The 54503-nt window shown below is 29.6% G+C and overlaps 7 protein-coding genes across 11 annotated transcripts; 4 read left to right on the top strand and 3 right to left on the bottom strand.

Annotated features, from left to right (window-relative positions):
• Positions 1-1835: 1835 nt before the first annotated feature.
• LOC111684009 (protein mothers against dpp) lies at positions 1836-22245 on the bottom strand. Of its 4 annotated transcripts, none has more exons than XR_006940244.1 (4): positions 3604-3929; positions 2848-3544; positions 2197-2726; positions 1836-2136 (listed from the first exon to the last, which is right to left on the bottom strand). XR_006940244.1 is itself a non-coding variant. In XM_023446130.2 (4 exons), the coding sequence occupies exons 2-4, from the start codon at positions 3871-3873 to the stop codon at positions 2320-2322; spliced, it is 1374 nt and encodes a 457-aa protein (XP_023301898.1). In that variant the 5' UTR covers positions 3874-3929; positions 22089-22245; the 3' UTR covers positions 1836-2319. The 4 variants fall into 4 exon arrangements, 3 of the variants coding, with proteins under 3 accessions (XP_023301898.1, XP_023301905.1, XP_046802399.1); XM_023446130.2 differs by adding an exon at positions 22089-22245 and having other exon boundaries at positions 1836-2726; XM_023446137.2 differs by adding an exon at positions 22135-22244 and having other exon boundaries at positions 1836-2726.
• A 2650-nt stretch (positions 22246-24895) lies between these two features.
• On the top strand, positions 24896-27390 carry LOC111683812 (polycomb protein esc). Its single transcript, XM_023445931.2, has 3 exons — positions 24896-25377; positions 26000-26186; positions 26242-27390. Exons 1-3 carry the CDS (start codon positions 25064-25066, stop codon positions 27133-27135), a joined length of 1395 nt encoding a protein of 464 aa, XP_023301699.2. The 5' UTR covers positions 24896-25063; the 3' UTR covers positions 27136-27390.
• A 1369-nt stretch (positions 27391-28759) lies between these two features.
• LOC111683989 lies at positions 28760-30741 on the top strand. Its single transcript, XM_023446108.2, has 3 exons — positions 28760-29397; positions 29507-29660; positions 29886-30741. The coding sequence occupies exons 1-3, from the start codon at positions 29265-29267 to the stop codon at positions 30328-30330; spliced, it is 732 nt and encodes a 243-aa protein (XP_023301876.2). The 5' UTR covers positions 28760-29264; the 3' UTR covers positions 30331-30741.
• A 1190-nt stretch (positions 30742-31931) lies between these two features.
• On the bottom strand, positions 31932-33548 carry LOC111683897 (augmin complex subunit dgt2). 2 transcript variants are annotated; one of them, XM_046945033.1, is made up of 3 exons: positions 33388-33548; positions 32676-33191; positions 31932-32615 (listed from the first exon to the last, which is right to left on the bottom strand). In XM_046945033.1, exons 2-3 carry the CDS (start codon positions 32908-32910, stop codon positions 32152-32154), a joined length of 699 nt encoding a protein of 232 aa, XP_046800989.1. In that variant the 5' UTR covers positions 32911-33191; positions 33388-33548; the 3' UTR covers positions 31932-32151. The 2 variants fall into 2 exon arrangements, with proteins under 2 accessions (XP_046800989.1, XP_023301794.2); XM_023446026.2 differs by having other exon boundaries at positions 32676-33546.
• Positions 33549-34798: 1250 nt separating this feature from the next.
• LOC111683963 lies at positions 34799-35403 on the top strand. The gene is made up of 2 exons (XM_023446083.2): positions 34799-35039; positions 35103-35403. Exons 1-2 carry the CDS (start codon positions 35028-35030, stop codon positions 35352-35354), a joined length of 264 nt encoding a protein of 87 aa, XP_023301851.1. The 5' UTR covers positions 34799-35027; the 3' UTR covers positions 35355-35403.
• Positions 35404-35686: 283 nt separating this feature from the next.
• LOC111683702 (U4/U6.U5 tri-snRNP-associated protein 1) lies at positions 35687-39958 on the top strand. Its single transcript, XM_023445804.2, has 5 exons — positions 35687-36085; positions 36501-37396; positions 37458-38005; positions 38062-38799; positions 38995-39958. The coding sequence occupies exons 1-5, from the start codon at positions 35824-35826 to the stop codon at positions 39374-39376; spliced, it is 2826 nt and encodes a 941-aa protein (XP_023301572.2). The 5' UTR covers positions 35687-35823; the 3' UTR covers positions 39377-39958.
• LOC111683711 (protein-glucosylgalactosylhydroxylysine glucosidase) lies at positions 39423-45303 on the bottom strand. The gene is made up of 12 exons (XM_023445814.2): positions 45152-45303; positions 44743-45095; positions 44392-44682; positions 43580-43680; positions 42336-42619; positions 42043-42281; positions 41882-41969; positions 41206-41400; positions 40476-40644; positions 40202-40385; positions 40001-40141; positions 39423-39913 (listed from the first exon to the last, which is right to left on the bottom strand). Exons 1-12 carry the CDS (start codon positions 45250-45252, stop codon positions 39858-39860), a joined length of 2202 nt encoding a protein of 733 aa, XP_023301582.2. The 5' UTR covers positions 45253-45303; the 3' UTR covers positions 39423-39857.
• Positions 45304-54503: the final 9200 nt, after the last annotated feature.

Raw genomic sequence — 54503 nt, 5'->3', positions numbered from 1 at the left:
TTACAATGTTAAAAAAGTACAATAGAAAACCCAATTTTTGTTGATTTTAAAATATTGTATTTTATTTGAAAACATGTAATTTTTTAAATAACCTACACTGAAAATAATCCACGCTTAACTTAACGATGAAAATGTCATAACTACTTTTTCTTAAATTACGAAGATTTTATGAATTAATTAAAAGATGTGTTAAGTAAAATAACCAGAGACAAAATATATAATATGATCCTAAGAGCTCGATTATGTAAATAAAGATTTAAAGGACTTTAAAAGAAACGTAGAAATTATTTAAATGCACCAAACCATTTTAAATCAATATTTTTTATGCATAAAAAAGCATACAAAAATTTTCAACCATTACTTTAAATTTTCGGACTTAATTTTGAATGATTGGACATTATTTTATGTTGTCAACAAGTACAAAAATTACCGAAAAGTTTAAACAAATTCTGGATATATTTACTAGTTTTAACAGCTTTAGAATTTAAGTTCCAATTTTTAAAAAATTTATTTAGTTTTTATGATTAGCATACAAAATTTTTCGAATGCCTTTGAACATTTTTTGTGTTTGAAAATGTTCAGCAATTTTTAGGTAAATTTTAGAAAGTGTAAACCAAAAACAATTTGTAGTTTCTTAATAATTAAATATAAATCAAATATGTTTGCAGAAATAAATATTTTGTAAATTTATTTTCATTATGCATTTACATTTTACAACTTAAGTAATTATTTTTTTTTTTAATTATTTTGCATTATACTAAAATATTTCAAACAATTGTGTGGTGCGTAACAACGAAGCATTGGTCAAATGTACTATTTTTTTGTATATATGGCATGGATTTTTTTCAGTGTAGTATTATGTTATAAGCTCAGTTCATACTGAACATTTTGTTTTTTCTATTTAATGCAAGTTATTTTAATATTTTGCAAAAAAAGGTAAAAAAAAATTAAATTATAAACTATAGAATTGTTTTTATTTATATTAATAATGTAAAATATTGTGAAAAATCAATATTTAAAATCATGTCCAAAGATGTATTTTATTTATAATTAAAACATAAAATTACTTACGTTATTTCTTTTAATTGTAAAATTAAAATATATGTAATTGATTAATTTTCATTAAAACAAACCGAACCAACAAATATTCAAATAATAAACTACAATTTAACAACTAAAGGAAGATCATAATTGTTGCACGTTGTATTGATTAGAATTTGATGAATTTATTAATCTTTGAAGTATGCATATCAAAACTGAAATATTCTTATATTTTTTTCTAATGGCAAACATAGGATGCAGAGTAATTAGATTAAATTATTACGACACCGAAACCTACAAAACGTTTGTGAATGATTTAGTATTACTAAATAAAGGTGTGTGTGTGTGATTTTTTAGATTTTTTTTATATTTTTCAGGTCAAAATATTTTGTTACAAATTCCGTACTATGTATGCATATTGATAATTATAAACAAATATTTATAAAAAAGGCACAAAGAAATGCTTAAATAAAATAAAATCTACTATTTTTTCATAAATAATTAGACTTGCATGCATACACATTTATATTTGCAAAGCAACCAATATCTGCTTTAACTAACATTTTTAAATTGCTTGTTTTATTTTCTTAAAATCAAATTTATAATTTTATTTAAGAAAAAATAAATGAATATATTTAACACATAAAACATTAAAAATATATTCAAAAGTTAATATAAAAAATAATACAAAATATAAAGTAGAATTAAGGACAATACATAAAATAATAATGAAAAAATCACAAATAAGGCTGGTTAAAAAATTTTAAAAAAGTAATACCACCGCAGACGTTAAGTAATTTTTAATAATGATACTTTTTTATTATTATTATTTTTTTAATTAAAACATACAATAATTTGTATGAAAAATAAATTAATTGTTCAATTTACATTCGATGTCGTATCTTTGTACGTCAAAAGCACTACAAAACGATTGTAAATTTCACAAATATTTATGAAATTTTTACTAGTAGGCATTACTTTTTGTTGCTTTTCAAACAAAATATAAAAAAAGGACAATAAAAATAGAAATGATGGTCTTTTAAACTGCTTTTCAATCTTTTTCCTTATTATCATCGCATCTTCCCAAATCATCGTCTATTTTAAATTAAAAATTAATTCAATTGTTTCATTTTAAAATTAATTCAATTGTTTTACCTTAACTCTATATATCTTTCTTAAAATTAAATGAAAATAAAACATCTGTTTATCGTCTCCTTAATATGCTTACAACTTTTATGTTGTTGTTTTTCTCATCCTGTATTAGCGTATTCAATAGTTTTACGACACCGAACTTATTGCATTGTGTGGTGAACCCATTTGTATAAGAACTTTATCTAACCATTGCAATGGTCCATGTAAATGGATTTCAATCCAGCAAGGCGTTGAAGTCACATCCTGTCGATGGTATTCCGCTCCCCAGCCCTTCACAAATGACATGCGTATTGTACACATTTTTGTAAGTTCATAAACGGCCTCGAAGCCATTATTGACGGATTGTGATAGTAGTTGAGCAAATTCTTGATTATTAAAGATTTTTAATGAACAACCTGGTGGTATTTTGCACACAGTGCTAGGGTGGAAGCCGTGATGATAATTACAATTGCGTGATTGCACAAATATGGCTGAATCGGAGAGACATTCAGCATAAACTTCGCCGGTAACATAATAGAGATGAACACCTTTTCCTGTAATGAATAGAGAAAAATTAAAGAATAAATAACAGGAATTTTTATTTTCTACTAAGAAATTTATTGTTTTTCTTTTCTTAAAGTCCAATAAAAAAACTAATATTTTAATTTTACTAACCTATATGACGTCTGGTGTTTTCGATTGTACTGTTGCGATTAACGTTACTCAACTGACCCAAACAGCAACGATCCGAATTGTTTGAAGGATTTGTAAAACCGTCAACGATCACTGAACTATTATTGCAATGAAATACTTCACCCACACGACAGTTCAATTCATAGTACGCAATCGAAGCCCAAAATGCTGGTTCTTGGTAACTAACCTGGGCCACATCGCCCATAGGAGCGTCTAGCATTTGCGAACCATCATTCGGATTATTTGAATTACCATCCTCAGAGGGACTGTAGGCTGGGGGAGGTGTCTCAGCCATGCTACTGTATGGTGAATTTGGATTGGAATTAACAGAACTAGGACTGCCAACCGATGTCATAGGCGGGCTGTTGGGACTGAGATGATTGTTAAACCCGGCGGTTGAATAGCTGACATTGTGTGGCATTGTCGACTCGCCGATATTATTGAACTGTAGCATTGAATGACCCGGTGCAAATTCCGAGTGACGCGGTACTAATACGGGGGGTAAAACGGGACTTTCAACCCTTTTATAATGATAGGGATTAATGCATACTTCCTTCTGTTTAGCACTAAAGGGATATTGACATATCTCTAATGGTTTAAGTTCATGATGTGACTGCAGATCGGGCCAGCGCCATACGCGACAATAAATGACATGTGGCAGACCTTTGCGATGTGAAACCTAATAAATATATAGTGTATAGTATATATAAAGTAATATGTTTAATACAAAGTTCTAACCTGTAATCTTCCGTCTAATGATCTTGGTATAGTCACGCATTTTGATGGCTGCCCTGGACATGATAACGCCCTCTCTAATTCTTCAATAGCACCCTGTCTTTTTTTTAATTTTTTGACCAAACTGTCGACTGCTTTTTCTGCCCATTTCTCCTCTTCATCTCCCTGTTTCCAACCGAGTAATTTTTTAACTGCTGGAGAAGTGAAAGTAAATAGAGCTCCTATTTTAGACATTGCACTGCTTGAAGTTGATTCAACATCATCGGTATCCATTCTGTTTAACGTGGAATTTACCCGAAAGCCGGGATAACTGTTGGAAGTCGAATAGTCTGTAAAAAATCCATATAAGTATAAAATTAAAATTTTTATAATTATCCATTTGTTCAGTTAGTTTTATGTTTTACACTTTGATGAAAGATTTTAACGAGTAAACCGTGAACGATACCTAAATATTGTTTGTCACCGTAATAATTTGATAAACCTTACTGTTATCTTTTTATTGTCAAATTGTATCCGCTATTTTGCTTTACATATGTACAAGGTTGTCAATAAAGTATTTTTATCGGTATCAAATTTATATGATCTGAATTTACAGCGATATATTTGATCAGATTTATTCATACTCTATATGTATATTTTTCCTAGCGAATTTCCCATTTTAAATTGCAATTATTTGTATTTGTGGAGTATTTTGTATACATTTTCCTTGGATATTTTTAGTTATATATACATAAATATATTTATAACTTCACAATATGTTAAATCCCTAGCTTCAAAGTAACTCAAAAATTATGGAGGAAATGAACAAACCATGATGTAATAAGTAAAGTCGTAGCGTTTCGGAGCGTTTTCTTATTTGAAAACATTTTATGAACATTTTAATTCATAATTTAAAATTATTTTTTTTTTTGCTTTGAAAACACAAATATAATTTTTTTAGATTAAAAATAAATTAATTTATTTTGACACAACCCAAGCACTTTTTAAATAAACAAATAAAAATCAACTGCCTTAACGATTTCACCTTACTTAGTGCATCCTGGAACAAACATTTCAATAAAATTTAAAATAAAACATAAAATAGAAACTCATAATAAATTTGTCAAAATATTTAAATTGAAAAAAATAAATAATGAAAATTTAAGTTTATTTAAGCAATGAAAAATAAATTTATTATTAAAAAATTAACATTTCCAGGAATATACATAATTGTGTGTATATATAGGTAATGTTGATGCATATTGATTGCATTTACAATCCGTAACAAGTAGGAAAGTACAGTCGGGAATGGCCGACCATATAATAATGAGTATATTTATTAGGGTATTCAATTATTCGGGGTTTTGCCTTATTCGGTTTATTCTACAAATAATTATTTTGAGGTATTACGTTAGCCGGTTAATAATCGAATAATTTAAAATTAATCGGTTATTCGAATAAAAGGAAACTAGATTTATTATTGCTTTTAACAATTTTCTTCATATACTGTAACAATTCTGAAAAAAGCATTCACACATGGAAAAGTTGATAAGCATGTGTGTATAGAATTGCGTACTCCGATTTTTATGTCCTTATAAAATGATTTCAAAGTTTAAAGGACTACAAACTTTTGGTATCAAATAAAAGCTGAGAGAAAAAACAAGTAGGAAAGTATAGTCGGGCATGACCGACCATATAATACCCTACACCGTGAATATATTTTTAAAATTTTTTCCTTTTTATAAATAAACTTTTTGTTGAATATTATTCCAAAATATTTAAGCAATTTATTGATAAAAAACCAAAATTTCTAAATGAGGCTTTATATAGGTCAAATATGGGCCGATCCTCGGTAAATTTGGGAAAAGGATATATTTTTAAATAACGGTTAGTTTTGTTGAGTTTCATTGCGATACAAATGGTTACAAGTCAATTTTAGACGTTTAAGACATTTTTTGAAGGGGGGTTTGTATGGGGGCTAGGGTCAAATAAGGGCCGATCCTTACGCAGTGTCATTTATACTTATATAAAACTTATTTGTACCAATTTTTAGAGAGTTAATAGAATATTTGACATAATTATGGTATAAAAAGTTCAAATCGGGAGGTACGGTTGTATGGGGCTAGGTGAAATAATGGACCAATTTCAACCATTTTCAATAGGCTTCGTCCCTGTTCCAAAAAACATGCTTGGTCCAAAATTCATTAAATTATCTTGAAAATTGCGGCCTGTACCTTGCACCGATCGATGATTCTGAATCGATCGGTATACTTTAAGGTGGGTATTGGACCAATATTTTTGTATGTTACAAACATCAGCACAAACGTATAACACCCTCCCCACTATAGTGGTGTAGGGTATAACAAAAAAGAAATTAAATTTAAAAAGGTTTCATTTTCGACTCAAAAAGTTTTAACTACTTTTTTGTGACAAATTTTCTTTAATAAATGGAAAATTAAAATTGATAGAAGAACAGTATTAACAGAAAATACAATAATCAATTGAAAAATTCTAAAAACGTATTTTTATCAAAACTAATTAAAATGCAAGTAAGCGTGCGCGTATTATTAAATTAATCAATCATAAAACACCAAAAGACAAAGATTGTTTAATGATAAAATAATAAAACTTAAACAACAACAAGGGTAAAACCGAACACATCGAAGCGTAGAATTTAAAAAAAACACTTCCGTTTGAATGTTTATATTTATACTACAATTTTCTCAACAAATTAAAGACCCATGAAAAACTTTGTATGTACATATCATATCGTGAAGTAGCAACGAAAAAATTAAATATAATTATGTATATTTTAAAACTTTTTATATACAACAATAATATTTATCTAATTAATAATTTACAATCAGCATCGCATCTTTGTACATATCTCGTAATTTTTATATCTGCCATCAAAAAAGATGGGGGTTTGGTTTTGTCATTTCGTTTGATAAACTTTGAAATATTGGTTATAGATTCACAAAAGTATATATGTACATATGTTCTGGTTCCTTATTAAATACTAAAAAATACTATTCTTAATAAAGCATTTAAGTTGAATAGTACCTTTACTCTAACTTTGGCAATTAGAGGAAGTTTCTCGAAGAAAAATTTTATCATAAAGATATTAATCGCTTATTATAGGGTTTTTACGCACATTTTCCATGCAAAATTCCTACAATAAATCATCAATGACTTTCTTGCTTAATTTATGAAAATTGGGTAATATCTTTAGCAATTTATTGCTACATACTATAGATCGATCTTCATAAAATTTATTAAAAGTATTCCTGTTTACATGAAATGTATTTATGCTAATTTTCATCGCAATATTAGTCTTTTTAAGCGAATTGTAAATAGTTAGTTATTTTTTTGTATTTATACCCTACACCACTATTACATCATAACTTTATAACGGATCACAATAATCCAAACAATTTAATACCGCATTTATGATTTGTAAAATCACTCTTCAAAAATGTTGTTAATCTATCATAATTTACTAAAAATGTCGCTTAAAGTCATTGATTTGGTCACAGATATTTATATGAAAGTGTTGCAATTTTAACAAAATAATTACACCAATTTAATCTCAACCCACTACCTTCAGTATGATATTACAAATTTAATTAAAAAATAATAAGCTTAAAAACTCTGCTTGGGAAAGCTTTTTAAACTACAACAAAAATCAAATAAAAATCATGGTTTTCATTGACGGAATTCGATTTGAAAACGAAATAAATTGTTATGTGTTTAAAGAGCAAAAGAACAATCAAATTTGATTTTCTTAGTCAATTTAATATTTTGTCGTTCTATGACAACCCCGAATGTTTTCCTTAATACTGTGGTTTGTGACAAACATTTAAATACAAATACAAAACGCACACATGTTGGCAAAATAAGATTCAGCATAATCCAATGGTATAATTTCTATAGTTAATTTTCACTCATTTTTAAAAAAAAATAAAACAAAAATACTTTTTCACTTTACAAAAGTTCGTTTTTTTTTCTTTATATTTTACACAATGGAGCGACCCTCCTCAAAGTACATATCCATGTTTATGTATGCATTTTTTAATCTCATACATTAAAAGATTACAACATGTTTTTTTTTTTTTTTTGTGTCGCCAGTAACTTTGTAGATGATAACTTGTAAGATGATAATTACAAAACACTTTAAAAATTGTATTACATTTTGCATATGTTTATGTACATATGCTATAAATTAATAACGAATAATATAGAAAACAAATTCAAATATGTATTTTCATCTTGCATATTTCTTGATTATCTTTTCCTTTGTATATATATTTATAATTATTATTTCCAGCTTTTTATTTATTTGTAAATGATATTTATTTAATATTTTTATTATAAATATGTGTATTTTTGTCAAGCACTGTATCTAATGACATTTAGTAGACTCTCTTTCTGTTATTTTTAATTTTTTTGCAGTAAAACTCGCGCGCGCTTCTTCAAAAACGACGATGTAAGCTATTAACGGTGTAAATAACGACTGAGACGGTGAACATTTTTCAAATATAAACATAATCAAACAATAACAACTAAAATCTAAGGAACATTCTTATTTGTTGTTGTGTCGTCGCTGCTGTTGTTGTTTGTTAGATTGATTGACTGTCTGAGCAAGGCAGTGAGTGATGAACATACAGAATGATTAAATTCAAGTAGCAAAAAGAGAAATTTTACATATTAAAGTGTGACTAACGAACTGACTGAATGAATGACTGAGTAATGCGTCTGTCTGGTCCCTTCGAATTATAAATGCAACAAATCATGGCACACTCCCTACAATATGTTGTAGTGAATATGTTTTGTAAATCTCTATTGTAAACAAACTAATAGAAATCATTGTGTATGCTAAATATTTCATAATAAACGACATAGGAATTGTATTCAACAATGACATCCTGCTAGGAATGATATTTTCAGCTAATATTGAGTTTTTTGAGCGATATCACAATAATTAATTTAATTCTCATCTGTTCATGAAGTAGTGAATATGTACTTTTTATAAAGGTCAGTTAGGACTGCTAAACTTTACCTGCGACTTTACGTATGAAAAATCAAATGAAATTCCATATGGTTTTTAGTAATGAAAATAAAAGTAGTATGATTTATATTTTTTCTTTTATACTACACTGCAAAAATAATACGAAGTACGTCCGAAAGAATAACATGTATCACCACTTCAAAGTGAATTCGTTTACCTTTGGTGGAAGTGGTGTTTATTGACTTCTAAAGAAGCGAAAAGAATCCAATTTTGTTTAAAATTAAAGATATATTTCTTGTGCTGAAGTTTTTTTTGAATTAAAGCCATTTTATTTTTTTTAATTATTTAATTATATTAATATTATTTAAGTCAAATAAGTTGTTTTCTATAATACTACAATTTCACTTCCGAATTATTTCCAAAAAATAACATAAAAATTACTTCCTGAGAATGACTTCAGAAGTAGTGAATTTGTCTTATGACAAGTCTGTGTTAAAATCATCACTTCTTCAGGTCTTTTTCAGTACATCCATGGAGAAAATTTTACTTATTTTTCGCTTCTTTAGAAGTTCTTTTTTTGGCGGGTATTGGAATAACACAATAACAATGTAGAATGGTATTCTTAAAAATTACCGAAAAAGGTGAAAAACATATTATACATACATATTATATAAACTTCGAATATTTTTTTATTAGTTGTAGATAAATTATTTACATTTTAATATATTTAAATGTTACATGTATGCTTCATTCGAAATTTTTGAAATTGTGATACCATTTGTGAACGTTTTTTTGTTAAATTTCAACTCCGAAGTTCAATGTATTTCAAATCCTACTGGAGAACTTAAGATATATGAACTAAATTTGACAGAATTTAGGTGCACAAAAATGCATAAGAGCAAAAGAAAAAATGTATTTTTTCAAAAAAATTCAAAACTTGAAATAATTGTAAATAAAACAATCTGTTCTGCAGCTCTGCTGTCTGTAAAAATGTCTTTCAAAATAAATGGTTTCTGCCTCAGATATGCAGATGAAGGAAGTGAAAAAATAATTACAGCGTTGTAATCACTGATACAAAAACCATATAAAAAGTTGTCATATCACAAAACGGGAAAATTTTTATTTTTCTCCACTGCAAGTATGAAGAAAATGAATTTAATAATTAAAAAATATTTTTAATCTTTTACCACAATTTTATTTGAGAATATTTTTTCAACCAAAAGCTGTCTTTTACGTTAAAATACAAATTCGAATTTAATTACATAGTTATGATACCAAATCGCATAATTTCCAAAATACCAAATACCCATTTATTAGGCTTAATTTGTTATTTGAAGTTACATTAAATGTCGACCTCTATCTATTTTTTTGAAACTAATTGACTTGCATACGTTTTGTTAAAATAAATTCAATAATAGTGAACCACAAGAATTGAAAATTATTTAAAATCACAGCTACAACATCTACACCATTTCCAATTGTAAGCAGTTAGAGAATATCTCAAAAACAAATAAAATGCGACTTTGAGCATTTTATTCGTTTTGTTTAATTTATTCGTTTTGTTTAATTTACATCAAATCTTAATTATATTTAATCCTAATTCGATTTTTGGAATTTAAATGTAAATTGTGTACACAAGAAGAGAGCGATATTCCTTTATAGCACAAACAATGTAAGTGGCGATGATAGACAATATCACGTAACATTACACATGATCAAACCAAGACAGAGAAACTAAAAAGAGAAAAATTAACATACGTACCTACAATCTACAAACTTCAGAACAAACAACCTCGACAACCAAACAAATATATTTTTAGAAATAACCCAGTAAGCAATTTTTTCAGACATGACTTATATCAGAAATTTTTATTTTTTATCAAAATTTTAACGAATGTCTAAATTTCCCTTAGACATTTAACACGATAAGTGCAAGTTTTATGTTAGATTTTTCTACACATTTTTTGATGCATTAAATGATTAACATCAGTATGACGATGACGAATAGTCAAACCATTTTCTTAGGCTTCATAAAAATTTTATACAAACTTTGGAAAAATGTCAGCTATTTTACTAGACGTAGCCCGACATGAATCGGACGTTCTTGTAATTGATCAGAGTATTGTACGAATTGTCGAAAAAATGTCAGACATGGTATCTGAATTCGTCCGATTTCAAACAGATTTGTCGATAATTCCTTCAGAATTTCCTCAAATAAACAGTTAAGATTTCTGAGAAACTTCCCATACGAGATGCAGGTTGTACGAATTCGGCAAAATTGTTTAGTGGGATGTAATAATGATAGCACATGTATTTTTACCCACCGCTGACAAAAAAAAAAACTACCGAATTTTAAGATGCAAAATCGTTTACAAGAAATGCCCAAACGTTGCTCATTAAAATAATAATTAAATATATGTAAATTATATAAAAAATATTTTAAAAATGATGGTTTTCACACGCAATAATTACAATATAAAAACAAAATCATTTTGACAATTTGTTTTTGTTCCACTTTAAACTGAATGCCTTAAGTAAGGTGAAATCGTCAAGGCAGCTGATTTTATTTCAAAAGTATGTACTAGGGTTTTGTCAAAAATAATTTATTAATTATGATTCTAACATAAAAATTAAATTTGTGTTTTCAAATAAAAAAATTTCAAACCAAAAACTTTTTTCTGTGTATGTAATGTATGACTTCCATTATTTTTTTCTGGGTATTTAAAAACAGGATATTGATTCGTATTCCTATGAGATATTTCATAAACACATTTTAACAACATATTGCAGTGGATATTTAAAATCGAAATGTTAAATAAAAACCCTTTATGTAAGACAAACGATGTATATTTTTATAAACATGTATTAGCGGAATATAAAACTTTAACTCATTTACATGCGAAGAATTCTCGATATGTCACGTACAAATATAAACAAAAGGAAACAACTCTATTAAATGCTAAAATAGTCGCAATGGTCGTAGTGGATGTTTACTTCATTCAGAAATATTTACGAGGAAAAAAATAATTAACCCGTAAGAGCGGAGAATTTAAGAGAATTTTTCTTAATATTCTTTATTTATTTTTTTACAAATAAAAAAAAAAGAACTAAATTTCCTTTTTAATAATTTTAAAATGGTTTCTACGCATTTTTGACATATTTCGATCCATTCAATCGAATTGTTTGCCATAGTAGGGTATTTATATATACATATATATTTTTTTAATTTTCGAAACTTTGAAGTCCTTTTAGAAGGAAAAGTATCACTAAATAAAGTTCTTCTTAATATATCTCTAATTTCTGCCTTATACAATATTGTTCGTGTTTAATTTTGAGTGTCGGACGGTGTAATACATTAAAGGGTTAAAATTATAGTTTGATTCTTGGCGCCAACCGCTAAAACAATATTTTTAGTATTGCTTTAGCGCGTGGATTGAGGGGAAATATTAATATACAGTATATACATATGTATGTAGGGCGTCCCGTGAAGCAGTTTTTTGTAGGAATAACTCTAAAACTATTTTTTAATCCATAAAATATTTCTCGGGACATATAAAATCCATTTCTGCAAAAAATATAAATAATTTTTATTATTTTTTTTAACTGAAAATATCTAAGTTAAACTGGAATTTCAAATACTTTTTTGAAGAAACGATAATTATTTGATTCATTTAGATGAAAATAAAAAGTAATAAATGATAGCCCTAATGTACATACAACACTTATTCCGCCTTCCACACTGTCAAAACTTATAAAGTATAAATTACCCTTAAACCAAAAAATACATACAAACATGCGATTTTAAAGTAAAATGTTAATTTCAAAACACCCAAAAAATGTAACAAGTATTGTAAATGTAGATTTTTAATTTTTTCAATTTTACTTATTTTTTACGAAATACCAACCGAGTCCATAGAGACTTATGTAGTAGACTAGATAAATCTATATGTTAACATAGGTAACTTAAATCAATATCATTCAATTAATGCATAAGAGAAAAACTACAAAAAATATGTACAAATATGTACACTCCAAAAATACGATTTTTTGTTTTATTTGTTATTTTTCTAATTACATACAGAATTATTAAAATTCATAGTTTTTTTTCGAATTTTGGTGTAAAATTGTTAACAATTTTTATGCTGTGAGACACGTAATTGTCCTGGGGAATTTGCAATAACTTTACAATTTTTCAAGCAATTTTTTGTTTTATATCTTTCCGAAATTCTTATTCTGTACACAAAATGTATTACAAAATTTGAGCAAAACCTGAAAAATCGACCTTGTTTTGACCTTGTAAATGCACTTGGAAAGTTCAGAGCCGTTGCAGCACCTGTTAACATTTTCCTATTGGCATAATTCTTTGTATGACATAGTTTTACAGCCCAAAGAACAATTCTATTACTATTATTTTCCTTCATACAAACTTGAAGATAACTTCATACAGTGAATCAACTAAGTAATTTATTTGTCTATGTAAAATTTTCCAAATTTTAAGAAAAAACTTTTTCTGAACAATTAAGCAATTTGTTTATTTAAATTTTTAAAGAATATCATATATTTTAATTTCCTAACATAAAAAGAAAAATCCTGATATTAATTAACGAGATTTTTTATAAAATCTGAACGCATAGTTAATCTTTTACGGCGGGTTTCTTACTCATCAGTTAAACTAGGCTTAACTTGCTGTTAGATTAAACTCGGAACAAATTTGGGCGGATTTTAACCGATGATTGTGTTTTTCAGTTTTAGATTTAAGCTCAGTTAACTTTGTTAGTATTGCCAAGTTTTCAATGCAATACTTTTGTAAAATGGAAAATTTTGGAAAAATGTTAAATAAACATTTAAAACAATAATTAATAAAACAAAACAAATCAGAAAATTGCTATTTACCTCAAATATTATGTTTTTGTTCTTCCGAAATCATTGTTTTATTGTTTTTATTAATTGTGTTTTCTAACTTATAACTTGAGTTAATTGGCCAATTAAGATAATAAATAACTTTACTGATAACTGAAAAACACGAAACATAAATTAAACCAGCTTTAACCAAAGAATGAAGATTATCTTTATCAGAAAAAACTCGCCCTTAGTCAATAAAGTATTGTGCTTGTTTTAAGTTTTTTGTTAATTTTTTTAATATTGCTGTATTATTTGTAAAATTTAAAATTTTTATTACTCCTATATATTAAAATAACAATTTTTAGAATTTTTAGTAGTGGTACGTCTAAATTTGGACATTTTTAACATAACATATTTGACATAACATTAAATCTAACATTTCTTTGATTTTATTTCGAAAATAAAATTAAATTTTGAATTGGATACATGATATACTAGAAAATTAATGGATTTAGACCTAAAAAAACGTTTAGTGAGTAATAAAACTATATATGGTGGAAGTATGTTTTAGTTTAAGATGAATTGTGATTGTTATTGTGTGCATAGAGTTGTGTTTATGAGGGGTTTTCGGGCTATTTTTTGCTCTTATAGAATTGTCTTTTCATTTTGTTCTTTTAAAATTAGTCTTGAAATTTTTATTATTGTAATTGACTGGTAATTTTGGTATTTAAATCCTTTTTCATGTGTTGATACTTTTTGGGATGGTTTAAAACTTTCTTCCAATTATCTTATATTTTTTCAGAAATGATCAACTGATAGATGTTTTATAGCTTCATGTTTCTGTCTGATATGTATTACCTATGTCCTTTACAGTCTGAAGTGTTATTTGCCATATAGTTGCTGTATGACATATTGATTGGTTCTGTGAGTTCATTTTTGGAATTGTTTATAACTTCTACATATTCTTTTCTTTATTTTAACCTGTTTTGCTTCTTTCAATCGTCCTATCGTTATTTTATATAGTATATTATCTTTTTAAATAATTTAGTTTTAATTTTTTTATAATTATGTATTTTGTGTTGGAAGAATTAGTGTAAAGTAGAAATTTGTAATCGCTTATGGCCTATAAGCTAGTTTTTGAATATTGTTAAATAAATAAATAAATAAATAAATAAATAAATAAAATTATGTTTTTTTTTTGTAATTTTGTGTTGATAAACTACATTACGGAAACCCCATATTTTTAAGGAGTACTATGTGAATTTTATTTATAATTGTATAATATTGATTCTTATTCAATAAAGCTAACACTAAGTACCATCCTATCTACTATAAGTATGGGGGCATCACCGTATACCACTGTAGAACCATGTAATTCTTGAATTTTGTATCTCATATTTTAAATGCTTTATTTTATTTATTTTTATTTATTTATTCAAATGATAATCATCTCTATATGTAAACATCTAAATTAAGTATTTTTCCTGTACCACACGGTAGTGCATTTTATTTTGGTTTCAGTTTGGAGGATAAAAACTAAACATAGTTTTCTTCCTATTTCGTATATGGACTTTGGAAATAATAAATGAGAAATTTCAATGGTTTTCCTTGGATACAAAACGCTCCCCTATGGTAGCTAAAGTTTTAAAAATTTATTGCTATCTTAAAAAAAGTAGTGAATGTATATAGTGGATTAATATTTTAAAAGCTCCATCTTAAATGTTGTATGTATATCTAAATTTTATACGCTATCGTAACTTATTATTTTTTTACAGAGTTATTAAGTTTAGATCACCTACATTACTATGTTCTAAATTCTCTTTTACACATTCTATTAGGAACCCGCAAATTTTAATACCAAGAATTTTATTAGTAGTAGAACAATAATTTTTATTTCAATTTTAATTAAATTTAGTTTATTTCGTTTAATATGTTAATATTTTTTTACAATTGACTTATATATTAAAGACTTTAGAAACATTGTTTCTTTTCTACTTAGTTCTACTAAGTTAGTAGTTACATTTGAATTTTGTGAGCTTTTAGTAAGATTTTTAATATACAGAAAGGAAGGAAAAAATGTATAAAAGGGTAAAAAATTATACTAGAGTAATATTGAGTATAGGTTTATTAATGGAGTTCATTTATATTAAGAGAGTGTGTGGAGTCGTTGTGTAGAATAATGCCAAGGAAGATTATATAACATCTTAAGCAGCTTGTTTTGAAATATTTGAAGTTTTTTAAGACGACATTTTGCAGAAGTAGCCCAGACTGGAGCACAGTAGTACATTAAAGGGTGAAATATTGATTTGAGGATTAATTTTTTGTTTTCAATACTAAGAAAACTTTTTCTGTTAATAAGTGGGTACATTATACATATTAATTTGTTAATTTTATCTAATAAATATGGTATATAATTATTATAGTTGAGTTTTGAATCAAGTATTATTCCCAAGTATTTGGCATTGTCTTCCCATCTTATATCATGATCCATGAATCAAAGAGGGTTTTGTGGAAGGCAACATGGCTTTATTTTCCTGGTAAAATATATTGCTTTTGTTTTTTCGGGGTTTATCATGATATTCCACTTACTGAAGGAAGATTTTAAACCTTCTAAAGCCAATTCTAAATTGGTTATGATGTTCGCTCCATATACATCAGAGCTAAGAATAGCTGTGCCATCCGCAAAAATTAAAGTTACACAGTTAGTCCATTTGGCTCTTTAAGGGCCAAATGGACTAAACAAGCGGCTTGACAAACATACTTTTTTCATTCCAACACACTACACAAACATTGCTCGTACAATCACCAATTTTTTTAACGTTTTTGTGGACTTGCAAAGATACAAATTTATTCATAAATATAAACAATACAAACGGATTGATAAAAATTTAATATGTCTGTATAAAAATCAAAATTGTTTTTTGATCAAAAAAACCGCAAGCATTTGTGCAAACACGAAACACCCTTATACCCTCGCACAATTGTCATCTTTTTTTATAAAACAATATTTGTACCCTGTGTGCTATGCTATCCAAAAATCAATATGTATAACTAAAAATCAGACTACGATTTTTGAAAATTCTATCATAACAGTTTCCCGGATATACGTTTTTTTTTTATTTAATACATATAGATCTTATTCCAAAAGATCTTATTAAAAAAAAAAAAAACACGATAGGTTTCGAACAGAAAGAGCTAGTATTGAAACTTTATACAAATATTCCCTATAGGGTTTGTTTGGCATTGAAAATCGCCAAGGCCCTAAAATCCTGCCCTAAATTTTTTGATGATCGATCCATATGGAAATACGAATACAGCGATAAAATTCGATAAAAACAAGTTTTATAGGAAATTAAATCTTCCTTACAAATTTGATAAAAATCGGTCAATAACTGACCCAATTCCCCATGTAAGCTCCATTTTAGAAAATGAGTTTAACATTCATTACTGGCTTAAAAATACGAGTACTACGATTAAATTCAACAAAAACAAGTTTTGTAAGAAACAAAGTCTCTGTACCAAAATTTATGATAATTGGTCTATACCAGGGGTCGGCAAACTATGGTCCGCGAGCCAAACGTGACTCTTTGGATGTGGAGTTGTGGCTCTTTAGTTTCATACACACATTTTATTTATTAAAAAAAATTATATATTTTAAAATCATTCCGATTCAATTAACGAGCAATGTATGAAAACTAAGAAAGCAATATACAAAACTTTGTAATTTTGCTTAATCGTTCTGTACATAAGAAGGAAAGCAACACCATTAGCTTTTTGCTCATTTCCATGCATTTATTTACCCTTACAATCGTACATTTTATTTGAGAATAAATCCTCATTGAACCATTTGGAATTTGTATTGTATCTCTAGAAATTCAGTTGATAAATTTAAAAAATAAAACTTTATATTGTGGAAAATTGTCAAAATTTAACAAATGAAAATTTACAGTCCTTTTTGGAACTTGCTATGATCCAAACATTCTAAAGCCATACACACCTATCACTCCCATTGATTTTGGTCCATGTACAAGTTAATTCTTTAAAGTATTAATTGAAAAGTTCCCTATAAACAAATGGGGTATCATATCAGCGATAAGATGTAAATAATTATCGTACTTTTCGAAATTTTAGTGTTTTTTTTTCGAATTAAAACATATTTTTTTGGAAATTGAAAATATAGTAATTAATTAATAATGTGGAAAGTTAGCATACAGTTAAATTCTAAAAGCTTGGTCTATTTGAAAATTTTAATATTTTCTTAAAAAAAATTATTTTTTTGTACGCTTTCTATAAAAAGATGCCAAAAAATTTAATATTTTTAAATATTGCACGTTTTAATGACATAATGGACCCTTACAAAATTTGGTAAATATTTTTTGTGCTGATTTTTAGAACTTTACTTGTATTTTAGCCTGGTGTATGTCGTAACTTCGTTTTCGAAAGTAGACTCTATGTGCGTGGTAGGGTCAATTTTGAATCCATCCTTATTGAATTTAATACATATATATCAGTTAACAATATTCAATTTTCAATACTTCAATTTTCTGAAGTAGATCTTATTATATTCCGATCCTTTTCGAATTTGGTCAAGAGATTTCGTTTTTATAAAACTTTTTTGTATCGAAGTTCAATTATGGTTCGATGTTCGCAATACATCACAGTTAGCATAAAAGAACTTTTGCTCGATTCATTCTTTCAGCCAAACCGTTTTGCTCTGGTGTGTATGGAGCAGTTGTTTGATGTATGATACCGGAGGAAGTAATAATTTTATTTATTTGCCGATTACAGAACTCAGTACCGTTATCAGTACGCAGAATTTTTATATTTCTACCAGTTTGATTTTCTACAAGCTTTTTAAATTCTTCAAATATTCCAACAACTTGATCTTTTGACTTTAGAAAGTATACAAAAACTTTTCTACTGTAATCATCAATAAAGGTCAATAAATAAATAGAACCACTGAATGAATTTTCTTCCATAGGACCACATAAGTCGGAATGAACTATTTTCAAAATTTTTGTTGCCCTAGATCCACGATCTTTAAATGGCAATCGACTGATTTTTCCTTTCATACATACCGTACAACTTTCATTCTTTATATACACATCTTCTATACCATGAACCATATTTGCAACCCTTTTTAAATTTTCATTACAAGGATGCCCAAGCCTTAAATACCATTTGTTAAAAGAATTACCTTTTGCAGAATAATTTTTGAAATTTGTTTTATTTAATTTATACATATCATCTACCAACGACCCTGTTGCGATGATCTCATTATCTGAGTCGACGACCTTACATCCCTTAAAATCAAAAATTACCTTATGTTGATGCTTGACTATTGTTGAAATTGATAATAAGTTTGAATGAATGTCAGGAATATATAGTACATTGCGTAATGTTATATCACTAGTATTTTCACCAACTTTTATCGACATATTGATATCACCCTTTGAATTCCCCTTCATTACAGAATTGTTTGCAGTTGTAATTTTAAATTCAGAACAATTTTTCAATTTATTGAACAATAATTTATTATTACACATGTGGGATGTTGCACCTGAATCAAAATACCAATCTCTTGACGATTTATTTCCAGCTGATAAAGCTAACATAGTTTTCTTTACAACACTTTTATCATTATTTTTATATTTAGGGCAGTTTGTTTTAATGTGGCCATACTCACGACAACCATAGCATTGTGTCTTCTTAAAATTTTTCTTATTTTGTGGCTTTGCTACATGTGGCTTACTAAAGAGGGCTGAAGATTTTGAGTTATCAGATTTCATGTCTTGCAGCAGCTTAGTTTTCACGTAATCCCCTGATATTTGGACACCTGAACTCTCTATTCCCATAATCATTGGTTGATAATAATCTGGTAGACCTGCTAACATTAATGTACCAATCCATTCATCAGTAACATTCATACCAACGCTGCGGAGCTTATTAGATGTTGACATTATCACGTTCACAAAATCTTCCATTGAACTGCAATCTTCCATCTTTGTTGTAATTAATTTCCTTAACAAACTTACTCGGCGTGTAAGTCCCGAATCATCAAAGGCTTTAATGAAATTGTCCCAAATTTCTTTTGCTGTTGAAGCGTCTTGAATATGAACAAACAATAAAGGATCCACCAGTAAAATTAGTTTTGATCGTGCCATAACGATTTTCTTAACATCCTCTTCTGTTCCTAATACGGATTTCCACAAGCCTTCCATTTCTAGATAAGCCTTCACAGCAAATTTCCATTGCTCCCAGTTATCACGACCTTTCAACCGTTCAATTTGCGGTAAGCCAGATAACGACATTTTTTTTAATGCTTTAAAATATTTTTCTCAAAATTCTAAAATTTTATTTTTTATTCGACAATTCAATCAACGAGCTCCTGGGCCCATAACCTAATGTATTAAGGTTTATTGAAAAAGTGAAAAAAGATATTTGAAATACATTTCAACTATAAAACATTGAATACTCGATTAGTATAACAAATAATATAAACTTCAAGTCTTCACACTAACATTCCTAATAACTGACACTTTATACTGTATTATGGCAAATGCCTTTTAAATGATATCACTGTCGTCCAAATCTAATTCTAATATTCCAGAATTCAAAACGTATTTGTAGTCAAAAATCTATAAAAAAGATTCCTTGCAGAATTGTCTGTTAGATAATTAAATCAAAATTGTTTTTGAAATCAATTAATAAAGTATTTGTAATGTTTCAATAAAAAAAACATTTTGTGGCTCTTTTAATACCCATGCTTTGTAACTGTAAATTTTGGCTCTTCCGACTCAAAAGATTGCCGACGCCTGGTCTATACCCATTAAAGGTACCTTTCTGAAAATTAAATTATTAAAGACCCAAACAAAGTAAATTAATAAAGTAGCGACATCTCTTGTTGTACAACAACATCTACAACAAACACATGTATTTTGTTTCTGGAATAATCCAGCAATGTGTCAAAATAAAATTTAAGAAAATTTCCTTAAACAACAAAGTGAACAAAACCTAAATATAAAATATTACTTTTAAGTTGAAAATATTAAGAATTTAATTATATTAATATTATAAAATTTATAACACTTTTAAACTACTTTAAAACCACTTTTAATTCATTTTTTCAACTTTTCACAAATTTTAACAAATATCAAAACACAATTAAAAAATGGCAAAGTAAACAATGTTAACAATTTTCAAAACAAACTTTGACAACTAATTTTATTTTTTTATAGAAACTATAGCAGTGTACACTTAATTAAGTGTACACTGAACTATAGTTAAAAAAATAGTCAGCTGTTCAAGTGATGCTACTTTATTAATTTACTTTGGGCCCAAATAGACTACACAAGCGGCTTGACAAACATACTAATATATTACGTTTTTGCTTGTTTCTACAAATGCTTCCTGCAAGTTTGTACATATTTTAATTAATAAATATTGTTTTCAAAAAATTTACGTTTTTAAGAAAAATTGACATCTTTATCTTTGAAAGTCCACAAAAACGTGAAGAAATAGGTGTTTGTAATAGCAAGTGAAAAAAGTATGTTTGGGCCTTAAGGGCCAAATAGACTACACAAGCGGCTTGACAAACATACTAGTATTGTACGTTTGTGCAAGCCTGTTGTGTAGTGTATGAGGGTGTTCCGTGTTTGTACAAATGCTTGCGGTTTGCTTGTACAAAAATTAGAAAATTTTGATATTGAATATTTGTCTAACTGTTTGTAGTGTTTATATTCACAAATAACCAATTTTTTACACAATCTATATTTCGAAGAAAAATTTACATCTGCATCTTTGCAAGTCCACAAAAACGTTAAAAATATTCTAATACAAGTGTTTACATTAGTCCTTGGTCCATTACATTAGTCCTTGGTCCATTACATTAGTCCTTGGTCCAAAATTTTTAAATTAATTTCAACTTGATTAAAATTTTTATCTTACTCAAATTGATTTTACATAAAATGTATGTAATTTGACAGTACTATATAAATGAGTCACTTAAATAACATAATTAAGCAAACAAAATAAACATTCGCAAAAATTACTATGTTTCAAGTGCGACAAATTTTCTTATTAAAGTCTCAAAAGAAAAACTTTTAAATAATTTCCAAAACATTGAAGGACATTTTGTGATATGAAAAATTCGGCTGGGAACTAGCATACCATTGACACGAACATAACAGTTAGCTGCACTTCGCTACAAAAAATGCGCATTCGTACAATACAATAAACATATAAACAAGCACTTGCAATAAAAACGACAATTATTATTGAGATGGGAGCTTGTTTCAAAGTCCAGTTTTATTAAAAAAAAAAACGAGAAAATTATCCGTATACAAATGTACATACATATATATGTATGTGTATTAAAGATTGTATGAAATAAACTTTTGAATATTGGAAACTAACAATAATGCATATAACCACAATAATTTCACAAATGAAAATTGACACAACATACAATACAGGGCAAAATACCCTGCTCGGGTTATAAAATAAAATAAGCTGCTCTTCGTTGCTTGTAACCCCAATAAAATCTTTTATTTTTCTTTACTCAGTCTCTTTTTTTTTTTTTTTCTAATGGTCGTTGCATTATTGGGATATTTCTCTTTTGTTTTATATTAAGTTTTAAGGCTTTATATTATTTACTCACTTGTTTTATATATTCAAATTGTATTTTTAAATTAAATAAAATTAACCTTTTAGTTTATGGTTTAATTTTATGCAGAAAAACACTAAATTCTCTTGTTAAAAATTTCTGTTTATCACGAATACAAAAAATTCAATTCGGTAACTATTCGTAGCATTAACGAGTAGTGATGTGCAATATGGTTTAAGACTACGAGTAACGGATATTCTAGAATGTATTTGATAACTGGTAGGAAATTAACGTACCCACAGTTGCATTGTGCAGAAACTCAATGAAGTCTATGTGTTGATAAATTTTAAAGACCTTTCAACTTTGGCCTTAGTACTGTATAAAACTTAATATTTATTTATTCATTTATTTTATAATATTAAGCCTTCGCAGCCAAAAATAATATTATTCAAACAAAAGTTTTTTTCTATTCTGAGGATGCTGTAGTTTGTGCACGCCAAACTATGTACAAAAATAAAAATTAAATGTAAATACATAAAATAAAAAATTACTACAACATAGTCGATATACCGATTTTGGAGCAAATTAAGTGTTCTAATCCAGCTGATTTTTAGAGTTTTTTTTTTACTACCTTGTAGCATTTTACGTTCTGAGTGCAGTGATCGAAAAAAAATTATCCGCTCTATTAGGGTCCGGGAGTTACGGGCCTCCAAAGTTTTGATATATAATTGCATATATCTTGATCGATAATAAACGGATATGGTCGATATGGGTATCATTGGAAAGGTCTTTGAAAGAGCTTTCCATTGATATGTAAGATGACAAATATCATTAACCCATTGAGAGCCAGGGTCAATTTTTATGATTTTTTCTTTTGGCTTTTTTGAAAAAAGTACCGTTATCTCCAAAATATATCGATATAACGGTACCTCGTCTCACATGAAAGTTTGTAGACAACATTTGGGGCTTTCCATTGATATATGTTTGAAAGCTATAACCCATGAAATGCAGAAGTTATTTAAGTTTAAAATTTCATATTTTAGTAAATTTTATAAACATCAAGTGCTTGTTATTGTATACGGTCGATATGGGTATCAGTGAATATGTCTCTGAAATACCTTTCAACTGATGTATGTTATAACTTATATCATTAACTCATTGAGAACCATGGTCAATTTTTATATATTTTTCATTTATTTTTTTTACAAAAGTACCGATATTACAAAAATAATCGACGTAAGGGTAAATCACCTAACATGAAATTGTGTAGATAACATTTGGAGCTTTTTAGGTATAAGTTTAAATTCTGTAAGTTATGAAGTCCAGAAGTTTTTTAAGTTAATTCAGAAAGTAAGCAAAACTAGGTGAAATGAATTAATGGGTTTCACTTTTTAATAAAAAAATGAAATGAAAAATAAAATGAAGGTGAAATAATTAAATTGAGGGAAATAAGTCATCATAGCTCCGTAGGCGAAAGTTTTTCACTTTTTGTTAAAATGATTTAATTGTAAAGAACCCTATAGCACCGCACGATTAACATTTTTGGTGAAGTTATTGAATAATGGAAGAAAATTACATTGCGCCGCAGGCGAAAAATTATTTCAAAAAAATCGCGCGATTTTTTTGAAATAATTTTTCATTTTAAAAAAAGGTTTTTTGTAATTGAAGATATGAAATATGAATGTGTTAGAAATATTATTTCATATAGGTACATGTGTACCTACATCATTTTTTAAAATATTAATGTTTAAACTTATCTAACTTCTGCATTTCATGAGCTAAGTCTTTCAAACATATAACATATGAAAGCTTATAATGTTGTCTATAATATTTCATGTGACATAAAGTACCTTTTTATCGATTTATTTTTGAGATAACGGAACTTTTGTAGAAAAATAAAATATCGGTACTTTTGTAAAAAATAAATGAAAAATATATAAAAATTGAACATGGTTGAAAGGTATTTCAGAGACATATCCACTGATCCCCATATCGACCGTATACAATAACAAGCACTTGATGTTTATAAAATTTACTAAAATATGAAATTTTAAACTTAAATAACTTCTGCATTTAATGGGTTATAGATTTCGAACATATATCAAAGGAAAGCCCCAAATGTTGTCTACAAACTTTCATGTGAGACGAAGTACCGTTATATCGATATATTTTGGGAATAACGGTACTTTTTTCAAAAAAGTCAAAAGAAAAAATCATAAAAATTGACCCTGGCTCTCAATGGGTTAATGATATTTGTCATCTTACATATCAATGGAAAGCTCTTTCAAAGACCTTTCCAATGATACCCATATCGACCGTATACAATAACAAGCACTTGATGTTTATAAAATTTAGTAAAATATGAAATTTTAAACTTAAATAACTCCTGCATTTCATGGGTTATAGCTTTCAAACATATATCAATGGAAAGCCCCAAATGTTGTATACAAACTTTCATGTGAGACGAGGTACCGTTATATCGATATATTTTGGAGATAACGGTACTTTTTTCAAAAAAGCCAAAAGAAAAAATCATAAAAATTGACCCTGGCTCTCAATGGGTTAATGATATTTGTCATCTTACATATCAATGGAAAGCTCTTTCAAAGACCTTTCCAATGATACCCATATCGACCATATCCGTTTATTATTGATCAAGATATATGCAATTATATATCAAAACTTTGGAGGCCCGTAACTCCCGGACCCTAATAGAGCGGATAATTTTTTTTCCTTTGTTGAAGTCACAAGAACAAGTACTATCATGTGATATAAACAAAAGTATTAAAATCAGCTGGATCAGAACGCTTAATTTAAGCCCCGATTTTAATAAAAAGTCGGCGTGACGTTTTCGATGTTTAAAAGTCGGTTTATAGAATCCTCGTAAGGATTTGATTCTACCCAATTTGTAAAAGGTTGGCTGGAATCTCAGTTTACTCAATTTTTAAAAGGCTGGCAACTCAATTAGTTTGCAAATTCTTTTGTTTACATTTTAAATTTTTTACAAAAATATAAAACTAACAACAAAAATGACACTGGATGAAATAAATACTTACAAAAGTGATGAAGAAAAATATGTAAATGAAAATGCACCCAATGAAAGTAGAGAACAGCAGAAACCAACTCCAATGGTTTTAGAAGAAACTAAAATTACTGATGAACATACTCTGAAGGATAGAGAGGATGATTCCATTGCTGAGGATAAAGATGACGACATTATGAGTGTAATGAGTACAACTACCACCACAACAACATCACGCAGCAAAAGTCCTAGTTTCCGGCATAATAAAATACACCGAAAAGTTAGACCACCCAAAATAGTTAAACCATTATTTAAATACATGTAAGTACATACATACATACATACATACATACATACATACATACATACATATGTACATATTTATGATGTGTGTAGTATTTAAACATTAGGCAGACTCAAAGAATATTATGTTTGATTTATCGTTTCCAAAATTACCTTATTTGTATCTTACGATTTAAGGTAAAATATATTGTGTTAAGATTTAAACATCGTAAGCAGGGCCTAAAGCCCGAAAATGTTATAAATAATAAAAATAAAGCACCATACAAACTGTTTCAGGGATCTAGGTTTCTAAAAATTTTAAAATATTGTTAAATAGAAATTTGTAACCGCTTATTGAATATTGTTAAAAAAATACAAAAACCCAATAGAACAAAAACGATATTACATTTTAGGGCGTTATCCAAATTGATCAATTTGCATATATTGAACGTGTGCCCTCAGAGTGGTGATCCAAATAAAATATCTTTTGGAAATCGATCGGGTTTGCAAACGCACTCAAATGTTGTGAAAATAATTTTAGAACAAAGTAAGCTAAATTTTGAGAACGATAAAAAACATGATTTTTCCATTGAGACGGTTAGATCTCAGTCAGAAATGAATATGAATATTAAATTTTTAATTGGCTTTTTTATTTACATAGTTGTCATTTGCGGGAAGATCACGGCCAACCTTTGTTTGGTGTCCAATTTAATCATTTCTTAAGCAATGAACATGCCATTTTCGCCTGTGTAGGCAAAGATCGAGTTTCTATTTACGAGTGTTCTAGTGTTGCCGATGTAGAAACTGGTGGTAGTATGAGACTTTTACAATGCTATGCTGATCCCGATGTAAGTATTTAAATTAGAAAACTTTTTTTTAAAATGCAGTAATATTTTCATTTAGCCCGATGAAAATTTCTACACTTCAGCTTGGTCCTATGACCCTGAAACGTCCGATCCCATTCTGGCTGCTGCAGGATATCGTGGTGTGATACGTATTTTCAATCCATCTAAAAATATGAGTACAAAACACTACATTGGTCATGGCCATGCCATAAACGAACTGAAATTTCATCCTAGGTTACCACAGATCTTGTTATCAGGAAGTAAGGATCACTCTTTACGTTTATGGAATGTACACACGGATGTATGCGTGGCAATATTTGGCGGCGTAGAAGGACATCGCGACGAGGTGCTTTCTATAGACTTTGATTTAAAAGGTGATCGCATCATGTCCAGTGGTATGGACCATTCATTAAAACTATGGTGTCTTAATAAACCAGCGATCAAAGATGCGATCGAAAATAGCTGCCAGTGGAACACAAGCAAAAATACTACCCCTTTCCCTACGATCAAGGAACATTTTCCTGATTTTTCTACGCGCGACGTTCATCGTAACTATGTTGATTGTGTTCAATGGTTTGGTGATTTCGTACTTTCAAAATCTTGCGAAAATTCTATAGTTTGCTGGAAGCCAGGTAAACTGGATCAACAAGAGTTTAAACCGCAAGAGACCACGACAACCATAATACACCATTTCGACTATAAGGAATGTGAAATATGGTTCATTCGATTTGCATTTAATTTGTGGCATAAAATTTTAGCATTAGGTAATCAGCAAGGTAAAACGTATGTATGGGAATTAGATGCATCTGATCCAAATTTAACGAAATGCAGCACATTGGTACACCCCAAATGTACAAGTGCCATTAGGCAAACAACGTTTTCGAAAGATGGTTCTGTATTGGTGTGCGTCTGTGATGACGGTACAATTTGGCGATGGGATCGTTGCGAATAAATAAAAAATTAGGTTGTATTTTATTTGTGTTTGTCATTATGCATAAGTGATTAAAATGGTTACTTTTAAATTTGAAATATTCTTCATCTTTGCCGAATATATAAATAAACAAATAAGAAATTATAGTCGGGCGAGGCCGACCACACCCTACACCTGTACACGAATAAAATGTAATTTAGTATTCATAATAAATCATTTAAATTGAATTGCACCTTGCCTCAGAAATACATAAACCATTTATTGTTTAATAAAACTGGATATTTATGTAAAATGTTGATGGGTACTTTTTATAGGGGCTAGGGTCAAATGAAGCTCTATAATTATAAAATTCATCAGGGTCATCAAGGCTAGTATAGAACTTGGTTTTGCAGCTTTTGTCGAGGGGAACAGTTGTACAGGGGGCAGGTGAAATAATGGGCCGATCTTAACCATTTTCAATAGGTTTATGGTTCCTATGAGTAACAAAAGACCACGACAAGCTGGTTCCATTCAGATCTATTGGATGATTTCGTTTTATATCGCTCCAGCAAAGACCGCATTGAGAATGGGGTCTTTCGAATAGGTTAAAAGCTCTATGATTGCTATTCACTTGGGAATAGCCAGAAGTGATTCCTCTATAGAAATTCCCAAGCAACTCACTACTTTCGATCACTTGCCAAGTATTCCCTGGTAATGCTGACTAGATTTCCTAATCTATCAGCAGCTAAAGTGAGAAGGGAACATGCAGCCAAGTAGCCTGAATGTCACTCTATCATATGTACGTCTCACGTTAGTAGGTGTTACTGAATTGACCAGGCACTAAAACTCTGCACTGCACTATAGCCGTACGTTAGTTAAGCCTGCCCAGAGGCTGCTGTGATGTTCTATTATCTCAACAAATCTGCAAAACATAGTACTATAAAACTTTAAATGACTTTACAGATAAAACATAGTTTTATAAAACTTTAAATGACTCTACCGGTTTTACCCTAGTCCCCATACAAACTCTCCTTCAGAAAATGACTTCAAGGTCAAAATTCACTTATAAAATCTACATAAATAACTTTGAAGTAGACGTAAATTCCTCCGCCAACATGTATAATGATAGACCCGTATTTAGCCCTATGAGCCCTTTTGTAGGAAATCTCGTTTTTGACAATAATAAGTAAAAATATTCCTGAATAAAATTTAAAAAAAAAGGTTTTTTTTTCAAATATACACATTTTTAACAAACCGACAAACCTGTTTTCTAGGAATGGCCGATTTTAGGTTAACCGCAAACCGGTTTCTTCAAAAGTCGGTTTTTTTATAAAGTAAAATATTGAGAAGCGAATAATGTTGATAAACAAGAAACAAATAACTATATATTTAATTAAAATTAGTTCTTTTACTGTAAATGATTGACTAGGTGAAATAAAACTTAAAAAATCCATTTACTATCATGTTATCGTATCATAATGTAATAAATGTAAAAAAGTTGTGAATATGAGAATCAGGGATGGCAAATGGAAATTTCAAATTGTACAAAGCAGAATTTAAAATTTTACTTTTTTGAATCCGATTGTACTAAATCTATACATTTGCAAATTTATATCAATATAAAACAAAAGTACTTGAAGCAGTAAACTGAGTAAACTAGTCATTCATACATAAGTATCTATCAATAAGTTCTTTAGTCAATGTGCTAATCCACTAGCACAATAGTTTTTATTCTATTCCTATAGTCCAAAGACTAATTTTTAAAGTAGTCTCTAGATCAAGGATGCCCAAGCCCTATGGGCTTGATACTCTTTTTGTTTTTGTAAATGCCCTTAGCTATGGTACAAAAAAGTACAATTGTACCAACCCTGATGAGAATTATATGTTCTTAGGTACTAAATATTACACAAATGGCATCACTTATTTAAGTCTCATAAATGTAGTATAACAGAAACGCGACGTAACCTTGTGTAAATATAAAAAATAAATACATACGTGCATAGACGTATGGTGACGTGCCGTAACAACAAAAATAAATTATTGATTGTTAAGGAAAAACTAAATAGACATAAATAATCGTAAATTAACGTAGAGGTTTTTACTATTTCGTAACATATATCAAAGTTTAAAAAAAAACTTTTGAATAGAACATAAAATAATATTAGCTCACGATGGACGACGAAAAATTAATTTTTCTTGTTCAAGAGAAAAATGAAATATGGAACAAGTACAATCCACTATACAAATCAATTGACAGAAAAAAGGAAGCTTGGATCGAAATAGCTCATGAAATGGAGTCAACAGGTACAGACAAAGTAAAAAAAATGGTTATGGAAATGATATTTGAATACTTCCGATAGGTTGCCTTGAACCAGCGAGATATTTTAATGAATTATTATGTTGTTCGTTTTAGAAGAGGAAACAATAAGAAGATGGACAAGTCTAAGGGATCGGTTCACACGAGAGATAAAGAAAAGAGAACTGTCATCCGAATCTGATACGAATATACATGTCTGGCCCTACTTTGAGATGATGGAATTTTTAAGGCCTCATATAGCATCAAGACCGTAATTTTGAATACATACGTGAATGCTTTTGTTAAACTCTAGTTTTCAAGTTCCACACCAATATGTTAGTTGGAGGTCCATGCGTACATAAAATATCCATGAAGAAGCATCAAATAAATCACTTCTTGAACAATTGATTCCATACAGTCTGGTGTGGTGCACAAACTAGATTTATTCGAAAGCTATTTATAGTTAGTTATTATTTAACACGTACTTATATTTCAGACTACGAGGCAGAGGACAAAGTATTCGAATGTCATCTTTTTTTAAAAAGCGTTCACCTCCACCTTCGCCAACTCAGCCTTTATCAACTGTGTCAAAATCTGTATCTCCAACTGCTTCACCAGTTAACTGTGAAGAGTTTACTCAAATATTTGATGACCCATTGATTGAACCACCATTGCTGCGTAAAAAGTTAAAAAAGTCTAATTCTGATGCTGATAAAAGTTTTTGTGAAGCTGTGGAAACTTTAAAAAAAGCCTGTGAACTTAATGAAGCTAGACATGCAAATCCTGCTGTTCATGCATTTGGGGAAATGATTGTATCTACAATATGCAGCATGAATAGCCGGAATCAAATAAAGGCTATGCAGCAAGTAACAGACATGGTGATGAGAATAAAACTGGAAGAAGATGAATTATTAGAACATGTTACATATTCTACGCTTTAAAATGCACTTGTGGACAATGAATTAAGTTATTCTATCACTTCTGATTTTTCATTTTAAAAAATCAATACGGATAAAATAATTAACTCAATAAACTTATACTTATTTATAATGTAGTCAATGCTTGGAAAGAATGAATTCTATTCGGAATTAATTTCCTTATATTTTTAAATGGGTTTTAAATGTTTTAATGTATCATTCTTTAAAATCATTAATTGAATTTAAATTCTAAAGATTTATATTCCATTGAATTAATTCCTAAGAGAATTCATTCTTTAAAGGAATGAATTCAATTGAATGATAATTCTTATATGTTTAACTAGCATACCCTGGGTGCTTCGCTACCCTAACATAAATAAAATACATACAAATTTTTTTACTTTTATAGAAAATTAAAATTGATCAAAATTTTTTTAATGTTTTAGTTTTATATGTACTAAATTCTATTTCCAATATCTCTCTTCAATATCGTAAAAATATTAAAAAGAACCATCGGAAAAACGAAAAAATACAAAAATCTCTCTCAATAAATTCTTCATTTAATAACTGTGTGTGTCCCGGCTAACCATTATAAAAACGTACCATTTGAAGAATATAAAAGTACCAAATAGTCTCCACATACAGAATATTATTCAGTCAAGACCATGTATGTCAAAATTAATGTTCCTAGGTTTAATATTTTAAAAACTTAAAAAACTACAATTTATGAGATAAAAAGTACTAAAAAGTTGTCTCTTAAAGAATCTTTTTCAGTGAGGACTGTGTATGTTTAATAATCATGTGTTTTGAGTTCATATTGAAGAAAATACAAAGAGTATTATTTAAAGGAAGAAAAAGTACCAAAAATGGAATAATGACGTAGTTATAATAAAAAGTTCAAATCGGGAGGTACGGTTGTATGGGGGCTAGGTGAAATAATAGACCGATTTCAACCATTTTCAATTTGCCTTTGCTGACATAACGGTTAAAAAAAGGTTTTCTTAATTGAAGATATAAAATATGAATGTGTTAGAAATATTATTTCATATAGATATGTACGTACGTATGTATGTATACTTACCATTTAGTGCTTATTGATGACTACTTACCATATTTATTTTCATTCTTAATTACATTAAACATATATTATTTTATAAACGAACTATAAATCAAATTTCGTATGAAAATTTTGTGTTATAAACCTTTTATAAATAAATACTTCATGGGTTAGGCTTTCCAAATATTTATCATGTGAAAGATTATATAGATATATTTTTGAAATATGGGTACTTTTGTAAGAAAATCAATATTAAAAACGTTAAATTTTTTCCTGTGCCCGTGTTCTGTAACTTTCGAGTCGAAAAAAAAAACATTAAAATATTAGTCTTTCACCTTTTAGTTGCGTAATTAAAATGATTTTTAAACTGAACACATTACAATTGTTATCTACAAACTTTTATATTTAGTCTTTCACCTTTTAGTTGCGTAATTGAAATGATTTTTAAACTGAACACACTACAATTGTTATCTACAAACTTTTATATAAGATGAGGTACCGTTATATCGCTGTTTTATAAATAACGGTACTTTTTAAAAAAAATTCAAAGGAAAAAAACAAAAAAAAATTAAGCCGATCAAATTGCACCAATTTTAAATTAGCATACATTCAAAGTTTAATAATCTTGTATCAATTATAAATCGCCAAAATAAGCTTATAAAAATGTGCATTAGTTTATAAAAATTTGATCAAAAAAAGTAGTAAAAAATAAATAAATGATGAAACAGAACACGACTTAAAAGTAAATAAAACCAAGAACTAACATAATTGAACCAGCAAAGCAGCTTTTAATTACTTATTTCTTGATCCTTCTCCATAGCATCATTAATATAGCCTTCCACCTCACGTATGGCTTTCAAATTGTGTTCAGTGCGAGTTAGCAACTCATTAACAAAGTAGCCGCGTAGGATATTGACTTTTGTTTGGTTATGACGAGCATTTGCAAACATAACTTCCAACTCACAGGCTAAGTAGGGACCCATTTTTAGTTCTGCGACGACTTTAAGAAAATTACACTTGCGATTCCGTAGTTGAATCATACTTTCCAAATTAGACCGCCTCTGTTTCTCCAAATGTAAAATCTCTGTGTGCAACGTATTACCATCACTAAGTAATTCTGGAAGCTCTGTACGCAATTTACTACTGAAGTTATTTATGCGTTGCAATTCCTTTATTAAATTAGCTGTTAATTGATGACGTACGGCTTTTCTTTCAGTGTAGTTAAGTTTATTAGATGTTACTCCACCAAGATCTAAAACTTGTACTGTTTAAACGTTTCTTGTTTTAATGTGTTTGTTTATATTATACTCACTTAATACTTGATCCTTTTTCTCATTTAAATAAAGATATTCACCAATTTTTATCAACACAATGACCTTTTTTACTTGTTCATTGTCAGGAAGTTGTAACTTGGAGCAGTCTATCTGTTTTAGTTCTTTGACAACTAAACGTAATTTACGCACATTGGCTAATTCTTCAGCATGTGTTTTTAATAATTGTTCATTCGTCTCCGAATTTAAAATACGCGTAGTTTCATTACAATCCATTGAAAATTCTTATTTTAATTACATAAAATGAATATTAATGACACCACTCGGCATACAATTTTATTAATTTCTAAGTTCAATTGTTATTAAAAAAATTTCACACGACCACAACAGAAGATCAAATAAATTTGGAAAAATTGCCGCGAAAACATGCAACTGCGCAGCGCGTAAAAGATTGCAAAATTTTTCCTTCAAATAGATATTGTTTAATGTCTCATTTAAAATACATTTGTTTGACGACCAGGACTCTGGTTTTTCAAACAGCAATGACCTGGTTCACACTAGGAAACTTTTTCTTTACCTTTTTCTTTTCTGCAGAAAAAACAAAAGTTTTTTCTGCAGAAAAATGAACATTTATAGTAGTTTTCACAATTTTAATATTAGCACAATATTGTGTGGCAACAATTTTCAATTTGCAATAATAATTTAAAATAGTGGCAACTCCGTTCAAATTGGTGAATTTGTTTTCCGAAATACATGCGCGATTCCAATTATAATCAACGGCTACGTTTAAGCCGGCTTAGTTTTTGAGCCGAAAGAAGTCGGCGGCGGCGCGACTTTTAAAATATTAACGGAGGTCAGCCTCCGCCGATTTAGGCCGTCTCGCCTTGTATCTCTGTTGGCTACACACTATAATATTCTGTAAAAAGACATGTCAAAATTTTCAAATAAAATTAAAAATATTATGGTGTAAATACCAAATATAATAAAACTTACTGAAAATACGGATGGAAAATTGAAAATTGTATGGTTTTTTTAAATTTTACCTTCGTGAGAAGGATATATATATGTATAAGCTTGTTTATTTAAGCAAAAATATAAAAATAGAAACAAATTTTAAATAAAAAGAGAAACAAACTTTTCAAATTGAAGTTTCATTTTATTTCAAATCTAATAGTGTAAAAACAAAATATATTTTCAATTTAATTTTATTGATAATCATACCAATTTTCATTTTATTTTGTTCTGACAGTATAAAACAAAAATCTAACGACATCTCTCAAAAGTACATAGGTATTCATGAAAATATTATATTACGAATGAATGAATATTTGTTGCGAATGGATAATTCTACTCCGTCGGAGTAATTTTCAATATTAGGTCATAATGTAGCAGCCGCCGGACGGGTAAATACCTCATATGGATTTTGTTATATAAAGCGTTCCGGAACAGACCTTTTTTAGTTAATATCTTTATCTACATACTATATATATATATATATAAAAAGCCATATTGTTCAATTTGTTAACGTTTAATAGATTTCAAAATTAAGGCATAACATAAAAGTCAGCTGCTGCAAGCCGGGTAAATACTTCATATGCGTTTCATAATATAACGTGTTCCGGAAGAGATTTTGTTTAGTTAATCACGTTATCTACTATATAGAATATAAAACAATATTGTGTAATATGTTAACATTTAATAGATAAAATATTTTTCTTAAATAACATATTTGTATAAATACCAATTATGCCATCATTAAAATAAAATGATATTTGTTTACGACATGCTTGGTATTTTCAGATTTTTTACATAAATAATTCAAAATATTAACGAAGTTTTTCTGCGTTTAACGGACATTTTTAAAATAAAAATGCAAACAATAACAAACTTTGACAGCTACTTAAACCAGGCAAATTAAGAAAAAAATTATCTGCTCATTGATTAATACCACTTTATATGAATTCGCCTTGACCCTAGTTTTAAGCTGAAAAATTTTTTGCTGCGTCGGTTTTGCATTTTGTTCGGCGGCTAAGCCGAATCCTCCACTTTCAAACAAAGTCCTGTGGCGACAAAGATCAAGAGACTGCTGATACTAAAAAATTTGGTGACGGCGTAAAATAGGCTAATTTGAAATAAAATTTTCTACCTAACAATTTTTATATTTTGTTTTACGACTTTCTGTGTTAAGACATACCATTTGATTTTGAAATTAAATTCAATTATTTCATATCGGAAAAAGTCGAAAGCTCTATATCAAACCAACAAAAAATTACTCCGTATAAATAGGATTCCCATGCCGCTAATCTTTGCTAAAAAGGAATAACGAAGGGTGGCAACACTATCTTTAGGCAGCGCATGTTTTTATTTACATTTTTTGTTTACAAAAACTCAATATGGATTCTGAGGTACTTAAGTTTTTTATTTATTAAAAACAATTTTTTATCATTCGTATATTTTCTAATTTTTAGGTATCTGGCAAAAAAACTAAAAAGTCTAAAATAAATAAAAAGTTAAAGAATTTAGCCGAAGTTACTAAAAAAGAAGACACCAAAGACATAGTGCGTAAACAACAAGAACTTATGAGGGTGCTACACGTAAAAAATTTTCAACTACAAAATGGGAATCTTTCCTACTTAGATTATTTGGAATTAAAAGAAGAACTTTTGCGTTTAAATGCCTTAAAGGATGTATTTAATGCAATGTCAGGTTCAGCGGAATAACTATTACATCTTTATTTATGATTTAATAAACATATACATTTTTAACATATTTTTCCTAAAATAATATTTTAGTACGTTATTTAAATCTAGGTATCCCACCACCTCAATCTAATCAAATGCCGCTATTCGGGATTTGAAATTTAACTTCTTACATAATAATAAACGAAAATTATATTATTTAACTAAGAAGCATATGCACATTTGTACGACTTTAAGGGAAAAAATAAATTTTGCCAACTAAAATTTTATTAAAAAATTATTATTTTTCTCTCATGTATATATTTTTGTGATAGTTTTTTATTAATGTTTTGACAACACTGAACTTTTAGTACAGCTGTCAAAAAATGCTATATACATAAGCTTTACAACCCTGTTATACTATTATCGAAATAAACGTTTTGTGAAAAGAAAAGTAATTTATATTTTTGTGGAGAAGTAAAAAAATATACATTATCAAATAAATTAAATTATGGGTTCATCCACAACCGGCAAACATAAACATAAAAAAGAAAAGAAACATAAGCGTCATCGCTCAAGGTCTCCCAGAGAGCTCCATAGTGGCGAAGAAGAACAAATAGATTTGACAAGCGAAAAATCCAGCAGTCGCCATCGTCACCACAAACATAAAAAACACAAGGAGCACCATCGTGAAAGACAACATAAACGTCGAGAACGAGATCGTGACGACCGCAGTGATGAAGTGATTGCTTTGGCCGAGTCTGATTCAGACAGTAAGTGAAAAAGTGCAGCATTTATATGTACATACATGCAGCATTATTATAAGTTAACTGTGGGTGGGAGAATAAGAATTTTCGCAAAAAGAGAAAGGTGTGCAGTAGTTTCTTTGAGATTTGAAAAGATGTCTAAAATTAAAGCGATTATATTCCCAATATTATTGCAATTTTGTTTTTATACCTATTAAAAATTTATTGCAAGACACTCATCTTTTCTCGTCTGCACATTTTTTACGTGGACAAAGATAAATCATCGTATTTCCTTTTATTCTCTTACAGGCATTTTCAAAAGGTTTGGAAAGTTGCTATATATTTCCATACTTGAATGGAAACTATAATGGTTTTGACTTAATAAGATATATCGATAAAGCGATTCCTAGCTGTAAATATTGATCATGTATTTAAATTTCAGGTTCCGACTGCATAGAAGTTCCGGTAGATTCTAAATCCAACAGTAATAGCGAAGGAGAACGTAGTGCACCTCCACCTCCTTTGCTATCGAAACATGTCGATCTCGAGGAAGAACGCCGTCGACGAGCTTACGAAAAAGAGAAAGATAGGGATCGTGAGTATGAAATGGAAAGAGAACGTGAACGTTACAAGGAACGTGATAGAGCTTACGAAAGGTCGCGCGAAAAGGAAAGAGAACGTGAGCGTTATGAGAAAATACGAGAAATGGAAAGAAGACGTGAAAGGGAGAGTCGTGATGAAGAAATGGAACGCGAAATGCGAAAGGAACGTGATAGAAAACGGGACAGAGAACGTGAATATGAGAGAGAATTTCATTCTAGGCATCGTTCTGAGAGAGAGGATAGAGAATTTGATTCACCAAGGGATGCCGAAAGGTACAATAGGGACCGAGAGCGTTCACTCGAAAGAGAAAGACATACAGAAAGGGATTTTTCACCTATACCAGAAAATGGTGCCGGCGATTGTCTTTCCATAGAGGAAACAAATAAGTTAAGAGCTAAATTGGGTTTGAAGCCATTAGAGGTAGATTCTGGCCCCTCTAAACCTTCAACTTCGGCGGCTGCTGCTGAAGCGAAAAAACCAGGTGAAAAAAATCTTTCGTCCTATAAAGATGAATGGGGAGAATTTTTACACAAACCCGCGGAAGATCTTAAAGAGAAAGCTAAGGTAGAAAAACTAAGAGAAAAGCTAAAACAGAAGAAAGAAAAACGTTTTTTGGAAGAAAGACTGGCTCACATCAAGACCCTGGGTGAGTCGGATGACGAAGTTGATGATATTAGTAAGTGGGTGCAGCGTAACAAAAAGGTAGTGGATGAAAAAAAAGCAGCTGAAGAACGGGTAAAGTAAAAATTTAATATTTACCCAAAATTGTACATCTAACGTTATCTCATATTTGTAGGCTAAAGCTTTAGAAGAAATGGATCAAGAATTCGGTGTAGAGGATTTAGTGGAGAAGGAAAAAGCAGAAGCGCGTCGCAAAGCTTACACAGAAAAACATTTAAAGGGTCTTAAAGTTGATCATGATATGGATGAGTTTTCTGAGGGAAAGACTATTATTTTAACTCTTAAAGATACCGATGTTTTGGACGAGAAAGAGGGCGACACTTTGATCAACGTCAACATGTTAGATGATGCTCGTTACCGCAAGAATGTTGAAAACAAAAAGAAAAATCCTTTGTCTTACGGTTACAATGTATTCGAGGAACAATATGATGAACTTGGAAACCCCATCGAAAGAAATATATTGGAAAAGTACGATGAGGATCTGGATGGAAATAAATTGAAAACGAAAAACTTCGTAATTGGCGAAAATTTAGATGAAGAACGCGAATATCGCCGTAAGTTATTAGAAATTAAAACAAAATTAGCAGGAAAACGTTTGGAAACATTAGCCGATACACAAATCACTTTGGCATCCGACACAATGTCTGAAACAGAAATGGCTAAGTAAGTGTGAAAAACAGATATATTATTAATGAAATAATATTATGTTTTATTTTCAGATTTAAAAAACCTAAAAAGAAAGTGAAGAAATTGAGACAAAAGCTTAAAGCCGATGACTTACAGCCCTTATCGGAAGACACTTCCCATTTTGGTAGTCGGGGGGGACTTCATCGAGATAAAGACGATCCTATGGATTCTGATATAAAGATTGAAGAACAAGACGAAGATCTCGAACGTATGCTCTCCAAAGCACGCAAACTTAAACAAAAGGAAAATATCATTAAGAAATCGTTGCCCAACATCGAAACTATTAAACCAGAAATAAAATCGGAAATCGAAGAAGACAACGCCATGGATTCAGAAGTTAATCGAGATGCTCACATCATTCTTAATGCCACAGCTGAATTTTGCCGAACATTAGGTGATATTCCTACTTACGGTATGGCCGGAAATCGTGACGAAGATTCCAATGAAATGATGGACTTTGAGGCAATCGAAAATGCCGAAGAGAGATTAGTTGATAACACCGATGATATGATAGAAGCCAGTCATGGTACTTGGAATTCGGTAAATCCCGATGAAGTTAATCAACCCGCCGATTTGGACAATATTGTTGACGAAGTAGAGGATGTGGCTATATTGGATGAAGAGCCAGACGTGGGCGCTGGTGTGGCAAATGCATTGCGTTTAGCTTTATCTAAAGGTTATCTAGAAAAGGAGGATCTCAATAGACCAAGTAACTCTAAAATGGCACACTTACAGGCTAAAAACTATTCGATAGAAGATAAGAACACAGCGTAAGTATATATATCAGCAAAGAAATACAATTTAATATAATTTTTTATACAGATACAAATATAAATATAATTAAATTACCATTACTCGATTTATCAATTGTTTACAAATCAATTGTCGACAGCATTTTTGCAATTTTTTATTTATAAATTTAAAATATATTTATATATAAAAAAAATTTGTATTTTAAATTTTAGTGAAGACGATAAATTCGGCCGACGAGACCGTTTTCATGCTGGTCCTATTATGGACTTTAAAGACAAGAGCAATTTCAACCCAAACGTAAAATTGGAATATATCGATGACAATGGACGAATCTTAAATTTAAAGGAGGCTTTCCGTTATTTATCACATAAATTCCACGGCAAGGGGCCAGGTAAAAATAAAATTGAAAAACGTCTGAAAAAAATGGAACAAGATGGTCTAATGAAAACGATGAGTTCAACTGACACGCCACTGGGTACACTAACCATGTTGCAACAGAAACAAAAGGAAACCAAAACGCCGTATGTTGTTTTAAGTGGTGGCAAACAAGCGTCGAATAATGTAGCTGGTTCAACTATATCCAAGTTTAAGTAAATGCAAACAATAGATGATTACAATAGTTATAAAGCATACATATATATAGATTTTGCATTTCGCACATTTATTTACAAGCAAAACAATTCAGTGGATCAATATAAAGAAATAATCAACATTTGTTCATATTACGTTATTAATCAAAAATTTTATTACTTCAAAAGACAAGGCAAAATAAAAAATGTATGTAAATTCTGAAATAGTAAAAATGGGATGACGCAAAATTATGAAAAGCGATGCATGAATAACATACGGTGATATTGATCCCCTAGAATTTAACAAAAAAGAAAACCCCAATAAATATACAGTTTAATTGCAATAGTATTTTTAATAGAGATACAGTCACATTTAGTAACTTAACCTGAACTTTACACCTTCTAGATTATATTCGTTCTATATTATATGTGTCACTGGCAATTAAAAATAATTATAATTGTAATATTTTTATAATTTTTAACATCTAATATTTAAGGTGATTTATTCATTTGGCTAATTTTGTTATAGTTTGTATTATTATCAATTCAGTTTGAAATTGAACTTTAAGTTAAACAAAATAAATGAAAAGAACCAAAATAAAGAATACTATTAAAAGTCTTTTAAATCCAATAAAAAATCGTAACTCACTTGAAAATCCATCATATAAATTCGAGGCCTTATCAGATCCAACGGCAATCTCTAAAGGGTGATTACCCAGCTTCAATAACGTTAAGATGTTGTCTCCATTTTTCACGATCAATTCAAATGAAGAGTTAGCAAATTTAATACCTTTTTATAAGCGTATTTTTAAATTATGCCCTAATTTCAGAAATTTGTTTTTATGTATACCTTTTATAGTTAATTGCTTCGTGTTATTCATTAGATAAGTATGTTTGATAATCATTTTTGATAAATTTTTTTCTAATTGAAACCTTATACCACCATAACCATGTATGATTGCTTGAATAAATCCACCAATACCAGTAAGAAAATTAGCGGAGCCTTCAAAACCAAGTTTTGTTTCACTCCAAACCTACAATTGGTTTTTATTTATATGAGAATAAATGATGAACCTCAACATGTAAATTTTTATTTTAATAAAAATTGATTTTTTCAATTTTACCTTAAATTGTGGCCGAACGTATTCTCTGTAAGCCTTTTCAAAGTATTCTCCAGCTTTAGACGGTAAATCAACATCTAAATAATTAATAGCAAACATTGACCATGTCATAGCTGGACCTGATCGGCGAGTCACATTTTCGTACATGCGCAAATCATTTAAACGCGTTAATCTAAAAGAATAAGTTTACAATAAAATGCTATTTTTTAAAACATGTAGGTACATTCGAGTTACTTAAAAGTGTCATTTTGGTTTGGATGGGTCCTTATTTTATTAATATCTAAAACTTAATTGTGTACAACTTTAGCACTATCGAAACACTTGAAGTTGTGTTCAAATATTGTGTTATTAAAGTTATATTTTCTTAACATTTCGACCTTCTCTTACTAATAAGCTATGTATTACTATATTAATATTAAGAGTGACAACGAAAGTGATAGTCATTTCTATTCCACAAATATGTAGTAATAATTAATGTTTATTTTACTCTTTACACTCATGAAAAAAATTATTAAACAATCTAAAAAATTCATGCGTGGAAAATGGCCAATAATTTTGTTTGCTGAAATGTTAAGAAAAAGTAATTTAAAAGACACAAATATTGATGAAATTGGTCTAAAATTTTACAACAGTTAATTTCAGATACCAATGAGCAAAATGAGACCTACCTAAACAAAATTTATATTTTTTTGTACTTCTCTAATGTACATACATACATAATTTCTGTACAAACTTTTGCATGGGATACTGCAATGGATATCCCAATAATATGGTGTCTGCTTGTTTGACTTGATCACCAGGCTTATAACCGTCATGTTGAGGGTGATAATCGAGAACGTTGTCATACAAAATAAATATATTGTTGGCAATATTTAACCAATCCAGGGACGACACGTTTGCATTAGGGTCACATGTTAAGTGTGTAAATCTACATAAACAGATATTAGGTTTTTAGTCAAAATTTCCACTTCTTCATCTTAATACATTTAATTTATCTGTATCTGAACCCACAAATTTTGGCAATATTTTCTACAATATAAAATAACACAATTTATTTTCAAACTTATTCAATTTAATTAAATTATTATGCTGTGCCGAGTCTAAAATACCTTTCAGCACATTGTGCTTTAATAAACAGTTAATGCGTTTATTATAGTAATTTATTTTTTAAATTATTTTATTTGTAATACAGTTTTTTTCTTATATGTATATAATCTGTCTAACTCTACTGAATTTATGAATTTGTGATTTTAAATAGGTGATTAATTATTATAGATCATTTTTAAGAAAATTGTAACGATTTTAAAGGTAAACTGAAGACTTTTTCTAAATTTTCAGTTCTTTCCCTAGTTTTTTTTTACATAACAATTCATTTTAATAACTTTCAATATATGTACATAATTATTTACCTGGCAAATTCAAATGCTTGTTTAAACACTACATTTGTGTAGACATTGTCATCAACGTTCTCATGATCTTCATCAGGACCCATGACATCTTAAAGTAATTTTCAAAAAATTATGTTTATTAAACTTAATAACAAACAGTCTATAAATTATTATTTATCTACTTTGAATATGAAATTTTTTTGTTTTTTTCTTCCATGTTACACGACTTTGCAGAAATTTTGCTATTTCACGAACCAGTGGCCACGCTGTATCACATAGCCAATCATGATTGTAGGTGGTTGCGTAAAATTGTTTTAAAGCAACAGCTATATCAGCTGAAATGTGTATTTCCTGCGTGGCCACTTCAGGGCAACATGGATTGGTGGCTTCTGTACCAGTATATGCACTTTCCCAAGGAAATCTATGAAACATGTGGTTATTAAATTTTTACTGTGATAAGTTGTATTATTGTGACCTTGCTCCGGTGTATCCCGTTTTGTTTGCATTATATAGAGCTCCTAGTAAGTGCTCAAGGCGATACTTGAAAAGTTCTTGTGACCATAGGGGTTGGAATTGTGTTACAGCTGGCAGCATCCATATTTCAGTATCCCAAAAATTATGGCCTTCATAATCAGCATTCAGTTGACCACGTCCTAAACCGGTGGGGCTTAAGCCAAAGTAGGGGTTATTTTTCTGGTTAGTCTTCAAAGAGGGCAAGGAGTTGGCCATGTAAAATATGCCGGCATTGATGATTTGAGACTAAGTAATTTAATAAATTTAATACAACAAATTCGACATGCATTAATCTTTGTAAACGTTTTTTGAAAGTTGTAAAATTTTCAACGTCGTTTTACTCTTAACCGTTACTTTTATTATATCCTTTTAGATGACTTCCGTTAAAATTCTAAATTCCATTACATCAAATAAGACGAAATAAATATAAATAATACTGTTTTGAAACAGTTTGAAACCTAGTAACTATTTTTTTGGATTTAATAATATTTGCATGACTTGAATAACCACTGAAAATAATCCATGCTCAACTTTACGAAAAAAAAATGTCGTAACTTCTATTTTCGTAATATTTACAAAAATTTCGTGTATAATACGAAATATTATTTAATAAAACCCTTTTCTATTTTTACGAAAGTACAAAAATCTTTCGTAATATTTTTTCTTAAATTTTAGCGAAATTAAACATAATGATATTAATTATATTATGATTAAATAAAACTTCAACATTTTTATAAATTTCAAGAAAAAGTATAATATTATTCTTGAACTATTTTCATTAAAAAATTTTAAATTCGTGTGGAGAATAATTTTGAACTAAAATTAGAAAATTTATTTTAAAATGAACAAAAATTTTTGAATAAATTAATATTTCGTAAATTTTACCATATTTATTCAAAATTCCCTTTTTTCAATTTATGTAAATTAATTTTTTCAATAATATTTTGCATTATACTAAAATATTTCGTACAATTTCGTATATTTTACGAAAGAATTTCGTGGTGCGAAACAACGAACGATTCGTACAATGTACGATATTTTTCGTATATATTAGGCATGGATTTTTTCAGTGTACATACATATGTATATATAAGAATTTAATTTTAAAAAAGAAAATTTCGATTATTCGGTTAATCGAAATAAATAAATCGGTATAAATTCGACAGATAAAAAATATGTATATTAAGATAAATTTAATTTACTTACCAATTCCATATTATCTTCTACATTAATTTCAAATTCATTCCAAAATTCCTGCCATTTCATCGTGTGTTTTTCGAGAAGATCATTTGCATGTAAACTATGAACTTTAAAACTAAATATGTTAGTTACAAGTAACAGTACTAAATTTAGCCATATATGACATTATATGTATGTATACCCTTCACCATTGTACATATTTTGATAGTTTTGCAAATATTTTAAGACTTTATACCCACCATCAAAATTGATTTTGGCGAAAGGAAATTTTTTGAAAATTATGATAGCGAACACGATATTAATTTTTCATGGAATAACGATATTATAAGGGAAGATACAATTTAGTCCGTAAATACTATCGTTTCCGATACGATATTACTTATGATAATTTTTATTACCTAGGTGATATCGTTTCGATATCGTTATAATATCGTTTGGTTTATTGGGAAATTTCTAAAAGTCCATATCATGTATCGCAATTGTGCTTATATCTCCGTTGTTTATGGATCGATTTTGCTGATTGTAAATATGAGTATACATTAGAATTATGAAATTTTGAAATTCTTTGTGAATATGAAGTAAAAATCTGAAAGGTCATAAAATATAAAGAACACCCTTGAACACGATTTTTAATATTAATAACTAATTAGAGGGGCGTAAAAAACATCGATTTTATTTTGGGGTCATTTTTTGTTCATTAGTGTTAAATTTTAGCCCAATCGGATAACGGGAACCCGTGTCGGAAATCGATATATTTTTCTGACAAAGGTGAAGGGTATAAAATACATGTTCCCATATGTATTAGAATATATGTATACCGTTCTGAATTTCCGTTAGAGCCACTGATTTTTTCAAATCAGCTGTTAATACAAATCTATAATATAAATACTTCTGGTCAGAATTAAGTTTAAGAATTTTCTTATCGTTTTGGAAGTTATCACTAAATGCTACGTAAAGGCTCGTACGATTTGGTTGGAAATCCTCATTTTCCAATATTTTAGTTGTAGCTTTCACCATTTTAATATTATTTGCATCTGAATTTTCAAATATTACATCAAACGCTTGTGTATTTGGACCAGGATTTTGATGTAGCTCTATTGTTATAGGTTCTAAAATATATGTATATATACCCGATTGATTACAAAATAAATTGTATAAATCACATTTACCTGACGTCGTCTTTCTTGTAACAATCGTTTCGTATACAAGGGCCCTGTTAAAATAACGATGCGCGTAAAACCTTTGCTTCAAAACCAAGTTCAAACATTTATATTCTTCCACCCATTCGTAAACGCCCTCATACAAATTCATTGTATATTCAATACTATTGTGTTGGAAATATGAGTTAGTTTGAGTATTTAAAATATGGGCCGTGACATTTAGCCAGTTTGGTAATCGAGCACGTCGGCTATTACCCTTGTAGCCATTGTAAACACCGTTAATGTATATAGAGTCGCCAAAGACCGTAAATCCCAAGTGTCCGTTTGACAAAGAAGGCATAAAATTTAAGTCATCAGGAAGGCTTAAAAAATAGTTATTAGTAGTAATTTTAGTGTGGAAAATCTTTAACCTACTTACCTATTTGGTTTCAGTAAAAATCGTGTATCTGTTTCCAATGAACTTTTAACAATTTCCAAACGAAAATACAACAAAAATATAATTGTAAAATATATTCGCATAATGGAAGCTAGACCGACTGCGTGTACTAAACGATTGAATTTCAAATCAAAATGCAACTGAATGCTTACTTAAGCAACTGTTCATTTTTTTTATTTGTATTTTTAAACTGCTGATAAAAGAAATGTATGAAGTAATAATAAGAACAAGTAACAATGTTATAGTCGACTACACCGAATTTTACATAATCACCATAAAACTGTATGCCGTAAATGGATTGATCCCCTATAAACAATAATGTGCGTTAAATTAGTTTTCTGAAGGGGGCCTTATATGGAGGAAAGGGTCAATTATGGACCGATTCTCAAAAAACTCAGTAGAGAGATTTGTGTTCATAAAAAACATCCTTTTATTTGGTAGAAAGCATTTCTTTGCTGTACTAGCATTTTTAAATAGATATGCTGTATTTCGGGGTACCAAACAAATCTTATCTATAAGAGATATCTGTGGAAAATTTTAACTCTCTAGCTCTTTCCGTTCAGACTCTATCGTGCTTTCAACAGACAGGCGACATTGCTGTATCGTCTTACAATTTAATAAGGACCCAGAATACATATACTTTTGTGGATCTGTGATCAATATTTCAATGTGTTACAAACGGAATGACAACCAATATACCTCCCCATCTTTTTTGATGGTGGGTATAAAAGAGAAAAAAATTAATAATAATGATTCATTTTAGATCGGAGAAATATCAGTAAAAACAAAGACATAAATATTCAGTTTGAACCGAAATTAAGAAATTACGACAACATTTACAATTCGGACATTTATATCAATAGTGTGATAAGTCAAAAAATACAATTAGCTTGACACTTGACATATGTAAATATTTTTAAAAGTTTTAAGTTTTTTTTTATAATTTTTGTTTTCTTTCTTTATTTAGAATGAAATAAATGTAGAATGTTTTCGTCCATTAATTTATTCATTCATACATGTATTCCAAGCAAAAATAAAACGAAGTACTTCCAAAAAATAACATTTATCATCACTTCAAAAGTAGCAGTAAGTGAATTTTTTCAACTTCTGTGGAAGTGAATAATCTATTTTTTTTTTTAAATTGAAGTTATATTTTTTTAATTATTACTTTTCCATTTTATTTTGAAGTTAATTGTTAAATGCGTGTAATTTATTTATTTATTTATGTTAATATTATTTGAGTCAAAGTAATTGTATTCTATTGACTACCTAATAGAAAAATGACTTCAAATGTAGAGAATTTGGAATCGAATAAAAAGGACATACCTCCTATGACAAGCCCGTGTAAAAATCATCACTTCTTCAGGTCATTTTCAGTACTTCCATGTAGTAAATTCTACTTCTTTTTCGCTTCTTCGGAAGTTCTTTTTTTGCTTGGTTGTTTTTCATATTTAACGTGGTGCGTTATTTGTTTGTTAATAATATTACACTTGTAGCAGTCCATATTTATTTAACAGTATTTTATTATATTTTTATTATTTAAAACTATATTTAAAACCTAACGTTTGTTTAAAATACAACCCTTCCACTAAATTTAATACTTTTGAATTTAACGTTTGCTTATAATGAATTAACTATTGTTTAATATACAACCCTGTGAAAAGTCACACCAATATTTAAATTTAACGCATATTTTTGAATTTAACGTTCTTTATGAAATACAACCTTGTTACTTTTTGTTTTTACCTTATTTTGCAACTATGTTAATGTATAATGATCCCTACGAATTAATGACAACTATGTGTGCAAAAGGGTATAAAAGCAGCGACATTGCTGTGTAGAATTTAAGTAGCATTCTGACTTTCAACAAGCAAAGAACATTGTCCAGACTTTATTGTACCGGACGTGTGCTTTCAATTGAAAAAAAGATAAAACCTACTAGTTTATTTTTAAAGTGAATAAATATCGTTTTATTTTAAATCCGATTTGTGTTTTTGATGACAACATACAATCTTCGGAATAAGATTGTCTCATTGGCGCCCAACTTAGTGGCCTCGAAGACTTTAAAAGCCGAGGTGGAAAGGAAGAAGGCCAACTTAGTGGCCTCGAAGACTTTAAAAGCCGAGGTGGAAAGGAAGAAGGCCAACGCCGTGGCCGATAAAGACAACGCAGCGTCATCGGCAGCAGGTAATAGTGACGTCAAACTAGTTTTCGTTAAGAACGAAGCTAGCAACATATCAGCTGAGGCTGACGACGAAACGGTTTTCGTAACAAACGAAGCCGTTAGTAACAACCAAACGGTTTTCGGTGCAAACGAAGCCGTTGGCAACAACCAACCGGTTTTCGTAGATAACGAAACCGGCAGCACACCGACGGTTTTCGTAGTAAACGAAGCCGGAGACGACAGCATGGCAACATTTTCAACGGAACAGTTCCAGCAGATTTTAGCGGCTATGGGTGGTAACAGCAGAGGCGGTTCGTTTACCCAATGCACAGCACGCTACAAAGGGCAGAGAGATCCCGCTGCTGTGGAAGAATTTTTGGCTGCCATTAGTGTCTACAAGGACATAGAGAAGATTTCTGACCCGGATGCAGTACGTGGAATGCCCCTGCTGCTTGAAGACTACGCAGCCACTTGGTGGATTGGCGTGAAAGACACGGTGTGCAGTTTTGAAGAAGCAAAAGCTCTCATCCGTGCAACATTTTCGCCACCAATACCGGACTGGCGTATATTTTCAAATATTTTTGAAACAAAACAACAGAAGAAGGAACCAACTGACAGTTTTATCTGCAAGAAGCGGCTCTTGCTCTCTCAATTGAAGGTTCCTGTAACTGAAGAAGTGCAGCTCAATATGGTATATGGCCTATTGAATATAACCATTCGTGAGCGTGTCCGCCGCGAAAATGTTAAAACGTTTTGCGAACTCATTTCAGCAAGCAGAGAGGCAGAGATGTTTGCAACAGAAGCCCGACCAACACCAACAACAAACGAAGAAATTAAACATGAAAATGTTACTAACAGCCGCTGCTGTTTTTGCCGTATGAAAGGCCACAATATTGAGAATTGTTTCAAGAAGAAGAAGCATGACGAGCAACAAGCCCAACAACATGTGGAAGAGCAGCAACAAATTCAAATGGAACAGGTGAGCCAACCACATACCAGTTTGATGAAGAAACCTACGTTTGCATGTTATGGATGTGGTGCACCAGGTGTGTACCGTGCAAATTGCCCTACGTGCAGTAGCCACGCAAAAGAAAGTCCTCAATATCTCTCGTTCAATGCTCTCTCATCTACAACTATTGGTCACTCATTGCCGACAACACACATCGAAATCTTTGGGTTAAAAGGAGAAGCAATATTCGACTCTGGTGCAAAAACCAGCATAGCCAGTCTTAACCTGAAGAAAATCTTGACGAAAAATGGATGTGTTTTCCAAGATGTCCGTGCTGAGGTGACATTGGCCAACGGTTCCACCACTACTGGTAAGGTGATGCACACAATATGTGATGTGGTCATTGGCGGTAGAGTCCGGAAAATCCGACTCGTTTATCTCCCCAATACAGACAAAAGCCGTACCTTGCTTGGAGCAGATTTCCTGGAACAGGCCGGAATTGTTCTTAACATGGCGCAAAGGTGCTGGTATTATGAGGACGAGCCCAAAACCAGATTTCTGTTTAAAAACTCTATGGATATTGGAGTTTTCAGTATGGACATCGACAGCAGTGAATGTTCACCATGTACCAAGGCAATGGGCAATATTTCTAAATTCATTAGTTATGTTGAAGATAAGAAGAAGATTTCACCCATGCCCAACACACCAAAAGATTCGAATGATTATTCGCCACATGCCATACAAAATATTTTTCGAGATGCGATTCCTATTGGAGAAAGGACACCTGGTGAAGTATCCACATTATTTGCACCACCAATAAAAGTAGGGAAAACCGACCAGGATGCCTATTTATCCGAGATATTTATGCCTTTATACTTATTGGATATCCACATTTTAAAAGATTCCAATAGTATAAGGCCAGCCAAGAATATATGTGAAGAATTGGACAAATTACTAATGTCCAAATGTTCCAGTTGTTACTCTCTTGGTGCAGTTTTGCTCCAGGGGGAGCGTACATATGGTTACCAACGTAATCAAAGTTTATTGGAAAATGGTTCCAAATTTTTCAACAAACCAACCCAAGGAAAAGCACAGACAAGAGAATCGTTACAGCCAATGAAAATGAGAAGAAGTAGAGGCCGGCTTAGAAGATGAAGAATTTGATGCATCATCGGGACGATTTCAGCATCAAAGGGGGAGTCTGTAGCAGTCCATATTTATTTAACAGTATTTTATTATATTTTTATTATTTAAAACTATATTTAAAACCTAACGTTTGTTTAAAATACAACCCTTCCACTAAATTTAATACTTTTGAATTTAACGTTTGCTTATAATGAATTAACTATTGTTTAATATACAACCCTGTGAAAAGTCACACCAATATTTAAATTTAACGCATATTTTTGAATTTAACGTTCTTTATGAAATACAACCTTGTTACTTTTTGTTTTTACCTTATTTTGCAACTATGTTAATGTATAATGATCCCTACGAATTAATGACAACTATGTGTGCAAAAGGGTATAAAAGCAGCGACATTGCTGTGTAGAATTTAAGTAGCATTCTGACTTTCAACAAGCAAAGAACATTGTCCAGACTTTATTGTACCGGACGTGTGCTTTCAATTGAAAAAAAGATAAAACCTACTAGTTTATTTTTAAAGTGAATAAATATCGTTTTATTTTAAATCCGATTTGTGTTTTTGATGACAACATACAATCTTCGGAATAAGATTGTCTCACACTGTTATTTAAGAAAAATTATTTTATCATGATGGCATGATGTTCCCAAGCGTAACCTAATAGAATATTTAAAAATTTTTAATGTACTTACATATGTACATAGATTTATAAGTGTATAACATGTAAGTACATTAGGGTCACCTGTTGTAAGAAAAGTAGTTGATTCTCTGAATAAAAAGGTAATATGTATTTTTTGATAATTATAAAAATTTTTGTATAAACAATTTTAATTTAGGTCCAAAAGTATTTGATATTAAAATTATTTTAAATTTGTACATACAAGTACATGTTGAATTTAGGTACATATGGGAAATACTCTAATACAATAAGTATTAGAATCTTAACCTAAACTATAACATACGTTGTTATTGCCGCTGCAATTGTAATCAAAGTTCTCGAGAATTTGATTATCTGACAAAATTCAATGATTTCTCAGTCGTTTATGACCCTCAAATGACAGAAACTTCCTGGCAAGGGGATTTGGGTGATCCCCTAGTTTCGACAAGTAGGTTAAACAAGAGAATTTGATTTCCTAGCGCATTATGGGGACATTGAGATCCCTATGAATATTTCTATTGCGAATGTACCACCGGACATCTCTTATTGTCCTTAACAGTGCTGACTGCTTTCTTTGCAATTTCTCAACATTAGATGAGGATGTTGTTACCCATAACTGAATGCCGTATAGCCATATCGGTTTAATGACAGTCTTGTACAATAATACTTTGTACTCTTATGTGCTGTTTCTAGATACCGAGCGAGTAGTTTGAGCACAAATTTTACTTGTATTTTGTTATTGTAACAAAAACAAAATACAAGTAAAATTTTAACTCAAACTACTCACACGTTATCTAGAAACAACATATTAGTCTAGATCATACAGTGGGCAATTGAGCTGGCTTTAATTTTATCTTTAATTTAACGGCGAACAAAATGGAAACCAAGGTATATCAATGGTTTTGATCTAGAATTTGACGTCTGTATTGGAGGACAATTTCCAATTCGGCAATGTGAGACTGCATACTTACAAAAGCGGTATCGTCCGCAAATGTATGTAAATTTAATAATGTGATAATTTTGTGTATTTGTCAATCGTGCCAGACTCTATCGAAAGCTTGAGAAATATCTATGAATAATGCTAAGTAATACTGCTTGCTCTCGAAGACCTTCCGAATAAGAGTAGTTATTCGATGAACCTGTTTGATAGTGCTGGTCTTTCTTCTGAAACCAAACACATTCTCGAAGTGTTTAAAGTTTTTCTTGACCATTCTGGGGGCGTATAGGTGACTCATATGACTCAAAAGGCATTGCATATGTTTAACAACTTTCAACAGGGGTGTAGGTATTCTAAAATATATCGACAGCGGATTGTATTTTATGGTTTTTCAAAAAAAATGTTTTGTTGCAAGTGTGAGCTAACATACATTACCAGTTTGTCTTCTTGTTAGGGAAACAAGAACAATAGTTTTTTTTATTTTGGGTTTTAATAACGTTAAAACTGTAGGCGAGTGGTCTGAAGAGAGGTCCAGTGAAGGGATCATTGAAATAAATTATCGTTTTATATTTTTGATTACAGCAAAGTCAATTTTAATTGGGAATTTTACTGAGGTGTGTAGGCCAATACGTAGGTTGGCCACTGGTTTGGTATGCGATATTGTTTCTAGCAATTGTCTGCCTTAGGGAGTATGGTTCTTTTGTGTTCTGTATATGATCCTTTTTGTATTCTGGCATTGGGAAATATTTTTGATTTTGTTTACTAGTATCTAGTGTGACATCATAAAGTGAAGTCAATTCATTAAAAACTACAAAAGTAGATCACAAAATGTACAGGTCACCGCGTTTTTTAATTTACCTTACAAAAAAAAATCACACATGCCGAAAAATGTGTAAACATATAATTTATTAAAAATTATATATGAATTAAAAAAATCCACTTTTACTTACAATTGTGGTATATATGTACATTAGACCCACTTTACAAAATTACAAAAATGTGTTTTGGAATTATTTTAAAAAATTGGTTGTTTTGAAACAAAATATCGATTGAAAGGGTTTGTAAAGCCTCGTCCAATGATATATCAAAAATAACCGTCTGCTCATAATTGTCGTATTTCAAAAAAATATGTATTTAAAATTGTTAGGTTTTTTTTTTTTCTAATTAAAAGAAAATATATGTACAATTTTGCGCACCACTAGAATTGGCTTCAAAAAATCTTTCAAATAACACCACATTTATTCAAGAAATACAGTAAATTTTAAACAAGAATAATTTTCGGAATCGATTTAGCTATGTTCGTTCGTCTGTCCATCCGTCCATGTAAACCTTGTAATCAAACAACAGGTCGCAATTTTAAAGATAATTCAATGAAATTTGGTACATGATCTTCTATGATATCGTAGACGAAAAATTGTAACAAAAGAGCTTATTGATAAAAGAGCGCTTATTATCAAAAAAGTCCAATTGTTAACGCAAATAATATATATTTTAAGAAACATAGATACTTATTAACTTTCATTTCAGTTGGTAATTAATGTTTTGGACTACCCTAATTTACTTATGTGCATATTATGTAAACAGGAGAAGAAGTCTAATTTTTGAACTTAGTTAAAAAACATTTTTGTACCATTTCTTAAGCACTACACTAAATACAACCACGAAACATTTACAAATTACAAAAAAAAAAAAATATAATGAATCTTTTGAAAAAAAAAACAGGCAACCAAGCATGGCCAATGAGTTTCCGTTGTATTGTTATTTTGAACTTTGCCCTATCTTATTTGGTTATCAGAAAAGAACAAGTCTTAGAGTTGTGAAAGAGGTATAACTGATTTTTTTATTTTTCTGAAAAAAACAGAAAAATCCCAATAAGCAAATAGTAAGTATACCCAGGATCAATCAAAGAAAATCTAATTTATTGGATATATGCTAAATTTTACTATTCGAAATTAATATAGTCATCAGATTTTCGGAATAGGGCTCTTAGATTAGATTTTTGTTGCTATTAAACTTGTTTATGATAAACTTCACCACTACACTGCTATTATGAAGACAGTTGTGATTGTTAAATTAATTTTCATAACACATGATTCAAATTTGCATATTTCTAATTCTCGCAGTAATACTCGATACTAAATGAATCGAGTTGTTGCTTCAGTGTTGTAAAATACTTTTATAATATGTTTTAAAAAGAGAGAAGTATTTTATTTAAAATATAATATTCCAAGCCTTATGTAAGTAAATGAAACATGGATGTTTTGTGGTTATACTTCAATTTGATTAGATATTGGTTATGTTTATGTTTGTGACATTTAATTTAGCAGCGATTTCCAAGTGCACTGTAGTTCCAAATCAAACTGGGCAAAATCTGTAATCTGTAACATCTGATCTTCCAAAAATTTAAAGCTTTTTGAAATAGACGTTTCATGCGAGTTCAGCGAGAAATTCAAATTTTGAATCATATTTTAGTTTAACAATATTTTTAGTGCTTAAGAAATAACAATTATTTTACCACCATTCCTTCAGGACTTAAACATTTGAATACGTTTTTATTAAAAGTAAATTCTATATTCATGTACGGTTATAGTAAAACTTCCAACGAATGACTGCAATAAAAGTATAACCGCCAATACCCGCCGAAATAGAGTTATTTATTACCCTTTTGAAGTATTTCGAATTATTTTTCCCAAATTTTTCCTAAATTCATATATTTTTTTCATCACCTGAAAATTCGTATTTTTTAATTTTATCCGATTATTTCTTCTATATTTAACGTTTTCGCACCTTTGCTCTAGAAAGAGAGAAATTTTCTAAGTTCAATTTACACATAAGTTTGAATACTTTATTTAGTTGAGAAAATTCAAAAAAAAAAATTTCACAGTTTGAATCAATGTTGGTATTATTTATTTTCTACTTTAAACATTAAACATTTCGAAATAAACCATAACTACATGCATTTTTATGTATGTATATTAGGGAGTTCCCAAAAGGGAAATTGCTGATAATCTCGCCAAGAAATAAAAATTTAGTTCATTTTAAAAATATCACATCGCAATTTTGTTTTCCTTAGGGCAATATATTGTGCCGGGTCGAAGGATAAAAAGATCCTTTTTGATGTTTTTTCATCATTTCTTACAAATAAACTCTATTTTGGTATCATATGAAAGTTCTAAACTGCATGTGATTTAAGAGTATTAAAAAATTTTCATTTCTCGGAAAATTTTTAATTTTTAGAACAGTTTAATGTAAATTATTGAAATTATTATATATTAAATATAATATAATTTCACAATATTCTTTTCTTCTTTTCAAAATTTTATCCATCTATGTAAAATTGAAAAAAAAATTCCAAAAAAATATAAAATTTTAAATTTCTTTGAACTAGTACTGTACTGAGACCAGGATTTTCAATCGAGCTTCTTCCGAAAATCTAATTCTTTTACATACCTATAATTTCAATACCATAGTAAACACATTAA

The sequence above is a fragment of the Lucilia cuprina genome, chromosome 2 (genome assembly GCF_022045245.1).
Source record: "Lucilia cuprina isolate Lc7/37 chromosome 2, ASM2204524v1, whole genome shotgun sequence".
NCBI classification, from domain to species: domain Eukaryota; kingdom Metazoa; phylum Arthropoda; class Insecta; order Diptera; family Calliphoridae; genus Lucilia; species Lucilia cuprina.
Note: the sequence above shows the minus strand (reverse complement) of the source record. Positions and strands in the feature narration are given on the sequence as shown.

Excerpts from the sequence above, each read along its gene's own strand:
- LOC111684009 (XM_046946443.1), bottom strand. Across the intron at positions 3,545-3,603 it reads CATTAGACGGAAGATTACAG|GTTTCACATCGCAAAGGTCT; the intron begins GTTAGAACTTTG and ends TATATTTATTAG. Across the intron at positions 2,727-2,847 it reads AAACACCAGACGTCATATAG|GAAAAGGTGTTCATCTCTAT; the intron begins GTTAGTAAAATT and ends TATTCATTACAG.
- LOC111683812 (XM_023445931.2), top strand. The coding sequence starts at position 25,064 with ATGACACTGGATGAAATAAATACTTACAAAAGTGATGAAGAAAAATAT. Across the intron at positions 25,378-25,999 it reads AAACCATTATTTAAATACAT|TTGTCATTTGCGGGAAGATC; the intron begins GTAAGTACATAC and ends TTATTTACATAG. Across the intron at positions 26,187-26,241 it reads AATGCTATGCTGATCCCGAT|CCCGATGAAAATTTCTACAC; the intron begins GTAAGTATTTAA and ends ATTTTCATTTAG.
- LOC111683989 (XM_023446108.2), top strand. The coding sequence starts at position 29,265 with ATGGACGACGAAAAATTAATTTTTCTTGTTCAAGAGAAAAATGAAATA. Across the intron at positions 29,398-29,506 it reads TCATGAAATGGAGTCAACAG|AAGAGGAAACAATAAGAAGA; the intron begins GTACAGACAAAG and ends TGTTCGTTTTAG. Across the intron at positions 29,661-29,885 it reads CCTCATATAGCATCAAGACC|ACTACGAGGCAGAGGACAAA; the intron begins GTAATTTTGAAT and ends CTTATATTTCAG.
- LOC111683897 (XM_046945033.1), bottom strand. The coding sequence starts at position 32,910 with ATGGATTGTAATGAAACTACGCGTATTTTAAATTCGGAGACGAATGAA. Across the intron at positions 32,616-32,675 it reads GAAAAAGGATCAAGTATTAA|ATCTTGGTGGAGTAACATCT; the intron begins GTGAGTATAATA and ends TACAAGTTTTAG.
- LOC111683702 (XM_023445804.2), top strand. The coding sequence starts at position 35,824 with ATGGGTTCATCCACAACCGGCAAACATAAACATAAAAAAGAAAAGAAA. Across the intron at positions 37,397-37,457 it reads AAAAAGCAGCTGAAGAACGG|GCTAAAGCTTTAGAAGAAAT; the intron begins GTAAAGTAAAAA and ends TCATATTTGTAG. Across the intron at positions 38,800-38,994 it reads ATAGAAGATAAGAACACAGC|TGAAGACGATAAATTCGGCC; the intron begins GTAAGTATATAT and ends TTTAAATTTTAG.
- LOC111683711 (XM_023445814.2), bottom strand. The coding sequence starts at position 45,252 with ATGCGAATATATTTTACAATTATATTTTTGTTGTATTTTCGTTTGGAA. Across the intron at positions 42,620-43,579 it reads TAGAAGATAATATGGAATTG|TCTCAAATCATCAATGCCGG; the intron begins GTAAGTAAATTA and ends TAAATTACTTAG. Across the intron at positions 40,386-40,475 it reads ACGTTCGGCCACAATTTAAG|GTTTGGAGTGAAACAAAACT; the intron begins GTAAAATTGAAA and ends AACCAATTGTAG.